This window comes from Furipterus horrens, unplaced genomic scaffold (assembly GCF_987537825.1).
Source record: "Furipterus horrens unplaced genomic scaffold, mFurHor1.1.pri manual_scaffold_9, whole genome shotgun sequence".
NCBI classification, from domain to species: domain Eukaryota; kingdom Metazoa; phylum Chordata; class Mammalia; order Chiroptera; family Furipteridae; genus Furipterus; species Furipterus horrens.
In genome coordinates this window covers 97,116,249-97,188,337 of record NW_028327179.1, presented here as the reverse complement: position 1 = coordinate 97,188,337, position 72,089 = coordinate 97,116,249, and positions in this window count along the sequence as shown.

Here is a 72,089-nt window from a genome sequence, read left to right as displayed (position 1 = left end):
TGAAGAGGTACGAGTCATACTAATGCCTAGCATGTATTTTCAATGATTACATAATGGCTCTTGTTGGGTAGAATGGGATTAAATAGAGCCTTTCTCTATGGCCCAAGCATGCTTGGTTAGGGAACATAGTGAGGAGTCAGGAAGATGAAGATCAATCGTTAGCCCCAAATTCACTCCTCCAACAGAGGGGCCTGCAGAACCCCCGAGAAAGCTCAGCTCTATGAGGGCGGGCCGTTTGCCAGAGGTGATTCACAGAGCAGAGCCCCCTATCTCAGGAGATAGGCTGGGCATGAAGGAGCTGAACCTGGTACCTTGTCAGAAACCCGCCAGTCAGCTCAGGGGTCCCTGGAGAGAGGAGTAAGTGACGTATGGGAAATTACCTAAGGTTGATAATTGAGTTTAGTGATTCTCACGTGGGCTGCTCATTGAGTTACCCGGGGAGTTTACAAAACACTTACGCTGGGGCCCTTTCCCAGAGATTCTGGGGTAATTGGCATTGGTCTTCAAAATAATGACTTGTTGTGACCTATTCCTAGGTTTTAAGGTGAAAGTCTGATACAGTGGGTTTCTGTGAGCCAAATTACTAGTGAAGACAATTTACACATTTAATATCACATTTAATGGTAAAGATGATGATTAGTGTGCCACATGGTTCTTATTCACAAAGAGTAAGTAAATTAAGGATATTGAATGAAATTATGGTTTTACAAATGTATCACAAGACTAGGTTCCCCTAGGGATATTCTGAGCATCTAAGCTGTTGTGTACCCCCGGGACCCCTTCTGACTACCCTGATGAGGTCAGAGGTTTAGGGGCACTCTAGGGAGTGAACTTGGGTCATTTAGCTTTTTACTAGCATTTCCCTCCTTCAAGTCAATACAGAAGAGTAAAGACACAACACAGCAGGGAACACAGGAGAGAAAAAGGGAAAGGAAAGATGGGAAGGAGAGGAGGAGAAAAGAACAAGATGCCCCATTAGAGACCAAAGGTGACAGAAATGATAATATTTATGAATCAGTTGAATTGATAATAATTTAGAATGGCTGAATTCAGTATTACAAAGAACAATAGTTGGGTTTTTATAGGAAAACTGCGTTTCAGTGAAACGAAGACAAGGAGAGCTTGCAAATGCCATCCTACAAGGCTCATTCACATGAGCTTTGGCTACATGAGCAGCTTTGGCCAATGGGATGTTCGTGGATGTGATATTACCAGGCTGAGTAGGGGCTGGAATGACAATGGATGGGTTGGCTCGGCCAGGCAGCTGGCTCAGGAATCTGAGGGGGCAGCCTGCATTTCGGGGTGAAAAGACATGGGGAACAGAGCCCCCCCCAACTGACTCAGGCTAAACAGAGCCGAGCGGAACTGCAGGTGACTCCGACCACCATAAATAGTAAGTAGTCATTTACTTTTGCAAGTCATCGAATCGTGAGAGCTGTTTGGTGCCGTACCAAAACTCACGGATGCTTATATTGTCTGGAATATTCACGTCTTAGTATTATGGAAACATGGGGGCTTTCCTCGCAGCAGGGACCAGAGAGTAAGCTGCTGGAAACAGGGATTTTCTTACATACCTCCTAATACTTCCACACGTGGTGATAAATGTTCAAAATTACCATAAATAAACAACCCGAGGTTACATCTCAGAGGAATGAAGATGTGCGCCATTTCATAAGTTAAAAAAAGAAAATGCTATTGCCTGTGGTAGTACTGCCAGAATGTAAAGAGATATTAAATAAACAGTAGAAGAGAAAAATAGTAAACATCAACTATGGCTTTGTGATCACGTGCAGAAATAAAGTCTACAGCAGTTATACATATATACTTGCATACACTGTCATTTTCCCCCAGCTTTCCTTACTAACCTACCTGACATGTGAAGGTGGTTAAAGATGTAATTATTAAAGACATAATTACATATTTAAGTTACAGGGTGACAGAGGGTATTGAAAACGAGAGAGGAATGACATGTCATTCTAAGATAAAAAAAAAATGGACGCTTGGTTTTCCGATTTTGTGTTAAGAATGTGTATTTGTTGGTATGAAAGACAGCTTTCCTGGTAATGTGTTGTTGATGCTGTCGCTTGCAAGTTCAGACAGAGTTAGAAGGGTCTGTATGGATTCCCAGCAACCAGATTTGGGGGCAGGATGGTGCCCCAGGTTCAATCTCCGTGAAATGGAGATTAATGTGCAGAAGCTTTATTAGATGGTGTTCTTGCGATCATCACTCCCGGAAGGGAAGGGAAAGAGGCAGAAGGAGAAAGAGAACTTCAATACAGTCTGAGAAGCCTCAGAGGACCCGACGGGGAGTTCTGAAATAGGCGTGGAACTGCAAATTATCTGTTTGCTCCCCTCCGTTCTATATATCAACTTTAGCCCATGAATCTTCTACATATCCTCCCCATTTCTATCTTAGTTCGAATTCTTTAACCAGGCTATTGATAGCTTTTTTTTTTTTTAATTCAGGAGTTATTAAGGCTATATATATATATAATGTTTTGTCAGAAAATTTAGACGTATACACAGTTATTTCGGTAGAACGGCTTTGCAAAGGCTGGTGAGAAGCTTGTAATGTGTTACGGTCTATACACCTTCATGTTTTACACTTTTTACAATAAGCATATCTTATATTTATAATTTTTAAAAGACGATAAAGAACTTTCTACAGGAAAAAAAAAGAAGTAAAATATTTACCTAATTTTTTTCTTGTCTCATTTTTAACCAGTTTCTAATCTTCAACTAGTTTTCTAGTTTTTCATGAATCTTTTGAGCCACGTTGTCAGATGAAAACAAACGTAGCCTCTGATTTAAAATTGATTTGACAATATTGGCTTCATGTATTTTTTACCACTTTCCACTAAAATAAACATAAAAGAAAAAAAGGATGAAAACCTACAATGGCGCTAAAAATGCAGTCATTGTGTTTCAGATGCGTAAGGTTTTCGCTGAAATACGGACTCATCACAAAGTTGAGAAACATCACTGCTGGTAAACGTATGCGATACTCATGTAATAATAGAAAAAAAACGTACTTTATAACTCCTGCCTCATACTCATCCTGGTTTACAAACTTGAGCTTTTCTTCCCATCAGAAGATTGATTAAGCCCCGTCTACTGTGTTGGTGCTATTGTTTAAATGTGATTTCCAGGCTGTTCTCTGGAGCCTAAATACTATTTCCATACCGTCAATCTCTGATGATGTTATTGATTTGTTAACATCCAGGAGGAAACTATTACCACCATTTATCCCCTCTACACACACACGCATCCACACAATGTATCCCAAAGTAAAATGGCATCTATGTGTTTCATACTTGGAGGTTTTATCTCCGCGTGAATAAAGTGCAACAAGAGTGTCAGAGACTGAACAGCCCCCCCCCCCCCCCGCCCCCGGGGACAACGCGTGCTAGAGCAGCTGTAATGTCGCTGTGGTAAGAAAAGATGTCCTTTCAGTTCCCCGGAGCCCCAGTCAAGTACACACTGCCCTCTTCTGGGAGGGGAGGAACAGCTACGCATATTTAATCTGCTGTTTCCTTCGTAGGGAGAAAAGGGGAATACATAGTGTTGTCTTATTGGCAAAGAGTTCTACACAGATGCATCCTTATCAATAGACAGGTAAACATAAACACACTACGTAAGTGGCTTATTAAAATTTTTAAACAAAAGGAAAAAATATCTTATGTCTTATGTATAATTACCTTAAATCTAAAAACTGTTTTATTTATAGATTGGTATTTTATATTTAACATAGATCACATATAACTTACATGTATAATTAGTTACTATAAAGTCCAGATTAATATTTTACAAACTTATTGAGCATTTTCAATAGAAGAGAAGAAAATACAGAACCTTATGAAAAAGGAAAACAAGCTGTAAAATCAACATGACTTTAAAATTGAAAAAGTGGAGAAGATAGAGGCAGAAAATTAATTAGAAGAATGTAAAGTAGGGATAGGAATAGTAAAATGCTAAACAAATACTCAAACATGTTTTAAAACGTGAAGAACAAAGTTTAAAAGTCATCATTGAATGTGTATATATATGTGTGTGTATATATATATATATGCAGGGTTCCCTGGCTGGTTTGGCTCAGTGGATTGAGCGTCGGCCTGCGAGCTAAGTGTCGCTGGTTCGATCTTCCAGTCAGGGCACATCAGAGAAGGAAAACTCTGACTCCAAAAAACCTCCGCTGCCTTGCGGCATACCTCTTCAGGGGAAAGGCTAAGGGAGTAAACCCCGACAGAAAATCCGGAGCCGGAGTCCCTAAGGCGGTTTGACGTTGTAGTCAACACCGGCAACTCCTGCGGCGCACCTGAAGCCAAGCTGTATCGACTCCGTCTTTCCCTTGGACCCTTCAGCTGCGAAGAGAGGGGGGGTCTGCTGCATGGGCAACAGCAGACCCTCCATATCACCCCGCCCAGGCTCTGTAGCTTCAGCTTCACTGGAGAGGACACTCCAGCGTCATCGCAAGATGTCGATTCAACACGGGAGGAGACAGATACCGTGTCACTCCCGAGTGGGACTGCACAGCCATTCTCGGCGGTGCAGATAGACTCTTAAGAAGCTACACCATCGTCTCTCGAGACGGACGGCTGCCGAACGAACGATACATATGCAGGGACGTACTGGTAAAGAAAGACTTTAGACTCTTATATTACTAGTTATTATTGCTATATATTTTTAGAAGTTAACTGGCATTTATTTATTTTTAATTTATTGCTCTTTCTATTAGAGGTGTCCCACTTTTTCCCCCATTGCTCCCCCCCACTCCACCCACCCCTTCTCCTACAGTCAGTCCCCACCCCATTGCCCATGTCCATGGGTCATTTATGCTATTATTGCTAGTAGTAACTACATTACTACTGCTCTCATCAGTATCATTGCCATTATTATTATTGTGGCTTCTGCTGCCGCCAACACTGTTCCTAATGACAGAAGTACCATTTAGAAAGTACTTCCTATGTTCTCAAGTGCTGGAATATATGCTTTCCATATTTCATACCCACGATAATATCATGGACTTGCAATTATTATCTCCATTTTAAAGAGGTGGAAATCATGACTCAAGAGATTTTTTGCAACATACCCAATACCCTCTTATAAACCTTTTGCAATGTCATGTTGATGAAGACTAAAATGAAAACAATCTTATGATTTTAAAATTTCTTTAAATTACTTTTAATTACAAACAAGAAGTATCTTTGGAAGGGCCTTTGCTTAAAGAAGCATTGGCCGACAGATTCATAGTTTTTTTTAACATAATTGCCCTGATTTTAGTTAAAACACCCATACCTAGAGAAAGGTAAATATACCCAAATGCTAACTTATGTATTAAGTGACTCGTTGACATAAAATTTACTTGGTGTTATCTAAATTTTTAAGGGTTATGTATTTTATAACGAAAAACAAAAAGGAGGTGGTAAAACAAGAACAACGACAATAGCCCACGGGCCTAAGAAATCCCACAAAATATTTCCAGATGACACCTAAAACATATTAGAAAATGCCATCGCTAGCCTTTGGCCAATTCTGCATTGCAGTGCAGAACAGCGATGATGACGTTCAACTTCAATCAGCAGAGAAAGACTTATCATTTTCATTTCGTGATCAGATTAAATGTTGGATCAGTTTTTGAAATCGTATATCGGCAATTAAATTCCAAGGACAGCTTGGGCAGTTAAAACCTTCCAGCAATATCTCACAAAGCCACTAGGATTCTCTTAGCAGTAACTGACAATTAAGGGCATGTGTAGAAGGTGGCCCAGTTTGATGGGCACCCTCAGCCCAGATTCCCTTGAATCCTTTAGCACATCTTTGTATCTCTTCCTGGCTTCAGCCTGGAAAACCCTGTTCTGCAGAACTTCCTGTCTGCAGGCTGAGAGACCTCCAAAGGCCTGGGAGTTTATATCTGTTGTCCCCAACTGGGAGACCCTTAGCCAGTAACACACACAGAGTTACGAGAGCCCATCTTCTCGGGTTTTGGACCATGTGTACATATATTACAGTTGGTTTGTGTATTCATTAACTTACTTAATTCATGGCACTTATACTCTGTGATTATTTTTTACCTTCTTTCTTGCTTAACTATTTTATGCTTCTTCATCTAGGAATACAAGGCATACAAGAAATATTTGCTCCTAACCTTATTCATCTCTTCAGTCATGTGGGCAATGATTCACTCAGCTGGACTAAGTGACTACCGTGTGCCCGCATTGTTTTGTATGAATCCAGATCAGCAATTTTTAATCTTTTTCATCTCATGGCGCACATAAAGTAATTACTAAAATTCTGCAGCACATCAAAAATATATACATGTATTTTGCTGCTCTGACAAAAAAATTGTAGGTATAATTTTGATTCATTCACACCAGACAAACTATTGTTGTGTTGGCTGGTGTCAATTTTTTATTTGACAATTGAAGGGGAAAGAGGTCAGCACCCCTGACTAAACAGTCAGGTGTTGCAGGTTTTAAAAATTCTTGCAGCACACAGGTTGAAAATTGCTGATGTAGATAATAAAAATGCACTTTGAACATAGAAACATTGTCCAATTTTATCCACAGTGCTCCAGTCTCCAGTTTTTGCCTGAGTAGAGAGGATTACAACCTATTAATTTACTGATAAGGCAATTTATATACAAACCCTTTGATCTATAAATATAGGTTTCTAAAATTCTGGGGACTATCTTTTATAGGTTTTATTTCTTAAAGTGCATAAAATAATAGATCTAGCACAGACATGTGTTGGATGAAAAAAATGAGTATGTGTGTATTTTTTTTTTCCTATCCCCAAGTTAGGATAATAAATTGAATGAATTTACAGTGGGAAGGTATTACAGCAATACCAATGCCCTGACTTGACAGATGAGGAAGCTGAAGCCCAAGCACACGAGTTACTGACTTAGTCCCTAAATACAGGTCTTTGCCACAGAGAAAGAACCTTCACACTAAATTTATATCGTATCTCATTTGGGTTCATCTGAGACCTTACTGCATTATCCTTCTGCATTCTTGGCTTTTCTCTGTTGAAGTACTCTGGAATAAAGACTAGGAAGAAGAGTGAAGAGCCAGGAGATAAGGAATAGGGAGAATTTGAAAGGGTTATAATATCTTTACTCATGTCTGCAGCAAGTTTTGCAAGCCCCTGATAGAACTTTTCCTTCTTAACCCCAAATGGACTTAAATTGCTCATTTTTCTTAATGACTTTAAGTCACAGAAAGTGTTTTGGGGGGGGCTGGATTGTTTCTGGACCATCTAGTTTCCTTTTTATTTATTGTTATTTTTTAAATTTCTTTAAAAATATTTTCCTTTTAATTTATTGGGCTGACATTGGTTAATACAATACAATGATATAGGTTTCAGATGTACCACTCTATAATATATCATCTGTACACTGTGTTGTGTGTTCCCTACCCCACGTCAAGTCTCCTTCCATCACCAAGTTTTTAAAACAGAATTCTCATATAAATGGTTAGTGAGGATCAGGCAGACTTCTATGTAACTCGGTGAGATGCCACAGGCAAACTAATTCATTTCAAAAAAAAATGGAAGCGATGAATTTTATATTCAGTGTGGGGGGAGAGGGAATGTTGAAATAATGGTTAGGCATGAAACAAGCAAATGTCCTACAGGACAAAAAAAGAAAAGCTTAATCTGAGGGATTCTTTTCTACTGAATAGTAAGAAAAATAACTATACTTTATCAGTTATCTGTAAGTTGACCGCTAATCTCACAGAGTATCAGTAATGTGCATTTAGTCAAAGAACATTACGAGAAAAATATGTATAATCAATAGTAAACAGACAAATTAAATAAATTTACCTTTCCCTAAAGTCAGATGACCTCTGAGTGGGTTGCCCTATAGATGGGATCATTAGGCAGTGCTCACAATTAAGTTAAGAAGTCATCCTTATGTTTTCAATTTCCAAAGTTTAGATAAGTATCTTTAACTCTACCTCGACCTGTCCTTTTTACTAACAATTCTTCGCGAATTTTATCACATCGGTTGCATTTGTTTGTCATGAGTCACTCACATTTTATAATCATATCTGAAACCAACTTTCTCTAACATTAAAAATAGAAGAATGGAATTTTAGCCAAGATCCTATAGGCACCAAATACAGAACTTGTTGAGAAGTCTTTATCCTTTTTGAATGTTTAGCCATTTGACGGTGTTTTTTATTCCCTTTCTGCAGTCCCTTCTTTCAGTGTTTTTGCAGCCTGGCACAGATCACCTTTTCCTTCTGTGATTCCCTGTGGAACACTATATTTTTCTCATGCCTTTTTTGTGTTCAGCCACTGCCCCTTCCCCCATAGATCTAGCATTCCAAAACTTGGGCTTCAATATTCAACTCTTTGTTCTCTATATAAGCCTTCTATTAGCTATTTATTTGTTAAATAAAAATAAAAGTTTAAAAATTACACTTAAGTATATATTCTCAATAAAGTATTACTTGTACTAAAAATAAGGCCTATTAATTCTGAATAAGGGGCCAAAACTTTACTAGTGAGTGACAGCTGGATAGTCTTAATTGCTACCATTACCTGTAGTTCAAAACATGTAAAGTAAGAACTCACATTAGAATCTCACTGTTCACAGTTCCTGTTTGGGTTAATTCTACTGCCATTATCCCAACTCCAGGAGTTTAAAATTTTACTCTAAGTATTATCTCTGTTTATCCCGTTATTTTCTACATCCAATTGTTAGATAAAACCTAGCAGATAAATACTGTTTGTAATGTCCCTTACATCATTTTTATTCACTCCACCAATAAACACGTTAATCTTCTTCTCCTTCCTACCCAACTATGACCTAGCTTGCCGGCTTGTTTAGTTGAAGGTAGCATCATTCTCTCTGATCCAGCCAGATTAAACAGTGCAAAATATGACTTATACAATGCCTTCTGTTTGTAGTTTTCTTAGTCTCCTTACTGCTGATGTTACAGAAACAGGGGAGTCCAAAAATCCCCGGAGTTTGCGGCTGCGGGATGGGGAGAAGGAAGCAGCTTTTAGAATGCCTCCACATGCCTGGGGCTGGTGGCTAGTGTCTTTCTTATGCAAGATGGCTTTAATGCATACAAAGCCTCAGGTGGATGGGAGGAGTCTTGAACCAGGGGACGGTATGGAAAAAGCACACAGAGCCTGCGTGGGGTTCTGTGAATGGTCAGAACTGTTTGCAATGCCCACTGCGTCAGAGGACGCAGTCAGGGATATATAGGCAGCTGCGGATATTTTAGGGCGCCCTCGCTCTCACACTCTCTCGCTCACTGGCTCTCGTGCGCTCCCTCCATGTGGCTTGGAGAAGGGGTCTCCAGGCCGGTTTAAGAGGCTCTTGCCATGCGGTTTTGAGGAGAGGAGATCCATGTGGTTTGCAGGAAGAAGGCAGTTCGCAAGGAGGCTGAGAATCCAGGCAGTTCTGCATTGAGAGCTGGAGGGCACCGCAGCACAGAAAGGACCTCCCCAATCAGAACTGAATGATTGGCAGCTACTGGTAAAGCTGAACTGTGTTTGGAAAGTAGGGAAACAGTTTCTCTAACTTCTAAAACTAGCCCGGTTTGGTAGGGGGGAAGCAAGGATATGTGCCTATAGGTGTTTTAAAGAACATAAGACTTAACAACAGAAATCCGCAAATAACTAAATCTATATAACTGTTAAATAAACAATTCTTTTTCTTTTCACTAAACTCTGATATTGAGAGTTATAATTTTGGCGGCGAACAATCGGGCCCCTGACTAAAGAGCCCGTGGGCTTGTTTTCTTTTTTTTTTTTTTAATGTTTTTTATTGATTATATTGTTACAACAGTTCCAATTTTCTCCCCTTTGCTCCGTGGGCTTGTTTTCAATTGGAGCAGCCCAGGGGTTCTGTAACACTGAGATGATAAAAAAAAAAAAAGAAGAAAAAATTATACTCCTTGAGTTTTCAGGCTATCCATGATTTGGCTCTGACCTCCAGTTCTGACAAAATGTCCTCTCCTTAATACACTCTAACTGTCCACGCACTACCCCTCTCTTCTCCAGTGACTCAGTTTGCGCATTCTTAACGTCCATTCTTAGCATGCCTGCTACCTCCTCTACATGTGCACACCACGTAGGAGGCAGACCCTTACCAAGTCCTGTCTTCTTCAGCTCCAGTACCCAGAAATCAGTGTATCGCAACAAGTGGCTGATAGCTGTAACTCTCTCCTTAGATCGTCCACTTATTCCCTCAGCCGATCATTTTAAGGCCTAGTTGATGTGCTGAGAATAGAGTCATGAATGGAAGAGATAATGGTCTACCCTCATGGAGCTTCTAGTAACAACAAAAAAATAAAAGAATATTCAATGGTATTAACTAACTCTCTGCATAAAGACAACAATAGCAAATGTGCAATTGGAAGAGTACAAACATTTAAGCTTAAACCCAAGGAATCAGACCCTGCAGATGATGAGGGCAGGGCATTCAAGCCCTAAATTAGTGGCCCTACTAGAAAGGATGGAATCAGTTCTAGGATTTTCATTGTAACTGGAAGGCAGAGTTAACAAGGTTTTCAGATGGATCAGATTAGAGTCAGAGGTAAAGAAAGGGAAGTCTCTGAGATAATTTGGAGGGTTGTTTTTTTTTTTTTTCCTTTGAGGAGTTAGTAGAATAAAGACCCTGATTAAAAGATGTGAAAAAGACGGGAAGAGAGGCAGCTGTGTTGTTAAAGGTCACAAGTTCTGTTTGGAAACTGTCTGTTTAAATATTCCTATTATGCATCTAAACTGGATTAAGCATTAGTCAGGTGTTTGTACAAGTGAAGTTCAAGGCAGAGGTCGTGGCTGGACCTAACAGCTTGTGAGTCAGCATGTTGATGAGGCCACACAGGAGCAGGCAAGATGCTCCCAACACTTGACGGTTCGAGGAAGAACCAGAAAGAGAAGCTAGGGAAGTATATGAGTATAAAGAGAGTTGCATTGGAAGCCAACCAAAGGCTTTTCCAAGAAAGAGAAGTACAGCGTGGTCTCCAATGCTGCTACATGCAGAGGCAGCATTTAAGATCATGACTAATATAATATTGATGGCTAGAAGTCCCTCAAATAACTTTCTGACCCGCCCTTCCCCCACAATGCCCCCCATCGTGCCTCTCACAAGAGCAGCTATTCAATCAACAGTCATTAGCTGTTTCCTTTGACCTTGCCACATCCTGTTGTCCCATAAAAATTAATGGTGACAAGTTTCCTAGTAAAAGTATAGTCCTGGCTTATGTCACTTATGGCCACTGCATCTAATACTTGCTGTAAAAGTTCTCCAATTAGTATAAATCCTTCAGGTTTGATGTCCACTTTCAAGACCAAAGTGACTGTGGGTAAGTGGCCATAAATATTCATTTGTGTTCTGTCTTTTATTCATGTTAACTGTAGTGACATTTCCAGTTGGAGGAGTCTATTACTTCACAATGCCTCCCAAGAGGAGAAAAAGTTACTGAATAAACCAGTATACATATTAAGCGCCAGAGTATCCCATGTGAACTTTTTTTTCTTTAGCATTTCATGTCCAAAACCAATCTACTATTTTGAGAGAGAAACAACGTAGAAATTGTGCTTTTAACATTTCCATCATTTCCACCTAAAAATGCTATATTATCTGATGCTCACAACAACCGCGAGGGGACGGAAGGCCGTAGGCGGCCTTAATAAAATCTATTCCCCTAAAAGACTCGGGCTCATTCTTGTTCCTACCTCTTACTTCACAGTATTTCAATAGAATCATGGCTGAAAAGTCGACTTGAGGAATGAACCCAGCTTTTTCTCTGCCTGACTCCTCACGGGCCCAATGACCTTTATAAATGACAGCAAATTTCTGCTGAATGAAGGATGAAGGGAAAGAGGAAGACATTAAGATATTTTGTCCTCCTTTTTTCGTGACTTGTTAAAAATAATCACGGGGCCTATTTGTCACACGGGAACTTTGTCTCCTTTCCCCACAGCATCTGACAGGCTCCGTGAAAAAAAGTCCAAGTGAAGATAAATTGGCAGCGGGATCATTTCTGCTCTGTCTCCTGGTCTTTCTAATTTTGCCTCAGATGAAATATATATACAATATCAAGTCAGTTAAGTGAAAGAAACATCTATAGGGAGAAGCAGAGGAACCAGGCCCCTCCCTCTAGTATAGAAACAGCTATTAAACAATATCTGTCTCTTTCACTTTCAATAGTCCAGTTATACCCCAAGCCGGTACATCTGTAAAATGAAAATGTGTTTTCCTTTGGAAAACAGACATGACAGATGGTCCAGGGGGCAGAGGACTGAGAGGAAATGAAAGGGACGGAACAGAGGACTTTAAGCTAAATAAATACTAACAGCCATAAAGTGAGCTAAGGGGAAAAACGGCATTCTGAAAGGCATTGTCAGGATGAAATGTTTTAAGTTAAATAAAACAATTCACTCAAGAATTGATAGTAGAAAATAATATGGGCCTGAAAATAAGATGATAACATAGGGTATCACATCATTTAGAGCCATAGGAAAGCTTCGAGACCCACCAAGTCACGCGGTCAGGATTCCTTTCTACAGCCTCCTTGATGCCCAGACACTGAGCCTCTTCGGGAGTGCTCCGGAGCTGAGACCTTCTTTTCCAAATGTCCCAGCCTGTTGTTGGATGCCTCTTTCTCATTTTGGACTAAAATAACTTTCCTTCATCAGTCCTCTTAGGGATAAAGAAGCCAGTGACTCTCAAACCAGTGAGAGATAATTAACAGATGAATCATGGAAAAGGGCCTAGGAAATGACATTCTGCAGCTCCTCACACCTATCTCTGGGATCAAAAGGAGGAAAGATGTCATCACCAAACACAGAGAAATGGGAAGATGTCACTAGATAACTTTGCAAATAAGTTGGAGATAGACCTATAACTAGATTACCCTTGGTTAATCACACCCTGAGTTAAGGAGTTAATCGCACTAGATTGTGAACCTGGATTAACCAGTAATGGAGAAACGGGAGAAGGAGAGGAGGGGGAGCTAATCGTGTTAGGGAGGGGGAGCTAATCCCATTAGTACAAAACCAGTTTTCTTTGTCTACTTTGAATACACATGCTCCTGACAGTCTGTGCGCCCCGCTCTGCAGACTCATGAATAAACACCTTGCTTTGCTGCTCCTTCTTTCCCGTTTCTCCTTTACTGGTTACAATCTACTGTGATTATCTAAATGCCCCTGTTGTGACTTGTAAATATGCTAATGCTGTCAACTCCCGTCTCATCGTCGTCGGCAGCCGTCCGTCTCGAGAGATGGTGGTGTAGCTTCTTAAGAGTCTATCTGCACCGCCGAGAATGGCTGTGCAGTCCGACTCGGGAGTGACATGGTATCTGTCTCCTCCCGTGTTGAATCGACATCTTGCAATGACGCTGGAGTGTCCTCTCCAGTGAAGCTGAAGCTACAGAGATCCTCTAATTACATTTGTCCTTTGTTACTCCTGATTTTCTACTGGTTTGGGAGTCACTATGTCCTTGTTTCCTACACCAATATTAATAATTTAGTTTTATTTATGTAGCAGCAAATTGTCTAAGATAGTATTTGTTTTAAAGTGGCACCGTTGCTCTGTGTTCAGCTTATGTTTAAGCAAACCACTACATTTTTGTTCTATTTACTGTTTGTTCTCCCATGAACCACTGTTCAGTTGGTCAGATTTCCCATTACCTGTACCTGAGCAGGTGTGTTATTAAAACTAAGTGAGGGTTGGACGTTTTGACTTTGGTCCTAGCCGAGTGTCTTGCTCTGGCCAGTAAAATATGAGAAGTGGCATTTTTCATTTCTGTGCGAGACACTTAAGAGCTAGGATGTGATCCTTTTCCCACCCCCACTGCCCAGCTATTATATCACATGTTCTTATGATACTGCAGTAAGTGGAAGGTAGCTCTGAATGAAGAGGTCACACATGTAGGACACCTGCCCTGCAGTCTTTAAGGGAAAAAAATAGCTATTTTTTTTCCTGCTGCATAACTTATCCTGGGCTGATATAATCAAATAAATTAGAACGAGTACAAGAATTTCTCTCATATTTGGAATGATCCAGATGAGAGTCAGCAAACTCAGAGCAGAACAATGATGCTTCTGATACCACGTCCAGCTAGCACCCATTTATTAATATTTTATCCACAGATACGTTCTCCAGTGTGTAAGTTCATGCAAGGACCGTGCATTATCCACGGGAAGACAACAGTTTGGTGTACAAAAATGCAAGAGACTCTTGAATTCTCAAAGGCGTTTGTGAACCAAGAAAAGATTAAAATAATCTAGAAGAAACAGTATGTTAGGTAAAGATTTTAAATCTGGATTCTAGGAGAAGAGTTGAAATGTACGCAGCATATCAGACTGATAGACCATGCTGCCTGAGTAAAATGTAAAATGCCTCTGAAAGGGAAATGTAAAAAATGAACAAACAGAAAACAAAACAAAACAAATCCCAAGGGCTTCTTTCCTATTCAATCAGAAGGGCCTGAAATTAAAGTACAAAAGTACCTCTTCATATGACAATTACCTTAATTAAATAAAAACTATAGGTAGCAAGGGACAGAAAATGGAAAATAGCTGATTTAATTTCTTAATTATGATGTATGCAATAATTTTCCATTGTTTACTTATTTGCCGCAGTATTAGAAATAAAATGCAGGGCCTTTATTGTTTATGCTTCTCATGTGTTCCCCAGTCTTACTCTTTTCCACCTGATGTCAAGTTGCTGAATTATAAATAATTTTAGCTTCAGGAAAATAATCATCAAGTCTGTGAGGAATGTTTTATAATTAACCAGTAATTAACAAATGTGAGGGGAAAATGTGGTATTATTCTTCCTTTATGGTTGATTCCAAAGAAACAAAATACCAATTAATAGGAATATATTTAATAACATATTTCCAATTTTCAAAAGTAGTTCAGACTTCAGCAAATAATTGACAAAATGTTGAGAACCATATGCTACCACTTAATTGTGTTAGGAAAGAATATTACTTTGTTTTGTTTCTTTTTGTTCCTAATGAAGCAATATAAACACCCACTCGAATACATATTTTTCCTGATTATATTTCTTCCTTTGTAATTATTCATGAAATATTCTTTGGCTGTTTGTATTTACTATCCTTAGCAATTTATATTTAATAAATGTTTTATCGAAGGCACAATAGGAAAGAACATAAAATTTAGAGACGGATGAGTCGGTTTATTTCTCTTCTGTTTTATTTTTAGCTGTGCAACCCTAGGCGAGTGGGATGAGTATAGGCAAGGATATGTATGTATGTGTGCATGAAAAAATATATACGCACATACACTTGTAGAAAGAGATACATCTGGCTGTAGGGAGACACCTCTGAGGGCTGACATCGGAACCATAGCCCTGACCCTGTAGGCACCCCCAGACTCTCAATCCCTTAGACCTCTCTTCCTTGAAAGGTATCTTAAGAAGTGGTTCCTAATTTTCAGACTTCCAGAGCCAACTGCAGAGAACTCAACAGCAGGAATGTCAGATTGCTCCTGGGGAAACAAAGGCTTCCCAAGTGCCTTGGCTCAAGGATCACCAGCGGAGCCTCAGGTGGCATCTCTGGGAGTGTGGGAAGGAGGACTCCATGGAACGATCCTATCCTGGGAGTGAGGCCATTCCTCCAAACTCATGAGAGTGTGAGACCCCAGCTGCCGCAGAACCGGCTTCTTCTTCCAGAAGGAAACCTCCCTGGGGAAGGAGCCCATCGGCAGAAGCAGGCCTCCGAAGGGGGTCAGACCTCCTCGGAGACTCTGGAAGCCAGGCCAGCCTCAACCTTATGACCTCCATGAATCTTAATCACCTCCCTAAAGTCCTTATGGCTAAACACAGTCATGCTGGAAGCTGGGACTTCAGTGTATGAATCTGTTGGGGTCACAAACAAGTCCACAACAGCAAATTAATTTGTTATAAGTCTAAAACTAACTTTCTTCACTTACACAATGGCATGCTAAAACAAACATCACAGAAGTAGTGAGCATCAAATAAATTGAAGAGAGAAGATAGTAATAGTACCTATTATTTTTTATAATTAAGATTTATTGCAAAAACTTTCTCTGATAAAATCAACTTGGTGATTTACTTTGAAATAAGTTGTTTTTTTTTTGTTTGTTTCATTGTGTATTTTATTTTAGAGCTTCTATGGTTAGCTATTTTTCCTTCTTTCAGAGTTTGGATTCAAACATTAAATGCCATTTTATGAAAATTTATTTAATTTGTGCATGTAGCAGTTCGCTAATTATGACATTTATTTAGGTTTGCAACATAATTTAGAAACATTGCTTCTAAATTGCTAATTAATTTTCTATAATTATTCTTTGACTGTCAATATGAATGGGTAACAAAAATATAATTAACTGGAGAAAGCAGGTAAAAAAACTGGGGAAAAAGCAGGTTTGGAAACATAGCTTATTAATTTTGACTTTGGAACTAGGTGCATATTTTACGTATGTTAAAAACCAAACCATAAAACAACCCCTCAACACTGGGGCGGGAGGGAGTGGGAGATACACCAAATGTAGCTTCCATTATAACAACACCTGCAAGTCAGAGAAAAAATAAGTACTTTAAAATAGTTTTAAATGTCCTGGTTAGCAATTTGAAAGCATGATAAGTATGCTGTAGAAAAAGCAAATAATTTCATCAATGTTGTTATGAACCTAGATTTTTATCAGAAGAGGCCCAAAAGGTAAGTATAAAATAAAAATTTAAGTGAAATATTACACTTGAAATACCAGAATATATACATGCATGATATTTCTCTTTAAAATAATAGCCTGCTCTCCCAAATAAAAGACCGAGAACCAAACAGGTGAGTCCAGGCTATCTTGTGCTACAAAGCAAGGCAAGTCCAATGACTCACTGACTAGAGGGCAAAGAGAAATGGGCAGAGCACTCAGCAGACAATTTGAACAGCATAAAGAAACAATGACTATGATGAATTCAAGTTCATTAATTATATGAAAATTCATAAAGTAATTTTACTAAAGACATAAATATCTCTGGACACCACTGAAACTGCGAGAGCACGGACTCATCGCTGTGAAGTACTCATTCTCCCTTTTCCTTACGTTTAGGTGCAGAGTACCCAAACGTTGATAGGGTAAGTTTTCTTTTCATAGATTTCCAAGAAATAAAGACAGAGGGAAGACAGTATTAGAACACTGTTCTTTGAAAATAATAAGTGGGTGCAGAACCTTTCATTACTACCTTGGTGAAATGCTGAAAGATTACAGGATCATCCATAAGAACTTTTTCCCCATATATTAGATCTATAGCTAACTATCCATTTGCCGAAATACCAAAAAGAGAAAAGCAAAATAACTCCAGGAAGCAACATCAGCACTTTCAGAAGAATCTCTGATACAATCTGGGTGATTTAAATAGGAGCTGGGTATTAGATGATATCAAGGAACCACTATTAATTTTCAAGAGTTCATAATTACATGGTAATTATGTTAAGAAAAAAGTTGGACTCATACATGATAACTTGGATTTACTTTTTAAAGAACGATGCAAAAAAACCTAAATAAATGAATATACATATACATAAAAAAGGGGGGGAGTATAAAGAAGTAATGGCCAAGATGATAATTATTGAAGCAAGGCGATTGTAAATGGGAGTTTGTCATATAATTCTCTCTCTTTCTGTTTGAAAATTCCCTTAATAAAAAGTTAAGCAAAATAAAAAGTCACAGAAAGCCACGATCTTGTGGAAGCTGAATTTATAATGAGAAATCATGTGTAAGAAGTCTGTCAACAGAGGAAGGAGGCTTAGGCAGAGAAATGGGGAAACTGGTTCATCCCTAAACATTTCTAGTTCCTATCCTAAAATATTATAATTAATCCTTTTGTGATTTTCCAACAAAACAAGCCTAATTAAAGCCCTATTTCAAAATTACTCAAAAATGTTTTGAACTGATATCACTAATGAAGATTAAAATGAATCTTTATTTGTTGGGTTGGCCAAAAAGTCCATTATGTTTTTTTCATACGATGGCTCTGACAGTGCTTAGTTGTCATTAACTTCATTCAAAATAATTTTGTTAGATTGTATTGTGACAGCTGTCATATCAGCGTACATTAAAAAAAATCAAAATTGGTGAATTTCTGTGCAGTCATTTTAATATTAAAGATGGAAGAAGATACGCAACATTTTTTGGTGTATTATGCTTTATTATTTCAAGAAAGGTAAAAACGCAATTGAAATGCAAAAAAAAGACTTGCGCAGTGTATGGAGATGGTGCTGTGACTGATGGAACATGTCAAAAGTGATTTGCGAAGTTTCTTGATACTACTGACATGTTGGCCAAATAATTCTTTGCTGTGGGGCTGTCTCATGCATTGGAAGATGTTTAGCAGCACCCCTGGCCTCTGCCCACTAGAAGCCAATAGTGGGAGATAGCAGACATACTCAAAATATCCAAATCAGTGAAGTTACTGGTGTAATCAAAAGATGTGTCTTTTCTTTTATGGAAGAAAGCAACAGACCTTTTGACCATCCCAATACTGATGAAATATTGTGAAAGATTCAAAAAGATCACTGGATGTTCATATACATTCCCCTTTAAATGACAAACTTGTTCTGTGTAACTCTAGGAAGGACAGTAACAAATCCTCTGTCCATGCGATGGCCTTGGAGGATCTCCTTCCTTAGTATGTAACCCAGCAAAGAGGTAACGCAGTTAAACTGGCTCAATAGAAAGGTTGCAATGTCTCTAACTAAAACTCCACCACCTTTTTAAAAAAATAAGGTCTTTTCCTGAACCCAGACAATGTAACCTACAGCTGCAAACCCTCAACATGCTGACTACTCCTGGTTCAACCCTGTGAGTACCAGTTCTGGTGGGGTTATCTCTATCAGAATCCTACCTTGAATGGCCCTTGGCCATTTGCTTTTGAAACAAAACCAACAAATGCTGGGTTGACTGGGAAACGCACAGCATCAGCTGTTCTAGGAGACAGGCAGAGACAGCCCACAGAAAAGGTTTGCAACTTAGCCTTCTAAACTTTATGGAAGGCTCAATAATAGTTTTGGGGCTGGGACTGAGGAGTCTCAACAACACTAAATAATAGACACTCTATGTGAGAGACCTTAAAAAGTAGTTAGGCAGGCAAAATTTAACATTCTAAACACAGTACTAGCTAGGGGAAATCACCCTTCCACATAACAATGTCAGAAACGTCCAACACAGCAGGTGAAGCTAAAAGGCCTGAAAAATAGACGTAGAAATCCTTGCAGACTGGACCAGCTTAACTAGTTGCACTGAAAAGAAAAAAAAAAAAAAAAAAGGCAGAAAAACACCTGGTCTAGATACCACACTGGGGAGCCCGGAAGTCACTATTCTGTCCCAACAAGTAAAAGGCTAAACAGACCAAAAACTCCATTCTTCCTGGGTTCCACAGAGGAGGCAGAGGTGGGAGGGGGGAGGGGACAACTCGGAGAGTTGCTACTTCCAACGCTGGAGACACACAAATAAAGGGCCCAGACTCACCTGAGCTGACACTCCCCCCCCCCCCCCAGCAAAGGGCTGGGGCAGCCAGCGCCGGGCAGGAGCTCATCAGCCGTAGCTGGAGACTCTGTGCGCGCAAATCGAGGAGTCCTCACGATGGTGAGATATTAACAGCCAGGATTCAAGCATCGTCCCACAGTAAATATTGGAAAAAATTACCTAGGGCTTCCAGCAGGGAGAAGGGAAACGCAGCCATTTTTAAATACTCCGTAGGACCCGATTCTCAACAAGTCAGCAGTCAGTGTAAACTATTTACCTAGAGCCTAATTGGTAACCATCTCCAGCCGGCTCTAGCCTTCCACGTGAGAGAAGGGAACTACCCAACTCTAGCCCACGCTAGTCACCCTGGCCCACTAAGGGGAGAGAAAGAAAATGAGAAACACTTCTGAAGTTCACAGTCCAGGGGCACAGGCTCCCCAAGAGTGTGCGACCTGATCGTGGAATGTAAAATGGTTCCCTGGCCCTACACCTTACCACCCCATGAGTCAAGGCCTCCTTACAGCTGTTGCTTTTACGTAGCACGTCGTGTCTGACTATCAAGAAAAGACGACAAGGCATACCAAAAGGAAAAAAAGAAGAAAACCCGCAAAAAAGAAAGAAACCCTCAGAGCAAGAGCCAGAGTGAGGCATGCAGGAATACAGGAATTAGCAGGCCAGGAATCGGAACGGCGGTGGTTAACACCCAAAGAGCTCTAACAGGCAAAGCTGCAGCATGGGCCGTGCATGTAGGGAGAGGGGAAGCCTGAGGAAGGTCCAAACAGGAGTGCGGGAGGTAAAAAACGTTACAAGAGAAAAGAAGGCTGTCTTTGATGGGCTCATTAGTATACCGGGCATGGCTGAGGAAAGAACCTTCGAGTCAGACACGCCAACAGAAGAACAAAGAGTGAAAAATAGGAATAGAATACCTAAGAGCTGGGGGGGCGACCATAAAAGCTGTAGCGTACACACACTGGAAATACCAGAAGGGGAAAAAGAGAGATGAGCAGAAGACATGTTTGAAACAACAGTGACGGAGGATTTCTCCAAATCAATGCTGCAAACAAAATAGAGGACCAGGAAGAGAAAAGAGGAAAGAAGTAGAAAAAAATTTTTTAAAGTACTCACACAACCCACGAAGTGGGATAGAGTTATTTGAATGTGAATGTGGATTAGTTGTAAACAAACACTGCCAACTCTATGACAACCTTAAAAAGGCTTAAAACAAACATATAACTGATATAAGAAAGAAGAGGAAATGGAATCATATAAACTGCTCAGTTAGAATCACAAAAGCAAAAAAAAAAAGAGTGAAAGACAAAGATAGAAATAGAACAAGGACGACAGATAGAAAACAGTAATGTGGTAGATATTAATCCAACTATTAATATATCAGTAATCACTTTGAACATCAATGGCAAATGTACCAATTAAAAGACAAAGACTGTAGATTAAAAAACACAACTTATATGTTGTATATATGAAACCCACTTTAAATATATAGGCACATAGATATTAAAAGTAAAGGGGCGTATTCTGAAAACTACACCATGCTAACACTAATCAAAATATACCATACTAACATTAATCAGAAGAAAGCAAGAGTCACTATATTAATTTCAGACAGAGCAGACTTCAGAGTAAGAAAAATTATCAAGGATAAAGAAAGCCATTACATCATAATAAAGCAGTCAATTCTCCAAGAAGACGTAATAATCCTTAATGTGTATGTGCCTAACAGCAGAAGATCATTGTATGTGAGGCAAAAACCAACAGAACTGCAAAGACGAAAAGATAAATCCACTATCATAGTTGAAGACTTCAACATTCCTCTCTTAGCAAGGAACAGATCCAGCCGGCACAAAATCAGTAAGGACAGAGTTGAACTCAACAACACCATCCATCAGCTGGGTATAATTGACATCTATAAACGACTTCGTCCAACAAAAGGCAGAATACACATTCTTCTCAGGCTCACATGGAACATTCACCAAGATAGACCACGTTCCGGGCCATAAAACACCCCTTGGCAAATTAAAAAAAATAGAAATCATCCAATGTCTGCTCTCTGACTGCAATGGAATTAAACTACAAATCAATAACAGACAGATAACTGGAAAATCCCAAAATACACAGAGATTAAACAAAACATTTGAAAACACTACATGGGTCAAAGAATAAATCTCACAAGAAATTTTAAAATATTCTGAGCTAAATTAAAATGAAGACATAACTTATCAAAACTTGGAAGATTCAGGCTGTGAATAACTAAATGTTTAAATATATGTTATGCTTTGGCAATGCTGAAAATAGAACTGATCTCTGTTATTACCTAGAATTCCAGAGACCCCAGTTTGGCAATTGCCAAAAGTCCCTTCTCCTTTTAACACTCTGTGATTCGTGAATATCGTTGAAACTAATAAAATTGACCAGTTACATATGTATGTCCAACAGTGAGTTTTGAAATCCAGGTCCAACATTTTGTGGGGGCTGGAGAGAGGAAGGCACAATTAGAGACCGCCCAAAACACAGAGTAGGGTAGAGATGCAAGAATAACTGTGTTTTGGGTGTGCCTAGCAATTTCCCTTGGTAGGAAACCCAAATTAGCAATGTTGACTTTGTCATCCTTGACCACACTTTTATTCGTGATTAAATAAACAAATAAACAAATAAACAAACAGACACTTTCTGTGATGCTTTGTCCCCACCTCCAGAGAACCACAGCTGACTATATCAGAACTCTGTCTCAGCTGCCCATGGACTAAAATCTAACCTCCTTGGCTTGATGTACAAGGTCTTTGACAATATGACCCTAATCTACACCTGATTTTAAAAAAGAAGCAAAAAGTGGCTCAGTTGGTTGGGGTGCTGTCCCATACACAGAAAGGTTGCGGGCTCCATTCTGGTCAGGGCACATACCTAGGTTGCAGGTTCGGTCCCCAGTCTGGGTGCATATGGGAGGCAACTGGGAGATATTTCTCTCTCACATGGATGTTTGTCTCTCTGTCTTTGTCTCTCTCTCTCTCTCCCTTCCTCTCTCTCTAAAAAGCCAATAAACATATCCTCACATAAGGATTAATTTTTTAAATGCAGTGAAAGCAGTGCTTAGTTCAGTAATTTGTAGCACTGAATATATCGTCGGCAGCCGTCCGTCTCGAGAGACGATGGTGTAGCTTCTTAAGAGTCTATCTGCACCGCCGAGAATGGCTGTGCAGTCCGACTCAGGAGTGACATGGTAGTATCTGTCTCCTCCCGTGTTGAATCGACATCTTGCGATGACGCTGAAGCTACAGAGCCTGGGCAGGGTGATATGGAGGGTCTGCTGTTGCCCATGCAGCAGACCCCCCCTCTCTTCGCAGCTGAAGGATCCAAGGGAAAGACGGAGTCAATACAGCTTGGCTTCAGGTGCGCCGCAGGAGTTGCCGGTGTTGACTACAACGTCAAACCGCCTTAGGGACTCCGGCTCCGGATTTTCTGTCGGGGTTTACTCCCTTAGCCTTTCCCCTGAAGAGGTATGCCGCAAGGCAGCGGAGGTTTTTTGGAGTCAGAGTTTTCCTTCTCTGATGTACCCTGACTGGAAGATCGAACCAGCGACACTTAGCTCGCAGGCCGACGCTCAATCCACTGAGCTAAACCAGCCAGGGCAGGCACTGAATATATACATGTACAAAATAAGTATTTGAATTCAGTAATCTAAGCTTCCACCTAAGGAAATGAAAATAAGAGAGAAAAAATTAAACCCAAAGTAAGCAGAAGAAGAGAAGAAAAAAAAAAAAAAAGAATTAAAGCAGAAATTAAAGATATTGAAAACAGGAAATCATTTCAAATGAAAAACTGAATTTCAAAGACCAAAACGAAAGGATTTAGAGGCATGCTCCCCCTCTCACCAAGACTCACATAATAGGGGTAATTACCCTCAAAGAAGAAGGAGACTTCTGTATTAATCAGCCAAACACTTTTAAAATTTAATTACCTTGAAATCTATCTCATTACCTGCTCAGCATGTATTTATTCCTTTAACAAATATTTTTTGAATACCTACTATATTCCAGGTTCTGTTCCAATATCCCCATAGACTCTCTTATGGTAATAAAAATTTTTTAAGTTCCTAATTAACTTAATGTAACTCTGTGTTATGTAGCCCAAAACACATTCCTTCCGCACGCCACCGCACAAAAAGATAATTCAAATTATTATCTTTTAACAAATTCAGCTCCAAGAATCCCTGAATGATGTCTCTTTTCCTTCTGCCTCTTTGGTAATTATCTCAACAATCAGCTATCTGTAGATCAAAATTTATAATTAACCTCCACAAACCAACCCCTAACTAATGGAGGGAAGAGAAGAGGAAGAAGAGGAAAAGGAGTGGAACCCTGAAATCCTTTGTCGTGTGGGCCTTCTCCCGACACGCTGGACTTCGTCATTGGTCTCCAGCACATGCTGGAATCAGATTCCCCCTGTGGGCCTGGAAATAATGAGAAATGATGGGGAAGGAACCTGAGGAAAATAAACTTCCTCTTGAAATGGAAACTCTTCTGACAAGGTGCTAACAGGGTCTTTCTTCAAACCAGGGGGGAAAAGCCTTATGAAACGAGGCAGGGGGGCTGTGAGGTCAGCCACGGAAGGCTCAGTGATGCTGGTTCTTCCAGAATGATGACTCATTATCACACAAAGGCCCCAGCCTCTCTACACCTGTCTCATACCAAATCCTTCCCCCTTCCACCTCTCCCAAAAATTAGGACAGAGGAGACATTCACATCTGTGCTGCAACTCTTGACACCAACCCAGTCCATTGTGTCTCCTTTCAAGCAGAGTGTTTCATTTATTTTTTCCTCTTACTCCTGTCCAGTGCCCACTAAGGCCAACGTTCTCCCAGTATACATTCCTTTTTCTTCTTCCTTTTTTCTTTTCTTTTTCTTCCAGAGAGGCTTATAGCTCTAATATTGTTCTCATTCAGAAGGAAGGAATGTAGAGCTCATTTTGGCCTCATGATTCAAGCTACATTTTACAATTTAAACTTACTAATAAAGAAAATTTTAAGAAGTTAAATCTCATCTGTCATCACTGAAATTAAGAACCTGGTAAAAGGGAACTGTAAGGAAGCATCAAACCACAGCACCCAACATCTGCGTAGAACAGGGATATTATCATAATATATTCAGTAAAATGGTATGGTAGACATAAAAAAATGAATAATAGTTCAGCACCCAGCCTACCTACCAAAAAAAAAATCTATTTCACAGTAGAATTATAAAATTCCACAAATAAACCCAACAGGATTTTTTATGTTTCTTTTGAGAAAACTAAAAAATACATTATTAAAACACACAGCGGAATTTTTAATAAATGGAAAGACATGGATATTCATTTTCCAAGTTAACCTATTCCTTGTATTCATTGCCAATGGCATTTTGAAACTAAACAAGCTGATTCTAAGATTTTTACAGAAAATTATGAGTAAGAACAGAATAAAAAATTTAGAACTACTAAAAAAGAAAAATGCTAGAAAAATGCTATAATTAAAATAGTATATCACTGATCCAGAAAGACAAATAGATTCGAAGAATATAATAGTGAGTACACAGAGGAACCCATGTGCACATGGAAATTTACAGATAATCTGCAAGGCATTTCTAATGCATAGAATAACTGAACTACTCAATAAACACAGACAAGAATATTGGCTACTCCCACTATAATAAAAAGCAAAGCAAACAAAGGCTAATAAAGATATAAAATCCTAATCTAAAAAGTAAAATGTGAAGAAATGTTGATACCAAAATTATATGATTGGATAGAAGATCATAAATACAGTTAAAAAAACACAATTAACTAAAAGAAACTATATGCAGTGTTTATAACAAAATTTAATATCCATAGACAGTATATAATAAATTTTTTCAGCTAAAAAAAAGAAAAACCAAAGATTTTATTAAATATATTCTTGTGACAGAAGGTTAAGACAATGGCCACTTCATATATGAATAATAATTAATATGTAAAATGAACTTAAACTATCGGTAATCAGAGAAACACAAGAAATAATGATAGATTATTTATCACTCATTAGAATGGCAAAAATTAAAAACATTTAACATATCCAGTTTTGTTGTGAGGCATTCAGCATTCTCATATACTGTTGGTCAGTCTGTAAGTTGGAGGGCATTTATCACTATCCATCAAAAAAAAATTTAAGTATATTTTATTGATTATGTTATCACAGTAGTTCCAATTTTTTCCCCTTTCCTCCCCTCTACCCAGTATCCCCCTTCCCTCCAGCAATCCCACCCCCCTTAGTTCAAGTCTATGGGTCTTGCATCTATTTTCTTTGGTTTCACCCTTCCCTATATTGTTCTTAACTTCCCCCTGTCTATTTTGTACCAACCGATTATGCTTCTTAGTCCCTGCACTGTATCCCTATTTCTCCTCCTTCCTCCTCCCAGCTGATAACCCTCCAAATGATCCCCATACCTATGATTCTGTTCCTATTCTGGTTTGCTTATTTGGACTTTGTTTTGTTTTTTAGATTCAGTTGTTGATAGCTGCGAGTTTGTTGTCATTTTAGTGTTCATAGTTTTATCTTTTTCTTAAGTAAGTCCCTCTGACATTTCATATAATAATGGCTTGGTGATGATGACCTCTTTTAGCTTCACCTTGTCTGGGAAGCACTTCATCTGCCCCTCTATTCAAAATGATAGCTTTGCTGGATAGAGTAATTCTGGTTGCCGGTTGCCTTCCATCACATCGAATACTGCTTGCCAGTCTCTTCCTGCCTGCAAAGTGTCCTCTGAGAAATCAGCTGATAGTCCTGTAGGCACCCCCTGTAGGCAACTCTCTGTCTCTCTCTTGCTGCCCCCAGGACTCTCTTTATCTTTCACCTTTGACATCTCAGTCATGATGCGTCCTGGTGTGGTCCCCTCTGGGTCCAGCTTGCCTGGGACCCTCTGTGCTTCCCGGACCACTATGTCCATCTCCTCTGCAAAATTTGGGGAGTTTTCATTTTTTTCAATTCTTGCTTCCTCATTCTGCACTGGTTGACTTTTTTTTCTTCCTTATGTTCCAAATCATTGATTTGAACCCCAGTTTCCTTCCCCTCACCATTGGTTTTGTGTGGATTTTCCTTCATTTCACTTAGCATAGTCTTCATGTCTTCTCTTATGCATTTGCCATACTCAAGCATATCTGTCAAGCTTGTGAGCATCATTATCACCAGTGTTTTGAATACTGCATCTATCAGGTTGGCTATCTTCTCATCTGTGAGGTTGGCTATCTCCTCGTCGCTTAGTTCTCCTGCTGGAACCTTGATCCGTTTCCCCTTTTGGGCCATACTTCTCTACCTCCTCATTCTGAGAGGCTCCTGTGTTTGTTTGCCTCTGTGTCTTAGGTAGAGCTGTCGCTCCTGTTACGTTGTAAGGGGCAGAGTCTTAGGCATTCATCAGTACAGGGCGACCTGTTTCACCATGCTATGGCGCTGTATGCGGGGAAGGGGTCCGAGAGGGAACAATGCCACCTGCCCAGCACTCGCCCCTTTTCCAGGCACCTCTCCCACCTCCACACCGGACTGGCGCCCCTCTAGCTGTTGCCCTGGCCATTGTTCCCAGAGTGGGTGGGTCTGCGGACATTCTAGGACCGCGGGGGCCCTTTAAACAAGCGACTCTGCTGAGACCGGCAGTTTCTACCTCCATTCCAACCCCCACTGGTCTACAGTCAGAAGCAGTGAGGCTTGATTTCCCCCGGTGCTGGTACGGTGAGCTTCGACATCCCTTGAGGAGCTAGGAATGCTACCCAGGTATCCTTCCTGACTTTTTAAAATGTGTGACTGCGCTTTCTGCCTACCTGCCACTGCTGCTGCTGCTGCTGCTGCTGCAGCCAGCACCACCCCGTGTCCTTTCTGCCCCAGCTCCGCCCCTCCTACCTGTCTGGGTGAGTATTTCTTCTTTATATCTTTGTTTGCTGGACTTCCATGCAGTTTGATTTTTCTGGAACTTCTGGTTGTTTCTAGTTTTGAGGTAGTTGTGTTCCTTCTTAGTTGTGGAGAGAGAGACACAGTGTGTCTGTCTACACCTCCATCTTGGCTGGAAGTCCATCAAAATTTTAAACCTTCTGACTTTCACTTAACAATCTCACTGCAGTAACATAGCCAACTAATATTCTGATCATTTGTGTAGAAAGATACACAGACAGGATGTTAATTGCCGTATAATTTATGTTGTTGTAGATCTGTTCATAGTATTGTAGAACTTTTAACAACCTGAATCTGTATTTAAATACAACAAGCTTCAGTTCTACTTTGGACCTCTAAGAGCAGTTACACAAGATCAGGCTAGAATGACTAATGTTTCCAGAAAGACCTTTGGGAGGGAAAACGTAATTGATAAAGATAGAAATTCACTTGTGAAAGAAGTGAACTTCACATATTTATTCCACGATCCTCTGACCTGCTTTAAATTTTTATAATGAGAGAGAACTTACGTATTTCTTCCATAATGTTTCAATCAATTAAAGGAGCATAGCTGATCAGAATGGTTTATGAGCCTAACAGTGACCCAGGTCATACAAGCATATTGATTCTGCACCCACCATCAGCATTCACTGAGGAGACTCAAGTCCACACAGTCTCAAAACCAGGCCACTACTGAAAGATGACTCTCTCTGAATAAAATATGAACATCTCTCGGCATCAATGCTCTTTACAGCTATTCTAAAATCCAGACGTTGTAATGTTAAAACATGAAAAAGATTTATTTATCAATCTTATACTCCAAGAGATCAGAAACCTCATCTGTTCTCGTCACAATTGTTCCCCGAGTGCCAACAGAGCAAGATCTCCTACTACAGAAGAACGAGAATCTCACATCCTAAGAGAATTACATGTTAGGATGTAAATGAAGAATGGTCCCACCACCTTGGGATGTCATGCGGTTGTAGAACTGAAAGATTTAAGAAGGAACTTATCTGATGAACAGCTCTGTACCGAAAGACAGGGGAGGTAGGGACAGGCAGGAAGGAGCTTCCCCTTTTTTGAAGACTTTAAAACATGAAGGGTCTTTTTTTAAATTTTTTTTTTCACTCTAAAAGATGTCCCAACTAACCAAATTCCAGAGACTTTAAATTTTTGTTAAACACCCAATACCACAGACTGGGTGGCTTCCAACAGCATTTACTCTCTCACTAAACGTCGGAAACCAGGGTGCCAGGATTGCTCTCGATCTTTGGTGTCTCTCTTCTTACAACTACATCACACTGTCTCTGCCTCCATGTCCTTCTTCCCCATGTGTCTGTGTTCAAATTCCCTCTTCTTATAAGGACACCAGTCCTATTGGATTTAAGACTCGCCCTTACCCAATACAACATCGCCTTACGTTCATGACATCTGCAGGTGCTTCAGTTTCAAATAAGGTCACATTTACAGATTCTGGGTGGACATGAATTTTGAGGGAACACTTTTCAATCCAGTCATTATGAACCCACAGTAAGAAACATTTTATACATATGAACAAAACAAAACTTCCAAACAATGCTTACGCTTGTTTAATACAATAAACTCTGATATTTTCCATTCTCCTATTTTGTAATTTAAAAAATGTCACAACACACAAAATTGAGTCCAGTGTCCAATGACATGTGACATCACCATCGTCTGTAAACACTTAGTAAGAGCGATATCTGCCCTGTTTACATTTTAAGTCTCTTAGAACACTGCACTAACCCTTTCACTGAAAATTTGGCCAGTCCAAGAGAAGAGGGAAAGGATATCTAGTCTCCCAGATAGCTCACTTTTTTTGGTAGACCTCCAGAAGAGAAGAGGCATGGGTCCTTGGGTAGCCTAGAACACAGTCTTACCAGAACGATTGCTGTCAATAAAGCCCCAGAATCCTGTAGATGGCACTTGACACTGGCAGACAACAGTGTGGAAACTCCACAGTAACATCCATCATCCCAGGGCTTAGCAAAGGTGACATTAAATTTTTAAAAAGTGAAGGACCATAGGAAGCAAAAAATATCGAGGTTGCATTTATATTAAGTTGAAATCTGCATTATATTTTCTTTTTTTAAAACTATGACCAATACAACTTAAGAGAGTACCTAGCTGTTCCCATGTTTTTTCATCTGCAAAAAAAGTTCTAATAAACATGAGCAAAGCTCCCTTGAAAAGTAACTCAACTCTCTTCTTTGAATTTTCTTGGCAAATGTATTATTTGAAAAATCTTCAGGTACCCAATTGAATAAATCTGAGTGAAATTCCTTGATAAGAGAATAAAGAACAGAGGTGTCATTTTTAAGTCACTTTTATGACTAGCCTCAAACCTTCACTACAAGCAAAGAGTTCACACTAATGATTAACCCAGGAACAAAACTCCTCTAAAATATTAATTGACCTAATATAATAGTCTTCCTTAGGCTACTTTTCATGCATTCATTTTATTATCAAGTAGGCAATCTGTTGAGTTATAATTCTTCTTCTTTTTTTTTTTGTACCTGTATTTTGGGTTGAAGTAATAGATAGTATGATAAGCTGGTCCTTTATAATATTGCTCCAGAGAACTAAAATAATAATAATAATAATAATAATAATAAAGTTGTAACATATCACAGAAGGTATCACGGTGAAATTCTAATTTATGGTGTTGTACATGTGAATTTCAGAAGGATATATAGTATTTTCCTCTACAGTTGGTTTCTCATGAACTCTCCTAGTTTTAATCACAGCCTTTAAAATCTGTTCAGAAATGAAAGAGTTGTCATTTTAAACCACCATGGCCAAACCAATCTTACATATAACATATTATCCAAATGATAAATACTATACTTGAAAATTGGTATTTTTTAATAATTATATAGCTCCTTAAAATGTGGGTCAAAGTTAGTTTTATCACTTTCTCTTCCATGAGGCACTTTCCTTGCCAAATTAGATATCTGAAATCGTGATATATTTAATATTGGCTAAGCAAGAAAATTCCTCTTCATTTTAGAAAACTAGGCTGCTATCTGGAGAAAATAGGAAATGCCTTCATTTTTCTCCCCCATTACACAGAGTCTATAAAATCCCGAGACAAAGCTCAGAGTCTTCTCTCTCTGGTTCTAACACGAGATTTGTTTTTCTGACCTCCACCATCCCCTCCGATAAATGAAAGAGATTTACAATTAGTTACTTTTCGGCAAGCCCGCGGCAATGTTATTTTTAAATTATATTTTCTAATAAACTCCTGGAGTAAAGAATGGTTTGCTGACCTTCCTCAAAGCAAAGGCCTGGATACTGTTCTTAAAATAAAGAGAGATTCCCCCATCTATCTTCAGATCTCCATGACTGATCTCTCTGTGGTAATGACTTAACTTTATTTATTTATTTTTCTTTTTACTGATCAGTATTGCCCACAAGAACAGAGGAGGTCAATGAAAGGTCTTAATTTGGGGGAGACTTTCTCTGAAAACTCAGGTCTCTTTTAAACATACCATATATATGAATTAAAGGGAAACTCTTCAGTCATCTGCTCTGTGACATTGTAGACCCAGCAGACCAGTGATTTCATTCCATTAACCATGTGAATGTTCTTTGTTGGGTCATCCTTTTGCCAGGAAGTCTAATTCATTTTGACGGCAGGAGAAACAAGTCACAGTTTTTTTGACCGAAGACAATTTTTCAGATGGGAGAAGAGTAAGTACTCATTCATCTACCACAAATACATTTTTATTCTATTTATCTCTCCATTATTTTCTATGTAATTTTTGAAATCACACACAAAAATTACGAAACCCTACTCTGCCTCAAACACACACAATGTTTCCTCCACTGTCCTTTTATTATCTTCTCATACAATTCTTAAAATATTCATTCTATTCTCTATACATTTTCCCACCCAATCACACAATTTAGGAAAAACTTATTATTCTACCCTGAAGCTCAAAACAGATAAAGTATGAAGGAGTGAATATCATACATTTAACAAAAATATCATTTTATTGATGTACCGCTGCTCATCGTTAGTTACATTAAAACACGCAAACATATATTTCTAATGCAGAGAGGGTTTTAGAAAAACACCAGCAGGACAACAGTAAACTGGGTTTCACCAATTCTGTTTTAACTTGTGAGCCAGACTGAATGTCATCTGAAAACTGACTCTATTTTCCAGAGATATGCTGCCTAAACAGATCGACAGAGCCAGCCTGTCAGCTGAGCGTTAGGAGCAGCTACCCAATGAGAACAACAGAATGGATTTCCAAATTTCGCGGCCACACAATTATTGGAGAGCTTTTCCTTAAGACCTCAAGGAGAGCGCCGAATGCTCACCAAAATGATCATGTCCCCAAACCAACCTCCTTCGAATCGCTTTGTGTTTCCACTGGGCTAGTTCCACTGGGCAAGAACAGGGAGGTGAATCCACTGAGCCCACCCACGACAGAGCCCATTTCTCCGCTGGCCATGAACGTGGCTGCCCTCCTGGGGCAGACGCAAGTCTGCATGGGGTGCTCCCTGTCGGGCAGGTACTTGGAGAAGAACACACTGAAGCAGAAAGTAGGTTCAAGCAAGTGGTGCTCAATTTCTAGACTCTTCCAGAGTCGCTATTTCTTATCACATCTGCTTCGTTTGGAAAAATGTACCCATGGCATGGCTGGAAACCCACGCAGACAGAAAAGGAAGGAGCAAAGGGACAAGACTGTAAACTGTTCACATGGACACTTTGTCTCTAGGTAACTGTTCTCGTGAATTGGAAAAGAACATACTAATTTTACAAAACTTACCAAAACTATGACACCCGGAGGCCAGGACTGGCAGTTAGATTGCTGTGACTTGAGTTATTTTAAAGCATCTTTAAAAGAGCCGGGTTTCAGGTGCATTACTCTGACGCTCTCTGGAGAAGTCTGCCTCTTCCACCCATTCCTCCAATATACTTATCGTGCAGGGAAGAGGCTGTTCCAAGGCTAGACAGATGGACTACTAATACTGTCATTACCAAACAAATCATTTGTAACTATGAAATCATCGTGCTAGTAGGTAAACTATGTTCGTAGACACTCGCTACCCTGTATTAAGTCCTCGCTTTTCAACTTACTCCTTTCTAAAACCTCGGTGACTCGATAAAATGACTTTGGAACCTTGAATTGAAGTCTAACACATTTACTAATATAATTAAAATAACTACCATTTATGGAACACTTAAATATTCCTGACATTGCAGTAAGTACTTTTGTATTAAGTATTTTATATCATCCCATCTAATTCTCAATAGCGTTATATGAGAGTGATGTAATTATCCTCACTTTGCAGCTGAGAAAACGGAGGCACACAGACATTAATTATGTTTCTCAAAGTCCCAAAGCAGAGCATTTAAATGCAAAACTGTTGAATCCCAAAGCCTATCTTTTTAAACTTTATGTTTTGTTCCTTTGATCTGTTATTTGGTTTAATGATGACTAATCCCGTTTGCCAGAACTGTTACATTATATAAACCCTCAAAGCTTCAACAAGCCTCCTGAGACTAAAAACAGCACTCAGTCACCATCTTTGACCCAGATAAAATCAACAGAAATGAGACACTGTTCCTGACGAAGAGGGGAGCTTGCTCTTGGAGGGGCAAAGCTGGACCATGCTTAATACAAAACGTTAACTTATAAATGAACATAGGTCTTATGTCACCAAATTTGGGTGCTCTTTTAAAATCCCTTTTATTTAATCAAGTTAAAATTAAATTCATAAAGTTAATTAGTGGCTTTTTCAACTTTAGACTCAGTTCAAAAATATCTAGTGTGTGGACAGCTTCCCTGAATAGGATTTTTTTAATTGAAATAAGAGGTAAATACTTACTGCTTTTTTGAAATGCCCTTCTAAGTTTGATGACTGTTGAATTAAATTATTCCATCATCTTAATAAGTTAATGCCTACCATACACCAGAATAAACTCAAGATGGATCAAAGACTTAAATGTAAGCCGTGACACCATAAAAGTCTTAGAGGAAAGCGCAGGCAGTAAAATTTCAGATATCACACATAGCAATATTTTCACTGATATATCTCCTAAGGCAAGGGAAATAAAAGAAAGAATAAACAAATGGGACTGCATCAACTTAAAGAGTTTCTGCTCAGCAAAAGAAAACATCAGCAAGATGAAAAGGGAACCAACCATATGGGAAAACATATTTTCTAATGATACCTCAGACAAGGGATTGATCTCCAAATATATAAAGAACTCATAGGACTCAACACGAGGAAGACAAACAATCCAATTAAAAAATGGGCAAAGGACCTGAACAGACACTTCTCCAAGGAGAACATGCAAAAGACCCATAGGCATATGAAAGGATGTTCAACATCACTAGCCATCAGAGAGATGCAAATAAAAAGCACAATGAGATACCACCTCACACCAGTCAGAACCATCATCATCAACAAACCAGCAAACAACAAGTGCTGGCGAGGATGCGGAGAAAAGGGAACCCTAGTGCCCTGCTGGTGGGAATGCAGACTGGGGCAGCCCCTGTGGGAAACAGTATGGGATTACCTCCAAAAATTAAGAATGGAACTGCCTTTTGATCCAGTGATCCCACTGCTAGGATTACACCCAAAGAATCCTGAAACCCCAATTCAAAAGGACCTATGCACCCCTATGTTCATTGCAGCACTGTTTACAATAGCCAAGTGCTGGAAACAGCCTAAGGGCCCATCAGCAGATGAGTGGGTCAAATAACTGTGGTACATCTACACAATGGAGTACTATGCAGCAGAGAGAAAGAAGGAACTCCTGTCATTTGCAACAACATGGATGGAACTGGAGACTATTGTGCTTAGTGAAATAAACCAGGCAGTGAAAGACAAATACCATATGATTTCACAGATAACAGGAACCTAATGAACAAAACAAACGAATAAAATAGAACCATAGGCATAGAAACAAGGAACCAACTGACAGCAACCAGAGGGGAAGGGGGAGGGGGAGAAGTGGAGAAAGAAGGGGAAGGGTCTAGTCAAGGAACAAGTGTGAATGACCCAGGGACACGGACAACAGGGTGGGGACTGACTGTGGGAGAGCGGGTGGGCGGGGCAGGGAAGAGCAACCATGAAAAAACTGGGACAATTGTAATAGAACAACAATAAAAAGAACAAATTCAAATAAATAAATAAATACATTTTATAAAACCTTAGAAAATTATTGAGATTTGTTTTATTAATTGGTTGCCCTAATTTAATTTCAAAATGCTTAATCTGGTTTGGATCAGATATTTGGAATTTTTGCTATTTCCCATTTTTTTAAAAATTTGTAATAGCTGCTAGGAATATGGCTCTCAATTGCTCAAATTCAGGAATAAATTTTCAGAGATTAGGATACTTTCCTAGGTGAATGGATATAGCAGGTGCCACAATAATGTTTTAAAAATAAGTGGAACTAATATAAAAACACACTATGCTTTATTGATAGAATTGCAAGTAATGTCGATTTTTTTCAGAAGAACAACCAAAGGACCATTGTATTAGTGGTTAGCCAAGCCCAACCATCAAGCTATTCAAATAACTGTAAAGGCTGCCATCTTACTCCTGATACCAACAAAAATCAAGTCATACCCTGAATTGCACACTACCCCAATCTCGTTTTCTTTCTTTTTTTCTTTTTAATCACAGTCCTTCTTAGGCCTTTGGTTTGTGCATAATAAGTGTTTAATTAACAAGTATACCTTTGCACAATCATATTTCGTCGGCGGCGGCAGCCGTCCGTCTCGAGAGACGATGGTGTAGCTTCTTAAGAGTCTATCTGCACCGCCGAGAATGGCTGTGCAGTCCGACTCGGGAGTGACACGGTATCTGTCTCCTCCCGTGTTGAATCGACATCTTGCGATGACGTTGGAGTGTCCTCTCCAGTGGAGCTGAAGCTACAGAGCCTGGGCAGGGTGATATGGAGGGTCTGCTGTTGCCCATGCAGCAGACCCCCCCTCTCTTCGCAGCTGAAGGGTCCAAGGGAAAGACGGAGTCAATACAGCTTGGCTTCAGGTGCGCCGCAGGAGTTGCCGGTGTTGACTACAACGTCAAACCGCCTTAGGGACTCCGGCTCCGGATTTTCTGTCGGGGTTTACTCCCCTAGCCTTTCCCCTGAAGAGGTATGCCGCAAGGCAGCGGAAATCAAGTGAACCAATTCCTATAATAAATATCCTCTAACTTATATCTATATCTTCTATGTATTTTATTGGTTGTTTCTCTGGAGAACCCTGACTAATACTGTTCAAGTAGAAAGTTCATTTATACATTACCAATCCCTTTTCTTCACACCCAAAAACCCATTATTGCATTTGTATATATTGAAGTCTAGCTTCCCATTCCAATGACTGTTCCTTCCAGCAACGGCAGACATGCAGACACAGAAAAAGGAATTGTCACCTCTAACTGGAGATACTTACTTCCTCTTAGGGGATCCTCTCCCCCAGGACAAGACAGCTCCAGCTCCATGAGTAACAAAGCCTTATTCTTATGATCTGGTGCCAACGTGTTTTCTAGCCAAACACTGTTGCCAGGTGAGTCCAGGGCAGAAATAACAAGGATACCATCAAAACAACTGTTCACTCTTTAGGTCTATAAATTACAAGACATGTGTTCTTAAGCACAGTCATGGCCTACACTCACATACTAACTTTTCTTTCACTATAAAGGGATCAATTATCTTCCTTTATCATTCTCTTCCCTTTGGTTTTTTTTTTTTTTTTGCACATTTTCTTGCTTTCTGTGACAGAGATATACAATTCCCTAGCACTGTAACATCCTCATGGTTAAAGTAGGGACTGCTAGGGTTTCTCACTTACGTTTGCTAGCTCATCAATAAATATGATGTTGGTAAACTGTAAGCACTTTTCTATGGAACATTATGAAGAAAGGAAGCCTATAAATTAATGCATTTTTTATATTTCTCTGAAGTGAGGACTGTGTGTGTGTGTGTGTGTGTGTGTGTGTACACCTGCAAAAGGTTTGCCTGAGGTCAGAGCCTCTTCTTTGATAGGCTCAGATATCCCAGGTTCCCCAGGTAGGCAAGGTGAGTACCACACCATAACCAAGATCCAGCATTCTAAGACAGAGGTTTAGATGCCCCTTAGATGCTTATTACAGTGATATAACTAGCAAATGATGTGTGCAAAAAGTGTTTTTTTCCTGGCTCACTTATAAGGGTTGCCTATTTGGGGTATTTTATTTACTTAAGAAAAAAAAAAAAAGGAAGAAGAAAAAAAGCTGTGATCTTTTGACAGTTTTTGGCATTTTTCCCTTGACAAATGTGTGGCAGCTTTCAATTGGATCCAAGTACTTCTGCTTTGATTCCCAACCTCATCTCTAAAAATAATTACTGCATTTTGCTATTGGCCTTACGCCGACTAATTTTTATACAGCATATTGATTTCTAATTTTGTTCCTGGCAGTCCATCATTCAGCTTCTAAGACGCATCACTCTTTCTGTGACTTGAAGTTCCACATGATCCGTCTTGAGCCTTTATTCTAAGCAATGTCACCACCCCCCTTTCTTTATCTGCCACGGCTATTTCCCTCCCTAAGGATTTATCTTATTTACAAATGTTTGCTCGTGGTTTTTTTTTTTTTTTCTTTTGAGCTATTAAACTTTATCACAAGGCACATGAAAGGGCTGATTTAGAAGCTTACTTTTTGAGGGAGGGGGACAGGTGACTCAGCTAAGGCCATAAGGTGTGTATTCAGGACTCTCCAGCTACGAAGAAGCCAAAATCAGAGGCCCATGACCTGCGCTCACGGAATTCCCTCCTTCTGGACCACATACGGACTGCCACGAGCACTGTGACATCTATTTCTCTTGGATGAGAAGTGGAAGGGGCAGAGTTAAGTATTCTGAGCCCAGTGCAGAAGGGGCGGAGGCGGAAACACAGGTAGATCAGTGGTCTTTGTAACGGTTCAGCATCTTTCCAGTTCGTTCGTGGTTTACCTTGAAACTGAAGCAGGCCCTGCACGTGGGCTGGCCCTTCGGGCAGCAGGGAAGCCTTTCCCGGGCCTGGTGGGAGGGAAGGAGGGAAGGGAGGGCCTGCACTTTGGAAGAAGCAGTCTGAACTCTCCCTTAAGCTGAGTCAGCAGAATCCCGCTGCTCTCCTCACCTGCCAACGCTTCCTGCCTTCCCAGGCCACTGCGCACCTCGGTCCCACCGTGACCGTTCCAAGTCAGGGCGCTGCCGGGGACGAGAAGAACAGTATCAGCGCCTCCCGTTAGCACAGTCTTTCCATCTACCAGGAGCGCTCTCCTCGGTTACCTCCTTCCAACAAGGGTCTCTGAGCACTCATCAAATCAGCTCCCGACTCCTTGTTCTTAACACAGTCTTAACGCTTTCTTGACCAGCTGGGTGTTTTTCTCTTCCTTCTCACAAAGGAAGTCTCCAGCTTCTTCTTCGCTCCCAGACAGTGTCTATTTCCACAGTCGCCACCAGCCTGTGCCTGCAAATGGCCAGCCTCCTCGTGCCTCCTTCCGAAAGCCAGGAGGACATGACAGCTGGCCGGGGCCCCACGGGGTTCTGAGGACAGTTTGCGATGGACCGCCCACCCTTGCTGGCTTCGTCACCCACTTTGCACGTGAACATACGGTCCGGGTTCCTCCCACTGCCATGGGATCGCCTTGGTCAGTGAGGTTGCGCGCGCCATAGAAGCTCCACATCCCGACCCTCCTCTGCAGGTCATATTATTTGGGGCTCAGTTTGCCTGCAGATCTCCTCCCTCGACCACTTTCCATAGCTCCGAAAAGTTCTTGTCAGGGTCCCGCCATTAGAAAACACGGCATATCCATTAACTTTAGAGAAAATCCGGTACAAGTATTTTCTCAGTTTATTTTGTATTAACTTCACTGTCTATTCGGAGCGGCTTTAAAGGGACCACCATGGCATAGCCTGTCCTCTTAGCCCTGCACGCTGACAGGGGTCGGGTGTAAGTCACGGAGACCCTTGGCCTCTGCAGCCTTCGACACCTGCGTAAAGAGGGCCCGTTTCTCGGTCTCTCTGGTAGCGGGAGGGGAGGTCAGATAAAAGTTTAGCTGCGGGATTCACTTCTGGAAACTGGCAAAGTTCAGAAACAGCTGAAGTCACTGAAGCAGTAATTAGGAGAAGTTTATCACGCACACATCAGAGAGATTGTCTGCGAACCTTGCAACCCGGCAGCCCTCAAACCAAAACGTGGATGGGTCTCCAGGGGTAACTTATGGAATAGCATGTAAATAGCAGTAACTGCGTGTTCTTTACAGTGACTGTTTATAACGTTAGGGTTTTCTTAAATTATGGGGAACTGGTCACTGGTTTCCTCATATAGACCTTGGGAAACACTCTGAGTTTTGCTTATGCTTTCCAGAGGCATAAGCAATCAATGGCCCAGGTCACTTGTAAAAATGGACGAAATTAAGCGTTGCTTGTATGATCAACTGGTGTCGTCAGCCTGGGAAGGTTCCAAAGCTGGTCTCCAGTTGTTCTGGGTTCTAACAGACCATTATGAGGCGATCCGTGATAGGGCTGAAGTTTTCTCTGATTATTCAAATCACGTGTTAGAAGTTCATAAGGATAAATGACCAATGGCCCAAAGTTTTTAAAAATACTTATCAGCTCAGCCTAAGTGGAAAAAACTTCCTTTGTCTATTTCTTTGTCTTTCTCTTCGCCACACTCTGTTTTCCACTTTTTATTTCTCCTTCCTTCTCCCTCTTCCTGTCTCCCTTCCTTTCTCTTCTCTCTTCCTCCCCTTTCTTCACCCGTTCCTCTTTCTTCTTTTTTACATTCATTTATAAATTCCAGTAATTATTATTGGTTAGAGACTTTGACCATAATTTAATCAGATCTCAAGTCTAAAGAGAAACATTCTATTTAGCAATTCAGAAAAAAAAACAAAACAAAAACAAACAGCAGCAATTATTGGTGGCTGGCCACAATTCACAGTCAGCCTGGTGGAAGAAAGACGCCTTGGCTGAACTGGAGCCTCTCACCAACGCAGACTTCTCTCTACTTCTGCTCACTACTCCCTTTTGTGGTGACCTCTTTTGATCATCCTGCGTACTAGGAGAATGGTTTTTTGCCCATTATTCAGGATTAAACATGTCCTGTCAACCTCGTACCCTCGTAACGTAGCACAGAAAAAACAATGAACAATCACCATTACCAAAAAAAAAAAAAAAAACGAGCATAATTTTAAACTACAAACATCGATAACCCCACTTTTCTGATCCTTTCTTCATCCTAATTCCTGTGATGCCCTTCACACCCTGAAAACCATCATATCCACGTCAGCCCTAATCAACGCCATCATAGATAAATACCCCTTCCCCCCAGCCGCACCTCTGCTGGCCTCCCTGTCTTACCTGGGGTGTGACCAAGACAAGGACCCTAGGGTATCGAGTCCCCAGGCACCAACTCCTTCCCAGGCTGAGGAGATGGGTCTGTGCATTTACCACGAAAACTGAGCATCAAAAATCAAGATGCACTGAAGAGGCTGCACAGGCACTAGTCATAATCCTTCCTACCTCGACTACATGACAACAGCTCAATCACCTCCTGATGATCAGGATCAATAACACCTGCCAAGTTGGGACTCCTTCCCTTCCTGATGGGAACCTTGACATGCCTAGGCAGCAGCTGAAGAAGATGGAGTACTGCCACCTCGGGCCTCTCTGCTTTCCGGTGAAAAGTCACCAGCAATCCTGTTTTCTTTTTACGTGTAAGGTATCATTTCTCCCTTACTGATTTGAAGAATTTGGAGAAGTGTCTCTTCATGTTTTTTTTCCATCTTCTATTTGGATTTTTTTGTTTGTTTGTTTGTTTATTGGTAAGTTTAGAGAGTTATTTTATATATTCTATATTTTTTTGTTTTTAGTTTACGGAAGTTTGACTAGGAGGTGTCTTGTTATGGATTTCTTTGATGTGTTCTATTTGGGACTTACTAAGCTTCTTGAATATTTAAGTGTATGTCTTTTGATTATCTGGAGATATTTACAGCTACTATTTCTTTGGGTATTTTTTCAGCCCCCTTTTTTGCTCTCCTTCCAGATTCTAATGACATGGATGTGAGAAATTTTTTTAAATATTTTTATATTTCTTTAGGATCTGTTTGGGTCTTTATTTTTTAAAATCTTTTTCCTCTGCTGTTAAGCTGGGTCATTAATCATATGATTTCACTCATATGTGGAACCTAAGGAACGAAATAAGCAAACAACATCGAAACAGACTCACAGACACAGAGAGGGAACTGGGGGTTGCCAGAGGGGAGGGGCTGGGGGGCTGGGTGGAAACGGGGAAGGAATTAAAGAAGCATAGATTGCTAGTTCCAGAACAGTCACGAGGCCCTAAAGGACAGCGTGGGGAATATAGTCAATCACTCGTAATAACCGTGCGCGGTGCCAGCTGGGTACGGGAAGCAGCAAGAGAGCACTTCGTCAAGGATATGGTTGTCTAACCACTGCGCTGTACACCTGAAAACAATATAAAATAATAACGAAAGTAAACTGTAATTGAAAAATTTTTTTTAAAAAGATTGGATAGTTTCTATTGTACCACTTTTTTTCTATTGTTCCCTCCATTCTGCTTCTGATCCATTGAGTTTTTTTATTTTAGTTATTATATGTTTTTAGTTATAAAAATTTTATTTGGTTCTTTTTATGTCTTCTGCTTTCTTTGCTGTGATTTTCTATTTATCTGCCAAAAGTTTCTTTTTTATTTGTCTGAACCATGCTTGCTAATTTCTGGTTGAAACATCTTGTAATGGCTGCTTTAAGTTGTTTTGTCAGATAAGTTGAATATCTATGTCACCTCACGGTTGACATCTCTTGACTGTCCTTTTTCCATTCAAGCTGAAGATGTTCCTGGTTCTTGCTATGACGAGTGATTCTACACTGGTACTGGGACAGTTCGTGTATCATGTTACGAGACTCTGGAGCGCATCTAAAGTTTCTGTTTTTTTTTTTAATTATTTATTTATTTGTTGGTTTATTTTTTAATTTATTTTTAGAGAGAGGGGAAAGGAGAGAGGGAGAGAAACATCACTGTGTGGTTGCCTCTCACTCACCCCCCCAACTAGGGACCTGACGTGCAACCTAGTCATGTGCTCTGACTGGGAATCGAACCAGCGACACTTGGCTCACAGGCCGACGCTCAATCCACTGAACCACAGCAGCAGTGGGTAAAGTTTCTGTTCTTTATCCAGCTGCTTCTGACCCTGCTCTTGTAGGAAGAGGGGTCATGCCATCTATTTACTGCCAGATGGAGGTAGAAGTCTAGGTTCCCAACGGGACCTCTGCTGACGCCACAGGGCCAGGAAGGGGCAGGGGCGGCCCTCACCATTAGGCCGGGGTGAGAATGAAAGTCCCCACTCTCCACTTGGCCTCTTCTGCCACTAACCCAAAGGAAAGAGAAGGGTGCTTCATTCTGCTGGATCTGCAGCCTTAGATCCTGGAGGGTTTCTGACCACGGGTGAGGGAATTCTCTGCCCCCTGCTAGTGGAACACAGTTTTCTAAACATTTATAAATTTAACATAGCCCATTTCTTTCTGAAGATCTAAGTTATCCAAATTTGTGCACAATTTTAAATCTGTTAGCCAATTTTAAAAAATCTTTAGCTTCTAAATATGCTGGGGTTTTTTTTTTTTTTCTTTTTTCTTTTTCAGTATGTCTATGAAGATAGGTCAAAGAAATGACCACAATATTTTAAAAGATGAATATGGTATGAGGATGAGTCTTCTCTGGCATAAATATCACTATCCAGAAATAGCATTAATAACTCAGCACTTTTTCCCAAGAAAGACAATAATGGAGACATGGGGGAGACATACTCATGAGAATAGTATCTAATGTAGTTACCTACTCTTCATTACATTATCTATTCTTATGCAGAATTATCCTTGTTTATCAGTTGAGATTATAATAATGCTAAAATTTAAAAGGCATGAAAATATTTATCCGATTTGTTAAAATATGAAGAGAATGTATACCACACAGGACACACTCAAATTGCCACATCAAGTTACTAAGAAAATAACCCAAGTACTAAAACCCATGCTTGAGAAGTATGAGCAGACTAAACAATCAGTCAGCAGCCTGGATTCTAGTCTGTCTTCCCTAAAGAGAGTGACGACACTGTTAAACTGCTTCTGAACTTGTACATGACGAGCTTAGATTAAGCAAGGGGCCAATGCTTTATACAACTCCAATATCTTAGACATCAGAGAAAGGATAAAATGGTTATGGTGCAGTGTGTCAGTGGGGCTTCCTTCCATCCAAGTCTGTAGCCGTGGAACGCAGCGTTAGACATTGTTCTCAGAACAACGCAATGTTTTGTGCTGTAGGGGTGAGGGGCCGTTTGCTTCGTTCTTTTATTAGTTCCTTCAGTGTTTGTAGCAGGTTTCTTCAGAGAAACAGAATCACAGGTGACATATAAACAGGAAGGTGACAGGTAAGCAGGTAGGTAGGCAGATAGATGGATCGATAGATCAATAGATAAAACTGGCTCACATGATTGCAGGAACTGGCAAATCCAAAATCCACAGAGCGGGCAGGTGGCTGGTGGCTCGGAAACTCAGACAGGGTTTTATGTTACAGTCTTGAGACAGAATTGCTTTTTCTGGAAATCTAAGTCATTGCTCTTAAAACCTTCAGCCGATTGGATGAGGCTCACTTAAGTTGCCAAGGGTAATCTTCTTTATTTAAAGTCAATTGATTGTTAAGTGTTAAATCAAGTCTACAAAATATCTTCACAGCAACATCTAGACCAGTGTTTGACCAAAGAAGTGGGCACCATAGCCCAGCCAATTTGACGCACAGAATTAACCATTACAGTGGTGCTGTGTACTAGTTACAGTGCCTGTTATTTCACACCTACCAGGTCTCAGGAGTTCTTCTTGTTGCCTCGAATAGGTGGTCCCATGCAATCCTCAACATGCCCTTATGAGTTATCTGGTGTTATTTTTACTGGAGACATGAGGAAATTGATTCTCTGGGAAAAAAATTGCCAAAACTCATAAAGCCAATAAACGGTATAGTCAATACTGAAAGCCGGGTTTGGTTGACTGTAAAATATGACAAAATGAACACTGGGGGAATGTCGGGAACTTCAGAGCATACACTTTTAGGCTAGCTTTTAAACTTGAGCCTTGTAACAGTCTTCATGTATATAATGAAGAGCTTGAATTGCACGTTCTCTAAAAATATCGTGCGGCTCTACTTTGACATTTCACCTGCCTTTTGTTTAGAATACATTATTACCTTTTAAAGGGTAGACATTTCCATGGCATTTGGGCTGGGCTTTTCTCTTGAGCCACGTAACAAAGATTTGTGCAGGTTGATTATTCAATTACAGCAGAGAAGACACAAACCATTACAAGGTATTATGTATTCTACGCACCGGGAGAAAATACTGTGATTTTGTTTTGCCCATCTGCACTTAAATGCTATAATAAAACAAAACACAGTTTAATGAGTAGGGAACCACACAAACTGAAGCAAACAGCGAGGATGTCTGATGCCAGATGGTGAATTTTGCAGACCTTCACTCAACACTTTTTCTCCCTATGGGTCTTGGCCCAAGTCCTACTTACCCCAGTAACAGAAAGCAAGTTTTTAACACCATTACCTCCTGCTCAGCTGATGCAGTTATGAAGAAACAGGCTGGATTCTTTCTGTCTCATACATCGACTCCAACACTGTTGGCTGAGTTCCTTTTGCAGAATCTTGATTACTGCTGATGATGTCGGAGAAAAGGCACCTAGCTTGATTAATAGATTGCAGGTGGAATTTACAACACCGGCAGCTAAAGCGGATCTTTTGATTTATAAACTGAGACCATGAAAGACAAAAGTCACCAAGAGTAAATAAATATGATCATAAGCCACCCGATCACATTAGACATTGGGTTTCTACTTGTAATTACAATTTAAATGCCATTAAGAAGCTCTTTTCCTTGATGTTTTGCACGTATTTTTTTGTCTGTTAGGATCATTTGTCTTTCTGAGGGGAATCGTTACAGAGAATCCTTCTACAAGGACCCCTCCTCTTGCCTTCGTGAGTAACTTATTCCAAGACAAGGGGGCACCTGTGCTTGTGTGTGCACTTAGGATACACAAACCCACACAGTATGCATATTGAGTATAAAAATCTGAAAGATTAACCATATAATTCAGAATATCATCAAGGACAATAATGTTTATAGCTAGGATACTCACGTGCTCAGAACTTGTATTTTAGAGGTTAAACAAACCAGCCTGTGACCTCTACCTTACTCCTCTGCTTTACTGCCTCTTTACAGAAAAAGAGAGCCTTTAACACTTCTGTCTCCAAATTTTTTTTTTCCTAAGGGATCTGAATAAAGCTGGCTTTTTTCCTTACTTTTAGTAGAGACAGCTATGTTAGACAGTAACCCAGTAAAAGGTGCGTACCTACTTGGAGTGAAAGTCATTCAGTTACTTGCATCTCTTCTTATGCCATTGACTTTCAGTCACTCAAGTAGAAAGTCACCTGAAATGCTACTTTTAAACAGAAAAATTCACAAATAAAGGTGTTACTTTAAAAAAAATTGATTGATTGATTGATTGATTTTAGAGAGAAGGGGAGGAAGAGAGGGAGAGAAACATCAGTGTGTGGTTGCCTCTTACACACCCCCAACTGGGGACCTGACCCACAACCCAGGCATGTGCCCTGAGTGGGAATCGAACAGGCAACCCTTTGGTTTGCAGACCGAAGCTCAGTCCACTGAGCCACACCAGCCAGGGTAAAAGTGTTACTTTTTATAAAAAGGAATTCCTAGTTATCTTAACATCAACGTGTTTTTAAAAGGGTAAAAAACATGTTGAGAGAAAGATAATATTTAAAATATTTGCACAGAATCCATTCTTTTCTCACGTTATTCTAATTTGATTTTCCTTGTGAACTAATGACCCTACAAGCTTTTAGCACCCTAAATCCATAAATACAATCACTGATAACATCTGAGCTTGAGTTCTTTTTTATTATGATTCTCCACAGTTATTTTACAGTTAGCAGTGTTTAAAAATATATTATCCAAAATTAGCCTCTCTAAATTTCTCTAGGTCACAAGCCAGTTGGAAACACAGCAGATATGCCTCCCACCTAACAGACTCAGGTGTGAAAAAAATGTAAGTTTATGTTCCATTATCTCAACTTAATTTTGAGCCACTCGCCCCCGGGTTAGGGATGGCATGGCTGTTAGACTTGAGGTGGAAGGAGCTCTGCCCTGCGATCCAATGCCTCCTCCCTGGCCAGGGTTTGGAGTGTCTTACACCGTCAAGGAATGAAGGGATGGGAGGCCGGCGCCTCTTCAAGGCACTCATCAGCTCAGAGGAGACATAAACCGCCCCCCTTATAAGCATAGATTGTGCCTTTGGAGCTGTATCTAAAAAGTCATCACCATACCCAAGGTCATCGGGTTGTTCCCATATGTCATCTTCTAGGAGGCTTACAGCTGTGTGTTTTAATATCTAGGTCTATGTTTCATTGTGAAATAACTTTCATGAACTCGTACGGTCTGCGTCTAGATTAATTTTTTGTGTTTTGCTTGTGGATATCCAGTTGTTCCACGACCATTTGTTTAAAAAAAAAAAAAAAAGTATTTTCTCCATCACATTACCTTGGCTTCTTTGTCAAGGATTTGTTGAGTATATTTACATGGGTCTATTTCTGGTCTCTCAATTTTGTTCTATTGATCTATTTGTCTATTTCTTTTACCCAAAATGCCTTATTTTTAATTCTTGTTTGCCTTTTATAGATTAGGACCTTGACCCTGATGTGTTGTCCTATCACTACATTGAATTATAAGTGGCTCACCAATGGTCAAGTCTAACTATTACATACAATTGAAATATCACTATCCATCTCCCTCAGCGGTCGGTCCCTACACTTAACATTGAAGGTGAATGCATACCCAACCTCATGACATTAACATCCACATGATCAATTTTTGGCTAAAGCCTACTCCTGTTTTTTTGCCTTCTATGAGTCGTTGGAACCCTTACATACTAACACCAAGTACCAGGAAGTGGTCCCGCCCACGCCATTGTAACGTCTTCCTCCATGTTTCTTCCTCCTGTGGCTGTTGCCATTAGACCCCTGTCTTGGCAGCTGCTGGGTGGAGCACTGGTCTTCTTCCCCCTCGCGGTGCCATCTGCGGCCATTGTGGTCATAGATGGACCTTGCAGATTCTCGTGGCAGAAGTTCGTGCACCGCCTTGCAAAGTTCCGTGCGCCTAGTAAGTATTGCTTTTCGTGAGAACTGAGGAAGAGCACTCCCTAGATTTAATTTGGAGACACAGGCTCAAGTTCAAGTTTTGCTCATGGTGATGTATATTTTTCAGTAACCCGGAAAAAGTACCTAACTCTGGGAAAAGCATCCAGCCTTTTCTGCATCTATGTTCCAATTTTCTCTAACAAGCGTTGCTGCTTTTAGGCTTTGTCTTGGTTTGTTCCAAAGACTTTGCAAGGATTATATATGGAAGATATACGCCAATGTGCTTTGAAAATTATTGTTTGCACGTGGATCATTCGTTATGATCACAAAGACACAGCGAATGATGTTATCGATTCAGTCCTATAGAAATAATTAACGATGTGCTGTTGGAAAATTCTTTAAGTCTTTTGCCATATCCATTCTTTTCTGTTTCCGTAAGAATGAAATGCTGCTGGGAGGGACTACCACGGGGAGCAGACCCTGAGAGACTCCTTCTTGGGCCATAAATATGCTGCTCCTCTGAGATCTTTTCTGAACTCCAGAATATATTACAAACTCTAGGAGATAAATCTTCCTCAAATGAACTAGAAACTGAAATTTAAGCATTTCTAAGTGAGTTAGGGAAAACTAAAGCTACGCACTGTTTTGTTACTTCAGCAGTGTCCGAGAAAGACATTCCAGATGAGACGTTCCATAGGGACTTCAAACACAGCCTCCCTGGGTGGCGTTTGCACAGCCTTCCGGCGACCCACCTGCTCTCCCCCGAGCTCCAGCCATGGTCACAGTCCCCACCTGTTTCCCTGCTCAAACAACAGATTGTCAGCTCACCCTGCCTCCATTTGTCCCTCTCAGAATTCTCTTGATTTGGCCTCGTCCATGTTCACTGTCATTGCTCTTGTTCCCCCCCCAACAGTCTTATCCAGACTATTGTGGAACCTTCTGGGCTCTTTGTCACACTGCCCTACAGCCTACACCTCCAAACTATCTTGTCAGAGTGACCTATGCAAAAAAAGAAAAAACACAAATTCAGGTACAGTATTTTCTCTCTTATCGCGGGTATTACATTCTAGACGCCCCCACGAAGCAGGAACCTTACATTTATCCTATACTCTTAAACCTACGTAACTTTAACAACATACGTATACAGTACCGCAAAATCCCACGATATAGCGAAAAATCCGTGATAAATAATTAAATATAATATTTTTAAAAATCCTGCGATACAGTGAGGCCACGATAAGTGAACCACAATAAGGCGAGGGACTACTATAAATCATCTCCCCTTGTTAAAAAATCATCAATATCTCCTTCTTTAGAATAAATGTAAAGCTATTTAGATAAGTTAGCATGGCTTTCAAGACCTGTTTTCAATCCAGCTCTCGAATAACTTCTCAGCAATCTCTCAACCATACTTTTAACACAATCTTTCTCAGTCACAGGGCACACGATTCGCTGTCTCCCTAAAGTGATACATCTAGAGAACTCTGTCCAAATCATTCTTCCACTCCTTCTTCTTTCTGAGTAAGGGTGGGTATTTTACTATTTAAAGCGGTCCCAGAAATTCTAAATTCCTGTGGAGGAGGATCTGAATACTCTCCCTTGAGTAAACAATGCTTGTAAGCAGGGTTTTTGCTGTTTTCTGGAATAGGTGTTTGATCCTTTAGTCTAGAAACAATAAAACAAGGTTTGATGGCTGCCTTTTAATATTTAAAATGTACCATGAAATAAATGGAGTGGAATAATTCTCTGTAGTATAACAGGATTTGAACAAATGAGTGGCATTTATAAAAATGCAGTCTTTCAATGAGTTTTTATAAAACAAGACAACTTTAATTGGCATTTAAAAATGTTTATTGCTAACCTAGTCCCTTTATATAAAAGATTTCTTTAATCCTCATTAGTCTATAAAATTTTAAGAATATTTAGTGATAAGAACAGAGGCATTCAGAAAGGTTTAAGCAACAGAGCCAAGATCTAAATTCCAAAATGACTCTTTCAAAATGAGTATCTTTTTGCCATTCTGCTCTGAGTACCTGACATGGGAAGTAATTGACAAGCAGCCAACTGCCCTTGGTTAAAGATATGATCAAAAGGACCTCTGCATTCACCGAAAGGGAGAAATCTCTGCTTTCGAAAACAAAGTTATTTATCTCAATGTTAGGACTTGATCGTTTAATGGGATAGTAAGATAGATATTAGTAAACATCTCTTTTTATTTTCAGGGTCTTCCCCCCCCCCCAAAGTATTGTGAAAAGTGGTCATCAAATAAAGCAAGTCTCTGCTCTCCCCCGGGAATACTAATCCAAGATAATCTATGCAAGTGTTTCCGTTTCTCACTCCCACACATGTCCCCAAGGTCTTCTAGTAAAATTCACTTCAGGAGATGAAGGGCAATATATTTCTATGACACCTACAGTGCACAATTGGCCTCTATAATGGCACTCACACACCTTGCTCATAAAACTCAGCACTCTAAACCCCACTTCGGATTCTGTGGGGGGCCTCTGCAGTGCCCACTGAAATCGTTCCCTAACTGATGGATTGTTCGTTGATACTGAACCTGTCAAAATGCTTACATAGCATCTTTGGAGGAAAGAAAAGCTCCCAGGAAGACATTCCCTTCATTTTAAATTGTTTTGCATGTTTTCCAGTATGTAAGGAAACACATGAATCAGAGATCACTTTTCAAAACGGAACAGTATAAAAATTAAGAAGATAGCTATTTCGAAAACGCATCTTATCCACAGTCATGTTATACAAAGTAGGTTGGAAAACAGAAACACCAAAGAATAAAGCACACATGTGTCCATTCAGTATTTTATGAGGTTTAAATAATGCAAGAAAGGTTCTTATTGTTTTATAACATTGAATTTTACAACTGGATGTTTTATCTTCATAGGCATCAAATCATTTTCCAAGAAAAGTAAGTATGAATAAGTAGTAAATTCTGTGAGGTGCTCAGCAACTTAGAAGTGCACTTTATTATTTGTGTTGTTGTTGTTTTCCACTCGAGAAATCCGTTTAAGGTCCAAGAGTGTAACTCGCAGTGGGGGAGTATAACAGTGGATTAAACTGACTTTGTGTGTTTCAGGCCCTCTTCCCAATATTTGCTCCACTTAATGTACTATTCCATCTACCACTGCTTGCTTGGCCCTGACTGAGCAGCGTTTCAGCATTGGCAGCTCCGCTGCGCCAGACTGGTTGGTTAAGGCCTGCCTGAAGTTCTTCTTTCCCTTCTAAAACTTAGCAGCAAGTGAACAAAGTTACCGGTTGCACCTTACACTCTTCCTGTTCACATGTAAAACATTTCTGAGTTGTCGGGGCGAAGCTCTCTTGTAGGATTGCACAGCCACATTTTCTCCACAGGAAAATAGCTACCTGGGACATCTTTCTGGGTGCATTTTCCAGAAAGATAATAATTTTCTTTTGTAACACATACAATTTCTTAGAAACCTAAACACTGATGCACTTCCTTCCCACAGAAGCCCTCTGGCCGGTTGGGCTCCAGCCGGAGAAGACGGTGGTGGCGCGGCGTGTCACACACACCAGGACGTTTGAAGTCATCAGTATTTCGGGAGAAGGAAAAGCAATGGCTGCGGCTGCAGTACTCAGCATGGCACGCACTCACTAGGCCCGAGATAAGACTTAGCACAAGGTCAAAAGTAAGCAATGACCAGAGAGGGTTCCGACTGCAAGCCCCAATCTGACAGATTTGGAAGCAAGTGCGGAATGCAACAGAGACAGTCAGTCACACAACACACTCCTGACGTTCCTGACTCCTTTGCGGTCATCCAACATCTTATAATATCACAGCACACCCGGGGAGATCATCAACATTCAGAATTTAAGTAATTTCCATGCTATATATAACACTTAGCAGAAATGGACTATGAAGTCCTTATTCAATGCACAAATTTTTAAAGGATTGTTTAATTAAAAGAATAACCATATCACTAATAATTAAATTTTAAGTCCAAACGCGATTAATTTGGGAATTACAAGTAATGACAAATTTATGAACAAATAAAAAGTATTGGTATGGTGTTCGATAGGCAGCCAACTCTATGAGAATCTGTTTGGTGATATTCAAGGAAGAGGAAAGGGTCTGTGCTTTCAAGGAATTTATAACCTAGTGCTGGAGAAATGAACGGAGCAGACACTGTAACGTGAAAACATCTGTGAAGCAAAAGGCCAAGGCGGTTCACACAATTCAGGAATGCACAGCAAAGAGGAGCGAAGAAATGGTCCGAGGAAGTGGTCAGAATGGGACAAAGAGTTGCAAAGCATTTTAGGATTAAGAATTATGAGCTGCTATGTATGAAGACCTAGCTGTACGCAGAAACCAAGCTCCTGACCATCAGGTTATGTCACATGAGAGTCGTGGTAAATTACCAGGCTGACTTAAGTGCCAGCTACCAGTCCTGACGTGGGATTCAGCTGCCCACCCGGGGCAAAAGAGCTGGGGTCAGAGCAGGCAGCCTTGTGACCCCCACACTGCACAGGCCTTTCGGTCTCTGTTCGCAAAAGAGAGGAGCGAGGTGAAGCGGGGTTTCACAGTCAGACAAAACGCAAACCAACAAACAACAATGTTAAGAATATAACAATCAATTATGTATAAAACATGGTGTTAATCAACTACGTGTAAAAAAAAAAAAAAACCACGAGATTCACTCCGCTGGCCAGGTAAAATTTAGAAGCTAAAGCATGAAATCAGGGCAGCAAGGAAGTGGAGTGTCAAATTCTGGAGCCAGAACTCAAGAACTATATTTGAGCCCTGGCTGGTGTGGTTCAGTGGATTGAGTACCAGCCTGAGAACTGCAAGGTCACTGGTTCGATTCCCGGTCAGGGCACATACCTGGGTTGCGGGCCAGGTCCCCAGGTGGGGGTGAGTGAGAGGCAACCACACATTGATGTTTCTCTCCCTCTCTTTCTCCCTTACCCTCTCTCTCATAAACAAATAAAATTTTAAAAGAAAAAAGAACTATGTTTGGTATAGTTTTTGTACTGAGCACAGTGAAGATGGACACATTGTAAACCAAATGGCGCAAAAATGTTATGAGGCACATGAAACAAAACACTCTTCCTTTCTTTTAGAAATTCCCAGAAGATTGGGTTTTGCATATTCAGCTGTATTCTTTTTATTTTTTAGAATTCTCTAGTCAGAACGGTTTTGTCTAATTTTACTACCTACAAGGGTACTCTCAGCACATACTCATCATGTATTTACTCAGATAACTGTCTGCATGCTTTGGCATCACTGAATTAGGTTTAGGTATTCTGACTCGTTTTTAAAAACTTTACTATGTTCCTTTATTTTTCAAACATTTTTGTGACTATATCATGTATATCACCTGAACAAATCCAGCAGTACATGCAATACCATGATCTTTATTTAAAGCAGAAATTTAATTTCCTCCATATAAATATTATGTGAGTGTTCACTGTAGATGCTACTTCTCTTTTCTAAACTAAAGACATACACCACAGTATCCTCATCTACCAAAAATACGCTCCACTCAGATTAATATGAAAATTGAGGAAGTCATGTTTTTCTTGAACAATTTGCAATATACTAAGTAGTTTTAATAAACTTTCTAGTAACTTTAAATGAAAGAAACAAGCAAAGTGAATATATTACATTTTAATATACTTAAATAGACATTGAAATATTTAGAAATATACACTTTGTCTAGTTATAGCAACATAACATTAATGTAATGGGGAAATCTCAGTTAAAAATACTTAACATTTAATAATTATTTCAGGAATAAAATTGCAAATTCTAGCTGCTTTAAGTTAAACACTCAATGAAACAAATTCTATGTAATAGCAAAACAATTTTTCATGTCATTGAGGTTTATTAACAACACCAAAGCACTTTAACATACATGAAGTGATCACATCTCAAAAATTCAGTAATGTAAGTAGGGCATAGACTCTAATCTCTCTTTATTTACCGAAGGGACACGGGGGCTCAGAGTTGAGCGACAGTATTGTTTCCACAGGACTAGTAGGGGAGATGTTGCTATCATTTATCTGTAAGCTTTTATCAACTTATGCCTTAGAAGCTCCATTCAATTCCTCCTACGGAAGGAAAATAATTATGGATACAATTTTCATCCTTCCCTGCCACATCTACATTATTTATATTACTGGAGTCAATAAAATACATGTGGTTTTAAGTATGGTGCTAGAAGCTGTGGGTATGAATAGGCAGGTCTGCGTATGACCAACCATACCCAATCCCAAAATTAGTATTCATGTTTGTATTTCTCCCGGTATCGCTCTGAATACTGAGGAAGATTTAATAGTTGCTTTCAGCATTCAGCATTTCTCTGTGAGTGCTATATTTCTCAAGATATGCAATCAGATGAAAGGCTGGGAGATAAAACACAAAAACGTTGAAGTATTTGCTGTACTTATGCTATTGTTGCATTTTAATTCCTATTAAAATTAATTACATGTTTCAGGCCTCTGGATGGAGAATTACGTACCCGCTAATAACTGAAAGGTCAGTACACTTACTGCATTTACATGTACAAGTTCCCTCGCCTTCCTCCCCAACCTTCATAGCAGTCATTAATAACGTAACCTTCAGTACAACGGGCTGTCATTGCGTTCCCTCTATTAGAAGAAAAATATACCACCCATTTCCATAAAGAATAGGTAATGCAAGCTGAAAAATATGATAAAGTGAAGAGAGGCATTCGTTCAAGTTATTTTGCCTAATGCCATTTGACACCTGGAAGACAGTGATACTCATTTTGTCTTCCTATTGTAGATATTGGATGGGAACAATCATGGCAACATATTCTGGACATTTCAGGTAATAAGACAGTCCATAAAAAGGTTTTGTTTGGGACTATGGTTCATATGGCAGGTTAAATTACTTTTTTGGTGGCAATGGTGGTGTGATGTTGGTGTTGATCTGAAAAGCATTTCCAAAATTTTGTAGGATATTGGCAAATTAGAACACATAATACAATTGTAGAGCCCTGTTCTAAGCTCCAGACATGAAAAAAATCTTATAATAAATGAAAATATAAATTATTACTACTTCTGTTCTTGCCATCAAGAAAATGTTATTTTTCATTTGATAGTAGGAAGTAGTCATGAATAAATCAGATTAAATATAATATGGCTAACTGCTATTCACAGGCAATTACAATATACTTGTATTTCACATTAAAAATATAACATTAATTCCACTTAGTAAAATGGAAAGAAGTTTGCCCAGTAGTGAAACAGACAGCCATACAAGTAGTGAGTTTATTGCCATGAGAGGTATTCAGAGACTAGACGACCACTCACCAAAATGTTGTGATATATGAAACAAGAAATTTTTAAGTAAAATAACAGATGAACCAATTGACCCTAAAATCCTTCCCTACTTTGTCATTCTATGTTTTGGCACGGAGTAAAACTGGTCAAGGAGAATCCGAGGCACTAGAGTTCTGGGGAAGGAATGGGTCATACATAGAATCAACTCACATCAAGCACTTATATATGCCATTATATATAAATGATGCATTTAGTTTTCACAATAAACCTATGAGTTAAATATAGTTATTCCCTCCCAACACTTAACAGAGAAGGACATGTGCAGTCCCAGCCGGAGGTGGCCCCAGGGCTCCAAAGCCTTTGCACTCAGCCACTCTGCCTTCAACGCTTAAAATACTCTGTTTATTCTTCTAATTATTTCTGAAGTATGTGATTCTAACTCTATTAAAGAATATTACAGTGGGATCTTTGGAGGAAACTTTACCCAAAATAGATTTCCTCAGGCAGACTGCCAAAAACGCCAAGCCGACAGCCAGGTTAAGCTCTGGGCTGAGCTCATTTCTTCCCAGGTAGTCCTGGATTTCACACACGGAACACCGGGAGCAGTCAGCGCCCGAGAACTTCAAGAAAGCCTTGGGCGTGCTCACGCAAGCATTCTTAGCCTCTCTCTGCGAAAAGAACTCATTAGCTCAGAAAAGCAAGCTCCCTGACCTCGCATCACAGAAATGAAGTGCTATCCTCACGGCTCCTCCAAACGGCCCTACAGACAGCAGCTGGACAAGGATGGGCACACGCTAGGCTGGTTTTAATGGAATCCCAGTCTGGCCCAAATCTCTACTGAAGCATTCTCTTCAGAAGAAAAAAAAAAATTTTTTTTTTTTTTGCCTTAAGGTTCCTGGCTTCGATAAGATAAACATTTCTGCTTATTTTCTTTCTCACTGAGTTTATCCAAAACAGCACTCTGCTTATTCGGGGCGTTACCAAATATTCAGTCTCAAACTCAGGTACATTCTCTCTATTAAAATCGTTTTTCTTGAAGGCTTATTTTTTATTTTTTTATTGTATTTTCCCATTACTGTTTATCCTCCTTCCACCCCGCTCCTGCCCCCCCGCCCCACCCCCATAGTCACCACGCTGTTGTCTGTGTCGGTGAGTCTTTTCCCCTTTTTGCTGGGTCCCTCCCCCACCTGACCTCCCCCCTAGCTGTCAGCCTGCCCTCTATCCATGAGTCTGTCTCTATGTTGCTTGTTAGTTCAGTGTGTTCATTAGATTCCACACACGAGTGAAATCAGATGGGATTTGTCTTGCCCCCACTAGATGCTCTCGGTCCACCTGCCCCGCGCCCCGGGCTCCCCTCCTTGCTCAAGAACATCCCTGATCACACTTCGCACAGTCTCATGTCTCCTCCTCAAATGCTACCACCCCAGGTGGTCTCACCTGTGGAAAGCACACCGACACAGGAGTCCATCCGATGTGTCACAGCAGGGCCACCAGGAGCAGCAGCAAACACCTGGGGTCCGACAGACTGTCTGGCTCCCCAAGCCGCTGCCCAGCTGGACCGGGAGACAAAACCAAGGCGTCCGAAGGAGTTAGTACCTCTTGTGCAGGTTTTGGCCAATGCGCGACACGGGCCGGAAAGCGTCTGACAGATTCTTTCCTCCTCTCTGGAAACACTGCCGAGTGATGGGGTCTCCATCTTATGAGGCTGTGTCTTGGTAACACACCAAATCGTCTCTACTTACCTGGCCTTCCTCAGCTTGGGATGGCTGAAGTTATTATTATTATTATTATTGTTATTATTATTATTATTATTATTATTATTATTATTATTATTCCCCTGGCTGGTTTGGCTCAGTGGATCGAGCGTTGGCCTGCGAGCTAAGTGTCGCTGGTTCGATCTTCCCGTCAGGGCACATCAGAGAAGGAAAACTCTGACTCCAAAAAACCTCCGCTGCCTTGCGGCATACCTCTTCAGGGGAAAGGCTAAGGGAGTAAACCCCGACAGAAAATCCGGAGCCGGAGTCCCTAAGGCGGTTTGACGTTGTAGTCAACACCGGCAACTCCTGCGGCGCACCTGAACCCAAGCTGTATCGACTCCGTCTTTCCCTTGGGCCCTTCAGCTGCGAAGAGAGGGGGGGTCTGCTGCATGGGCAACAGTGGACCCTCCATATCACCCTGCCCAGGCTCTGTAGCTTCAGCTTCACTGGAGAGGACACTCCAGCGTCATCGCAAGATGTCGATTCAACACGGGAGGAGACAGATACCGTGTCACTCCCGAGTCGGACTGCACAGCCATTCTCGGCGGTGCAGATAGACTCTTAAGAAGCTACACCATCGTCTCTCGAGACGGACGGCTGCCGACGACGACGATTATTATTATTATTATTGTCTTTATGATGGTGCAAAAGCAATGTACATTCCGTAGTAACCCTACTCCAAATTTTGAATTTTGATCTTTCCCCAGCCTGGCGATATGCAATTCCCTTTCTCTTGAGGGCGGGCACTGGCAAGGAGGAGCTCCACCTCCCCACCCCCGCCCCCACCCCCACGCATGTGATCACGAGGGTAACCAGCCCGTACTGCCCGGTGTGTGCTCTGTGTGAGCTGATTCCGCCCAGTTACAGGTTTATGCAAGCATTCTGAGCACGCTGAAGACAGGCTAAGCTAAGCTACAGTGTTTGGAGGGTCAGGTGTATTAAATGCCTTTTTTACGTAAGATATATTCAATGTATGGTGGGTTTCTTGGGGTGTAACCCCATCCTAAGTCAAGGGACACCTATAAATGCTTTCCTTTCTTCCCTCACTCACATAGTCTCGGGACTGCACCTCCGAAGTATGAGAATGTTCGCTTTGCCTGTCTCCTGTTTCTCAGGTGTTGTCTACACTGGATTTTTTCCCCTTCTTGTTGGCCCGTGACACCGGGTAGAACAAAGGTGAACGCCGAAGTCTAATCAGGAGGAGCGCTTTTCTATTCTGCTCCTAAAGCAATTTTCATGCAGGCTTCTAAATGAAATCTGAGCGGGGCATAAACATAGAACTATAATGGACCATGGCCAGAATTTACAAAAAGCCCTTTCAATCTGGGGGAGAAGGTGGGAAACCTTTGATTTTTTTTCCCTCCATGTTACTTCTTCATGTAACGAGTGATTTTCACTTCAAAAGAGGAAATGCTATTGCCGGAAAATTTACTTTCCTGGTGCTTCAAGGTCGACGATTTAATTTTATGGAGGCACTCTCCGCTCTGTGTTTCAGTATCTTCATTATCATTCCCTTTCACATAGAGCTAAATGTACTTTTTCATCACCAAGGCGGTAAAAAGGTTAATTTAAAGCAAGAAAAAGGAGAAAACAATGGCAGCACTCTACCAGAGCCAAGCTCTAGTTCTATCCCGTTGCTTTATTTGTTTCATCGTTTTCATTTTGAAATACTCCAAACACCCTAAACATACAGACTAATGAAACGGACACCAGAGTACCCGCCATCCTGCTCTACCTATTCCTGACATTTACTCAACTTGCTTCAGATGCTTTAAATTAATAAAACATCATTCAGGAGGTGACCCCTCCCTATGTCATCTGTCTCACCGTCCACTATGACGAATGTGAGCTGCGGTCTCATTCACAACTGTTGTGTTTAGTACATATGTATTTACATGTAAACTGACCTTTTACTTTTTTACAAATGGTTAATAATATAGGTATTCACTTGGTTCACCAACCCATATTTCTGGCACCTTCTATATGCCAAACAATAATCTAAGAACTGAATTTACTGTGAAAAACAATACAGTGATCCCTCCCTTATCACAGGTATTAGTTTCTAGACCCCCCACGATAGGTGAAAATCCGCGAAGTACGAACCTTACATTTATTTTAGTATTTACATATATCTTAAGGCTTTATAAGCCCTTCCCACACACTTATAAACTGTTTCCAGTCCCTTATTAACCTTTCCCACTCCCTTATTAACCTTTTCCACACTTTTATAAACACTAATTATTTTCTTAAACACATTCTACACTCTTAAACCTACGTCACTTTAACAACATACGTATACAGTACCACAAAATCCCATGATATAGAGAAAAATCCGCGATAGATAATAAAGTATAATATTTTTAAAAATCCCACAATACAGTGAGGCTGCGATAAGTGAACCACGATATAGAGGGGGACGACTGTACAATGTTTGTAACTCTTCTGGACTTTTCATTCTAGTTGAGGAATAATGTAAATAAATTTATAGTATGCTATCAGGAAGTGATCGTTGCCATTATAAAAAGAGTAAAGAATAAACGGTGTTGGGGAGGTACTAAAACATTTAGGCTTTTGAGCAAAGTCTTGACTGAAGTACCAGAGGGGGACACTGGAGTGTTTAGGGAAAGTCTTCTAGGGAGAAGTGGCAGAAATACAGAGCTGTGGGCAGGCCTTGGGCGGCGAGTTCAAGCGTCCAAACGTGCTGGCAAGAAGTTAGTGAGAATGGCGGAGAGCCGTGGGGGGCGGTTGCTAAGGTGTGTAGTAGTACAACATCCTCTTTGTCGTGAGTCAGACACAGTTTTTAGAGATCAGGGCATCTTGTAATGAGTCAACCTTGTTTAATTATTTTTAAATTTGCTATTGGCTAGGACCCTAGAGTTTAATTATCCATGTACACGTCAACTGAAATTATTTCCAATTTTCCCTATTGCAAAGGATGCTACAAATAAACACGCTTGTTCATGTCTGTGTACACTTCTGCCAGGCTTACGTCTTTCAGACTCTCCCCCTCTCTGCTGGTTAAAGCAACTAGGTTATTCGTCGCATAATTTGGATTTTGTTGATGATACAAACTGCTTATTTCCAATAGAGTCATGTGTTATTATTTCTTTTAAATATTCCTCTGTCACATGTATGCAAATTAATAGGTCTTCTAATAGGTTATTTTGACACTAAATAAAATACTCGTTCTGCGTTTTTATGCCTGAGACTCAGCTGGTTACGTGTGTGGATGGAAACCTTTGATCAGATTCTGCTCCACACCTCAGACCACACCAGCACTGGAGACAACTTCGAAGATCCCTGGGTCCCTTTTGTCTAGTGCAGTGGGGATGATGGGAAGTTGACTCAAGGTGAACCAGAGGTCAGAGCAAGTACATGATGGGAAAACGCAGAACAGGATAAGCCATGCGTTTGTACTGAGCCATGTCAAAGGTTCAGGCAGAGAGAAGAATTCTGGATTCATCCAGAAAGCAGGAAGCCGACGATTCTGAGAAAAATGAAGCAAGAACAATACAAAAGAGATGCAAATCTCGGCGGTATAAGCAAGTGCCCTGGATGACTGAATAAGTTATTCAGGGAAGTAACCTGGTAACCACGCACTAGACGTCGGATAGCCAGGCGAAAGTTCCTTTCAGTCAAATGCGCAAGCAGGACAGGCACGGTGCCCACCTGTGAACCAACAAGACAAGAACACGTTACCAGCAGGAAGAGTTATAAATGGGAGACCAAAAATAATTCCTCCCAGCCGTAGCGCATGAAAAACTTACTAAGGACGTAGTAGAAACGGTCAACACCTGCCACTTGTCAGACCCCATCACACTCCATGTGTCTCTGAATAGTGCTTCTGCAAAACCCTGGAAGGGACTTTGCTCATGGATAGGGGAGGCCGGAAGCGTCGGGCTATTGATACTTTCAGGAACCGCTTGCTGGGTAGGTGTACTGCCAAGGTCTTAGCCTTGAGACTTGATGTGACTTGTCTGTGTCTCTAAGGAATTAAGCTTCTGGTGCCCCCTTGACTCAACACTCTTCACTGGCTAACTTCCCTCCCCGATTTCATTTCCAAATCCTCTGCTCATACACAGTACGTTTCCCCCCCAAAGTGCCCGGACTCCTTGTATCGGGGGCTGAAGCCCCTGTTTCCTTGCTGGCTGCTGGCGGGGACTGCTCTCAGCGTTCAGAGCCCACTAGCTCTCAACAAGGAAGAAACCAAATCTCCCACATGCTCTGAATCTCTTGAACTTCTTCAGTATCCAGTCAGAGAAAACTGTTTTTCAAGGATTTGTGTGATTCGGTCCAGACGACTCAGATCGTTTCTATATCTTAAAGTCAACTGATCTGGGACCTTTAAGCTATACCAGAGTAGTGTGGGACTGAATAATCCAAGTCCAGGAATACTGGAGAGCCATCTTGCAATTGACAACCACGTCATCATTTCAAGTAGACAAAATCGTGGTGATGTTTATACAACTCTGTACATATGCAAATAATCGTTGAATTGTGAACTTAAAACCAGTGACATTTATGATACGTAACTTATAATACAATCAGGCGTAAAAAATGGCTTCCACATGCAATGTCTCGTTTAATCTTCAGAAAAATCTTCCACCCTGAAGTCACTCCTGGTCCCATTTTATAGACAAGGCGCAACGAAGACTCCGAGTGTAAGAAATCCCTGTGGATGTACAGCAGCAAACATAAAATCAGATGACTGTCATCTGCACGTCCTGGTACTTTTCCTACTTATTGCCTGTTTTTATGTAAATATAAGAAAGTCAGAGGATTATTCTGATGTTTCCTGAAGAACAGACTCCACCTTAGAATGCGGACACTGTCACAAGCAGCGTGTTATACTGACCCCAGAGTAAAGCTCCCGTTTTTTTTACAGTCCGTTCCCGCAGCGTTAAAGTTGAAGAATAGACTTAGGAATGCCCAGTCGCTCCACTCTTTTGCCCAAATCATTCCCTATATCGGAGGTAGGGGAGGGTGGCTGTGAGAAAGGAAGGGTGAGAGGGAGAGAGCAATTGTGAGAGGAAAAGAGGGAGACAGAAGTGTTGTGATATTTTTTTTTACATTTCATTTATTTATTTTTAGAGAGAGGGGAAGGGAAGGAGAAAGAGAGGGAGAGAAACATCCATGTGTGGTTGCCTCTTGCACACCCCCAACTGGGGGCCTAGCCTGCAACCCAGTTGCATGTGCCCTGACTGGGAATCGAACCGGCGACCCTTTGGTTCACAGGCCAGCGCTCAATCCACTGAGCCGCTCCAGTCGGGGCATGTTTTGCTATTAACAGCAGGAGGAGAAGATTGGTCCATTTTTTTCAGGGTAGAGAGAACTGTGATGGATTCAAGTGTCCCATAGTAGAGATGGGCTATTTGGTACTCGACACATTTTGCCTGAGAGTGTGGAGTCGCAAATGCACAACATAAACCATCCCAGCTGTGATTTCCACGGCTGCAGAAACTACAACCCTAAAATAAATCCCACACTTAATTAGCAATTCAGATATTGCATAAAATATTGCGATGCTGCGATTTTTTCAGCTGATAAAAATCCAGGTTTTATAATAAGAAGGAAGACAACTAAAATATTATAAGTCCAAGGAGAATGCAGAAATAAAATTGATTTAAACCGTAATTTTTCCCCTAAAGGGAAGACATTTTCCTCGTGTGAAGTATGTTTAGGGATCACTAAAATGTTTACAATTGCTTAACAGCTGCCTGGCAGCTTCACACACACACACAAAAAAAAATTTTTAAGAGGGTTTTTTGGGAAAGTTTTGAACACTGTAAAAAGTCACATGCTATAAACTGTTAAAACATGAAACTACCTGCCGTTTTAATTCTATAAATGACATTACTCCTTAAACACAGAGAAAAAACAAAAAAAATTATACACACACACACGCACACACACACACACAGTTTTGTCTTGTCTTCGTTATCCCAGATGTCCTCAGGCCATTTTCTTTTCCTTAGTTCTTATCTACCTGACACCCTCAACCTATAATTCAATGAAGTGCTATTAGGGTTTTTTTTTTTCCTTGGTCAGGAAGTCTTAGAAGAGCCCCCACTTTCTCCAACCCTCCCAGTGCCTGAGTTCAGGGAGGCATTCGCTAAACTGTCATTTAGTGCTGATAGTAGCCACTCGTGACTCGAGTTTAGTGGCCATTAAACACTTACAACAGTAAGGAGTTAGTGGGAACTCTCCGTTGGCCAAGTTATGATCCCTGGGGCAGTCTTTTCTTTACCGCCCTCATTAGTTTCTTGTCATCCTTCCCAGTGAAGTAAGTGCTGGTGACAGCCCCTGGTGCTTCTTAAGCGTTTTATAATTATACCACTTCAGGCAGTTCTTGGAGCCTTGGGCTCTGTGCAGTTCTGCTTGCGTGTTAGGAATGGTAGCAATCCAGGGAAAAGGGGATTGCTCAGAAAACGTATGTTGAATGAGACAATGTCGTGATTATATGTGTTCTCCTTTGTCATTATTTTGTTTATTTTCCAAGCAAAAGATGGCCTGCCTCAGAAGCCAGGGTCCTGTCTCCCCCGGCAGAACCAGAGCATCCCTAGTAAGGAGCTGGGCAAGGCTGCCTTCTGTTTCCTGAAATGTACGCAAGCTGACAGTCTGTCATGATACAATGCTGACCCTCCAGAACCTCTAGAAACAACCATGATTTGGGATAGTTAGCAGCTGGCCAGGCCGCCGTCTACAGAAGTGTATGCACTATCTCGGGGGTTCGCTCCTTGGGGCCTGACCCCCATTTTCCTCGGGAGCATCCATAGTAAGTGCCTATCTTTCGAAAACCGTGGCCAGGTTCATGCCATTATTCTTTCTGTCCACTTCTGACCCAAAAGACAATTCATTCCATAGGGTAAATATAAGAAAAGATAAACAACAGTCAAGAGAAGAAAGCAGGATCGAGTTAAGAATTAGATTAACGGTAGTTTCCCAGAAGGAAATTCCACATCAGTGAAATACACTGGAAATGGGATATCTGTTAGCTTTCCATATATCACACCTTACCCAACTGGGAAAGTGTAAATTGAGTAACACTTGGAGATCTGAGCTACAGAATGAACGCACCGGCCAGTGAAATCGTCACTCACAGACGTCAGATGTTCTGAGAGAAAAAAAAAAAGTGGTGTAGGCTGGTTTTACAGGGACAAATGAAGTGAATTCTATATAAAAATATTTATAATTAAAACACTTCTCAAAGAACTGTACAGAGAATTTATAGTAATAAGTTCTTTATTTGAACAGGTATAAAACTTTTAATAATAAAAAATGTATTTGCCTAGGCGCCCATCTAATAGAGGTTAACAAGGATTTAAGGGCTATCAGTTTTTGAAGGGAGCCAGAAAATCAATGTGGTAGATCTCAATACAGTATTTCCAGCTCTGATATTGGCAGTGTTGGCTATAGAATTTCATATCTTGTTCTCCCCCAAACAGACCATAGTTTGGTTGTTTTGTTCTGTTCTGAATGACACAGAAATTTTCTAATCGCTGTCCTTTCTAATTCCCACCATCTTAAAGCTAGAGTAAGGAGTTCCATTTGTGAAATTTTTACAATCCTAGTGAAAATTACACATTTATATATAATACATTTACCTTTGTTGTAACTATACAAAGAGGTGTAATCGCCCCTATTTTGTAAATGTATTTTTTTGTTTGTTTTTGAGAAATTCTATACTGGGTATAATTCTAATGCCACTAACACTGCTTTCTAAAATTTATACTGACGTGAAAGCAACTTTGCCTGAAGATGTCTTTCTTGCAATCATAAAATATGAACTAAATCATGAATGCCTATAGCCGTGAATTAAAGTACTTTTAATATGCTGTTTTTGTTTTTTAATTCTAGTTAATACACAGTTCTTTGTTAAATAGGAGACTTGAAAATATTTTTCCTAGATGGCAGCTGAAAAGCTACGGAGCAAAGGTTTTAAATGGTGATACATTTCAATTTTCCAATTTGCCTTTAAAAGACTGCGTTCCACTTCTCAAGTCTAAGAGCTCATTGTCTACTTCTGGATCCCCCAAATGTCCCCCTGTTTTTTTCCGAGGCGTCATACAGTTTTATGTTTTACATTTAAGTTCAGGATTCATTTGAGGTGATTTTTATGTATTTTTAAAACTTGAGATATGATTGACATACAACATTGGGTAAGTTTTAAGGTGTACACGGTATTGATTTGATACCCTTACATATCACAGTACTATTCCCGCCAGAGAGCTAGCCAGCACCTTCCTCATGTCACGTAATTATCTTTTTTTTGGTGTGAGAGCATTTAAGATCAAGTCTCGCAGCAACCTTCTGATTAAAAAATGGACAGTTACTGAGTTCACTTTTGTATAAGGTATGATTTTGAGTTGAAATTGTTTTGTTTTCTTTAGAGTTTTGATCTGAAGGGGGTGTTGTATTTTACCAATTTTACATTCTGCTTGTATAGAAATTACTGCAGAGTTGCTATTTAACCCATGACTATGATCATATGTGATAACGGCGGCCCTGGCCTTAATGTCACACCACTGGGATGAGATCAGAGAAGGAAAACTCTGACTCCAAAAAACCTCCGCTGCCTTGCGGCATACCTCTTCAGGGGAAAGGCTAAGGGAGTAAACCCCGACAGAAAATCCGGAGCCGGAGTCCCTAAGGCGGTTTGACGTTGTAGTCAACACCGGCAACTCCTGCGGCGCACCTGAAGCCAAGCTGTATTGACTCCGTCTTTCCCTTGGACCCTTCAGCTGCGAAGAGAGGGGGGGTCTGCTGCATGGGCAACAGCAGACCCTCCATATCACCCTGCCCAGGCTCTGTAGCTTCAGCTTCACTGGAGAGGACACTCCAGCGTCATCGCAAGATGTCGATTCAACACGGGAGGAGACAGATACCGTGTCACTCCGAGTCGGACTGCACAGCCATTCTCGGCGGTGCAGATAGACTCTTAAGAAGCTACACCATCGTCTCTCGAGACGGATGGCTGCGGACGACGACGACTGGGATGAGTCACTGAGAAAGGGATTGGGGCTTTGATTTTCGTTTGTTTGGTGGGTTATGTTTGGGTTTTTTTGTTTTGTTTTGTTTTTTGTTTTTTGTTTTTTAGTAATAGATTTTCTTGTAAAAAAATTAAAAGATTTGTCTCTTCCTTTCTCTAGAGAGTAAGGTTTGATCTTATTGCTTTTGAATTTTTAGATCCACTTCTCTATGAGCAAATTAAGAGTGTTTTGTATATATTTTAGGACTGAGCTCCAACCCACTCTCAAAAATCACCCCCCAAAATAGACTCCTGGGAAACAAATTGGAATAAATGTATACCAGAAGATCTATGTCATGATTCACAGCCTATTTAGACCTAAGGTCTCATTATTATAAAAAATATTTTTATAACACTCTAGTTATTATTCTAAAGTGAACTCACAGGTGATAAAAAAAAAACTCCCTACAGTTATATATTATTTAATTCAGAATAGTGCTCTTATTATATTTTAAAGGTAAAGTAAAAAGAAATTGATTTATAATTAAATAATACGCATATCATGTTAGTGCCTTAACACAAGTACATTAAAACACCCCCTTCGTCAGTCAGATGCTTTTACTTCTGTGCAGCCATCCTAGAGGAAAAGCCATGACAGTGCGCTGTGCACATGCTGTGTCGGTGACTTAAAACCCATGAGCTGATATATTGTTGGTTTCATGACACCAAAATGGCAATCAACTTCAGGTAATGTTCTGAGCAAAACACAATACAACCCTTTCTCAATCTGCACAGCATTTCATTCCTGGAAACTTATGTAAAAACAATACATAAAGTATGTGTTATATTTATTTTTAATACGGAGTGAAATTTCCACCTCAGGCAAACATGAGCACATCTTTCACCTACATAGAGATATCCAAAAGACGCAAGTGTTTGCCTTCTCAGTATTGCCCACATTGCAGAATGTCCCAGCCTCTAATATAATGCAAGTAACACCCCCACCCAACAATCAGTAACGCAAAAGCACTCTCTCGCGTTTCTTAAACACCTTGTATGAGATTGAACAGCCTCACGACCGAGAAATTCTAACCTTCTAACCGATTCCAAATAGAACAAAACTAAATGACTAGGGGCACCAGGTCAATCATGTCGTGCATGAATCTAGCTGGTCGTTAGGACAGAGGGTGTTTATGGTTTCAGGGTTTCAAGGACTTAAGTGTATTTACAAACACTGTCGACACTATGCAGGCCATACACAGTATCATAAGTTATTCAACTGTCCACGTCTGTGCCACGCTGGTGTCGGCAGGGGTTCATGTCTTTCTTAAGTCTGCTGAGATTGTCAGAGCTTTGTTTTGTGCTGAGAAATTGTTCATTTCATTTTGGACATTTTGGAGATTATGTCAAGATTCTGGGTCCTATTTAAATGTGATAGAAGATGATGATATTTTAGTTTTGGCAATTAACCGACCTGGTTAAGTTCAGGCCTTAAGTTCCAACCAGCTTTCTGTAGGATGTGGTTCCAACGTGTGTTCAGTTTTCAAAGTCTTTTTAGTTCTCTTTGGATCTGTCTAGCTATTTACTACCCACTGGCCAGTCTTTGACATAAATTATAACCCCTACATAACATGCTGAAGGTGGTTCGCGTGCCCCATTAAGATAGCAAGATCGATAGACCTTGCCTCTGCCCTCAAGAACATCTTAACCTGGGAACAAAGTCAGGCATGTAAACAATTACAGTGTATAGTTTATAGATATGTTCAAAGTGATCATGGGAAACAAACGAACAATAATAAAAAATGTATAGGTCAAGGTCAGAATTTATTTTTTAAATGTGATGTGTGTATGTGTGTGTACTATGATTTAACCTGTGCAGAAACAATTTCAAAAGCTTTGACTTAGAGCATCACAGGTTAATCATCCTTAACCTTGCCACACAAATATGAAAGGAAATAATCCAAATGTCGGGGACAAGGAAAACTTTCTAATAGCAATTTGAACAGCAGGTGCTCAATATTGACTAAAAGAATGAACATTTTCAGGGAAATACAAAACTGCTTAAACATTTCTAACTGCATTATTTACCCTACACATCTTGCCTCTAGGCCTTATTAATCACTACCTCATGCACAGCCCAGCAAAATACTGCCTAGCATAAGGGCATATTATTTGCAGCATCATGGATTTATTTTTCCACTACACACATAGCATTTTTAAAGTACTTCTATGGCTATGACTTACACTTAGATCACTTTCTAGAAATGGCTTCCCTTCTCTCAATTTGGTGGCTGTCCCAGCCCCTCTGAGTCTCGAATTGTATTGGACATGTATTTGTGCCTTTCCTTGTCTCTGGCTTTCGGCCACATGAATCTACATGGTGCCCCTAAGAACAAGAGCAATTCTAGAGGAAGAGAGAAGAGAGGGAAGGAAAAAACATGTAGCTGGGCAAGTATAAATGATAGATGGGGCACTGGAGTTGATACATTTGTCTTATGTTGGTGAATTTGGGATGCAGAGGAAAAACCAGAGGATATACATCATAGCAAAGAATGAAATCGCATAGAAATTCACTCCTTATTTATAGTAACAAAATGCATTTTTGTTTCTAAGGAGAGGATTCTGTGCCCTATACTTAATGTTATTTGTTTAGTAAGCTTTTATAGAAAGTATGCGGTTGTCTTAACATGAACCTCCAATTCACACAGGGACCCCCTCTTTCACTCAAATAGCACCTCTAGGTCTAAACTACCGACGTGAGCTGTTTTCACAACAGCGTTAGAGTTTAACAATAAAGTTGCAATAGGAGGGTTTAGGGTTAATGCCTAAGTTGTCAGGTAGAAGCAAGAATAACGTAAGAGGGTATCTGCAAAACCCTATTCATAAATGTCTTTCTCTTAACAAGGCTACACAGAAGTGACACTTCTGTATGGTGTCTAAACGTCTGGCCAGTTGTTCCCTGTAGTCTGTTTTTAGGAATTCACTGTACATTAGGACAACTTGCCTCTCTAGTTCGTCATTTATTTGAATGCACAAATGCCTACTTCGTACCACAGGAGCTGAATTCGATGACCTGGCTAATATTTGTTCAGCATTATTTTATGATAACAAATCATTAAATCACTATTATTACACAATGTTGATCTGTGGCTAGAGTAAATAAATTGATTAATTTGCCATTAATAAAGTTGGCTCCACCTTATCCAAAATATTTAAGAATTTAGTTGTAAAGTGCTCAGACACCTAAGAAAAACTGTATTAGAAATAAAAATTAATGCACGTGACTGAAGGTTATTGACATAGTAATAAATATGGAAGTCAGACCAAAAGGAAGCACAAAGGAAAATATCTAACATGGACGAGACTCTCATTTCTGGAGCTGACAGAACACTGCCTCAGCACCCAAGGGCACTTGCGGCCAAACACTTGGAAAACAATTGCATTGGCTGAAAATTCTGCCAACGGATGGCAAGAATAAGGTAAACAAGCTCAGATGTCAAAGCTCTTCGGTGTAATTCGTATAATATAAAATAACAATAAACATCCCACATATATTCATTTAATTTACCTCCAGGTAAATTCCTGTTTCCCCCTTTTCATCCATCAGCTTCCCTCTGGGTGCACGGCCTTGCCTCCCACCTGGCCGTGAAAACTGAGGGCAGGCGTCTGTCTGCATGTCCTCTGCCTCCCCGCCTCTTAAAACCGATGAACAGCGGTAGCCTGTTCCTTCTCTGGGGCATCAGATCTGTTCCCTCTCACCCACTTGAGCGTTTTGACAGAGCGGCTCTCTCTCCCAAGTCATCACGCTCCTCCTATATGCTCATCATAATCAGCACAGAAGCATGCTGTGTTTTTCTCTCATTAAAACAAGAAAAACTCCTTGGGACCCCACTTCCTCCTCCACGACGGCTACCCGTCATTGATCATCAAAGCGCTGTCCAGACTTGCTTTTCTCTGTCCCTTTCTTTCCAGCCTCCTTTACCCCACTTCCTGTCAGCTCTCATCCCACACTTCACTTTTTGTCAAAGTCACCAATAGCCTTCAGTGTCTTAGATCCAATAGTCAATAATAGACAATTCTCAGTCCTCATCTTCTTTTATTCACCAGCAATATTTGACACTGATAGGCCCTGGCTGGTTTAGCTCAGTGGATTGAGCGTCGGCCTGCGAGCTAAGTGTCGCTGGTTCGATCTTCCAGTCAGGGCACATCAGAGGAGGAAAACTCTGACTCCAAAAAACCTCCGCTGCCTTGCGGCATACCTCTTCAGGGGAAAGGCTAAGGGAGTAAACCCCGACAGAAAATCCGGAGCCGGAGTCCCTAAGGCGGTTTGACGTTGTAGTCAACACCGGCAACTCCTGCGGCGCACCTGAAGCCAAGCTGTATTGACTCCGTCTTTCCCTTGGACCCTTCAGCTGCGAAGAGAGGGGGGGTCTGCTGCATGGGCAACAGCAGACCCTCCATATCACCCTGCCCAGGCTCTGTAGCTTCAGCGTCATCGCAAGATGTCGATTCAACACGGGAGGAGACAGATACGATGTCACTCCCGAGTCGGACTGCACAGCCATTCTCGGCGGTGCAGATGGACTCTTAAGAAGCTACACCATCGTCTCTCGAGACGGACGGCTGCCGACGACGATTTGACACTGATCACTTCTGTCTCCATGATACACTTTCTTCCCTTGGCCCCCAATACTACAACCTCTTGATATCCTTTTACCACGATGTCCTTTGCTTATCAGGTCTCCTTTTCTCATTCCTCCTTTCTACCCAAACTCTTAAAATCACAGTGTTCTAAGCGTCAGTCCTTAATTATCTACTCCGTCTATATTCTCTCTAAGGGATTCTGTGCAGTTTCTTGGACCTAAATGCCATCTACTTGGGTATCTATTATAGTAAACATTTGAACATAAATATCTAATTTTTTAAAAATTCTACTTGGATATTTAATAGACATTTGGATAGATCATAAATATTTCAATCTTAACACAATCTAAACTGAACTGCTGATGTCTTCCCAAACTTTTTACCTGGATTCTTCATCATAGTGGACAATTCCACTTTTTAAATGCTCAAATAAAAAAATTCATATTTACCCTTGAATCCCTCCGATCTCTTAAGACTTACAGTCAATCCTTCAAAAAAGTGATCCTGGCCATATCTTCAAAACATAGCAATGATTTGCCCACCACTCACCTTTCACCTCCCACACCCTGGTGTTTTCTCTAGAACATTTCAAGCATAGTTTTACCTTAGGGGCTTTGCCGTGACTGTTCTCTTTGCCTGAAATTCTCTTTTCCTAGATATCCACACAGCAACTTCCCTTTCATTCTTTTAAGCCTTGGTTCAAAGGTGCATTCTTAGTGAGACCTTTTTTTCCATACATTTATTTAAAACTGAATCTCTTCAACCCTGGGTCAACATTTCTGATCGTTTATTTTGCTCTATTTTTGGTAAGTAGTATTTAGAGTTGAGTGGAGAGCTTTTGTATCTCCTATATCCCGTTCACTAGAACAGTGACAAATAGCAGGTATTGACAAGTAGCACATACTCAATAACTATTTTTTAAATCAAAGTCACATGAGCAACTTATTTTATTATAATTTGTGTGCTCCCTGTGATCTTTCTGATTCTATGGCCCTCTGGCATACCAGACGTAGGTAACACTTATCACATACCTACCCTGCTAGGGTGAAAATTTAAAGGAGACCCTATTCACCATAAAATGATCCAAGTTTGAATTGAAACACTTGGTAGTCACAATGTATAATTTCTTCCCAAGTTATAATATTTGTTCAATCATATGCATCTCCATTCATCCCTTGTGCAAGTTCTGTGAATTTTGGAGAGAAATGTTAGAGTCCCTGACCGATATTAGAACACAATTAGTACACGTTGGATTTGAACTCTATAATCCCACCATCCATTTTGTCTTGCAACAACCATAATAAGAACTGAACTTGGCAAACATAATTGCAAGGTTTTCATATGGAAGCACACCATAAAATAAGGTGCGAAGATCAGGTGTAAAGCCTATTTCATCAGCTTAAATATATTATAAGAAGAAGAAAGACAAAGATAGAATAAATATATCAGATACCAGGTCCTTGCTCCAACTGCCTCTTAGGACCAGTAGATATGTATGGGGAAAACCAAGAACATTCAGAATTTTGGCTTATTTAATCAGAAGTAGCAAAGGGAAAAGAGAAGTAGAAAGGGCTCCTGAAAACCCACAGGACCACCCCACCCATGGTAGGCAGAGTTCCTAAATGACTTCCAAAGTTGTCCTGCCCCAATCCTCAGAAACAGTGAACAGGATATGACAGCACATCCATGGATATGTTGTGTTACATGGAAAGAGGCACTTTGCAGATGTGATACAGCTGGCCTCTTAGAGCAGAATACAACCCCCGGCTAACAGCCAGCAAGGAAGAGAATCTCGGTCCTACAACCACAAAGAACTGAATTCTGCCAACAACCCGAATCAACTTGGAAGCAGATTCTTCCTCATTCTCCAGAAAGGAAGGTAGCCTCATCCACACCTAATTTAGATAATGAAATTTGAGCATGTTAACTGATGATATAATGAGATTTTGGACTCTGCAATGAAATGAGACTTTTGGGTACCATGAAACATTGCTTCTGGAAGGAACATGAAACTTTGGGGACAAGGGGGCAGACCACGATGTACAGATTCTAAAGATGATCCTACCAAGATTCCATGTCCCTAGATTTTCAAACACTAGTCTAGGTAATGCTTTGAAAAAGATTTTACATATATACAGGGGTGGACAAAAGTAGGTTTAAAGTTATAATACAAATACATGATACAAGAATTAATAAAATATAGCACAAGAAAAAACTCTGTAAACCTATTTTTGCCCACCCTGGTTTCAGTCAATTGAGTTATGATATGTAGATTATTCAAGTGAGCCTGGTCTAACCAGACAAGAGCCCTTAAAAGCAGAGTATTCTAATGGTGGCAGAACAGAAGAAGTCACCTGAGAGACTGGAAGTGGGAGAAGAGCTTGGCACACTCTGCTGGTTTGAAATCAAAGGGATTCACAGGGAAAGGGATGAGGGCAGCATTAGAAGCAGAGAGAGAGGCCCTTGGCCACCAGCCAGTAAAGAGCGGGACCTCAGCTTCCAGCTGCAAGGAACTCATTTCTACCATCACTGGAATCCAGAGGACCATTGAACAAGCCACAACCCCCTTCTCTCCATCCAGACATAGGTCTGCTCCCTCGCTGAGACAAAGTTCTGAGGGGCAGCCGTGAAGCAGATGGAAGTCCAGGCTCTTATCCTAATGAGAATCATTAATACAAAGGTTATGTGTAGAACCAGCTTGGGCAGGGAGTTAAAATTTAAGTAGACGAGCTACCTAGATTGAAAAGAAACTCATTAACCCAGAAAATATGGGGCTATCA